The 71,674-nt window shown below is 39.8% G+C and overlaps 4 protein-coding genes and 1 long non-coding RNA gene across 5 annotated transcripts in view; 2 read left to right on the top strand and 3 right to left on the bottom strand.

Annotated features, from left to right (window-relative positions):
* Nucleotides 1-13,131, top strand: part of shmt2 (serine hydroxymethyltransferase 2 (mitochondrial)) — a 21,745-nt gene extending 8,614 nt beyond the window's left edge. Inside the window, exons 3-12 of the mRNA XM_023412862.2 lie at nt 2,345-2,424; nt 3,230-3,430; nt 3,685-3,766; nt 5,809-5,931; nt 7,938-8,077; nt 8,197-8,359; nt 8,891-8,990; nt 10,064-10,219; nt 10,995-11,102; nt 11,351-13,131. Of these exons, the coding sequence (XP_023268630.1) occupies nt 2,345-2,424; nt 3,230-3,430; nt 3,685-3,766; nt 5,809-5,931; nt 7,938-8,077; nt 8,197-8,359; nt 8,891-8,990; nt 10,064-10,219; nt 10,995-11,102; nt 11,351-11,478 (1,281 nt within the window). The 3' untranslated portion in view covers nt 11,479-13,131. The remainder of the gene's footprint in view (nt 1-2,344; nt 2,425-3,229; nt 3,431-3,684; nt 3,767-5,808; nt 5,932-7,937; nt 8,078-8,196; nt 8,360-8,890; nt 8,991-10,063; nt 10,220-10,994; nt 11,103-11,350) is intronic.
* A 10,174-nt stretch (nt 13,132-23,305) lies between these two features.
* Nucleotides 23,306-29,323, bottom strand: LOC111659802 (NDUFA4 mitochondrial complex associated like 2). Its single transcript, XM_023412849.2, has 4 exons — nt 29,109-29,323; nt 25,870-25,955; nt 24,528-24,591; nt 23,306-23,530 (listed from the first exon to the last, which is right to left on the bottom strand). Exons 1-4 carry the CDS (start codon nt 29,148-29,150, stop codon nt 23,474-23,476), a joined length of 249 nt encoding a protein of 82 aa, XP_023268617.1. The 5' UTR covers nt 29,151-29,323; the 3' UTR covers nt 23,306-23,473.
* Nucleotides 29,324-43,680: 14,357 nt separating this feature from the next.
* mims2 (mitochondrial inner membrane scaffold 2) lies at nt 43,681-52,334 on the bottom strand. The gene is made up of 3 exons (XM_023412848.2): nt 51,640-52,334; nt 46,803-47,002; nt 43,681-44,780 (listed from the first exon to the last, which is right to left on the bottom strand). The coding sequence occupies exons 1-3, from the start codon at nt 52,171-52,173 to the stop codon at nt 44,564-44,566; spliced, it is 951 nt and encodes a 316-aa protein (XP_023268616.1). The 5' UTR covers nt 52,174-52,334; the 3' UTR covers nt 43,681-44,563.
* A 6,073-nt stretch (nt 52,335-58,407) lies between these two features.
* On the bottom strand, nt 58,408-64,968 carry LOC111659808 (protein phosphatase 1 regulatory inhibitor subunit 16B-like). The gene is made up of 5 exons (XM_023412865.2): nt 64,811-64,968; nt 64,645-64,720; nt 64,208-64,337; nt 63,805-63,952; nt 58,408-63,323 (listed from the first exon to the last, which is right to left on the bottom strand). Exons 1-5 carry the CDS (start codon nt 64,868-64,870, stop codon nt 62,850-62,852), a joined length of 888 nt encoding a protein of 295 aa, XP_023268633.2. The 5' UTR covers nt 64,871-64,968; the 3' UTR covers nt 58,408-62,849.
* Nucleotides 64,871-70,726, top strand: LOC147818754 (uncharacterized). Its single transcript, XR_015437661.1, has 2 exons — nt 64,871-64,953; nt 66,373-70,726. It is a non-coding gene; the product is annotated as an uncharacterized LOC147818754 (long non-coding RNA).
* The last annotated feature ends 948 nt before the right edge of the window (nt 70,727-71,674 follow it).

Here is a 71,674-nt window from a genome sequence, read left to right as displayed (position 1 = left end):
GTTACATATTTCTGGCAGGTTGTTGTACCCACTTAACCCAAGTTACATAGTGCAAGAACTCATGTTCAGGGGGAGTGTCGATCAAAGGGGTGCAATTTTCCCTATTACCAATCAGTGTACCATCGAAATGATTTTGAAGCTGTTATTTTAAAGTAAAATTGTTGCATAATGTTGCTTTAAAAAAGAACAAGTTCAAATCAACCTCTATTCATTCATTATTCAGCCACTGACCAACTGTGCACAGTGTGCTGTAAGTTATTTTTGGCTTGAATGACTTGCAGCACATTTGTGTAACTCTTTGTTTTCACTCCAAGGCTGGATGGTGTGAAATGCGAAATTTTACTATTCAAAAGAGCAGACAAGGTTTTATCTTGCATTGTTCTTTCTCTCTCCTCCTTTTTCTTCTTTGCCACAGTAGTTGTTCAGTGGAGTATATCAGCCCCCTCTCAGCACAAAGCCTGACCACTCTAGTGTGAGATAAAGCTGATATCTTCATTCTGCCTCCTCCCCACCTCACTCTGCAAGGCACATCACAGTACAGCTCAGGCAGGCAGACATACATTTTCCCACACGTACGCACACACACTCGCGAACATACACACTTCAAGACACTGAGAGGCAAATGCATTTCCTTTTCTAATATATGCACAGTCGTCAGCATGACAGACGGACGCGGCAGAAAGCTGTTACTGGAGCTGTTATCTCCCTTGATCTTCTCTTGGCTCCCAGGTGAAGCATTAGCATAACTACACACACAACACACACACACACACACACACACAAACACCACCACTCCAATGAGGGAGAGAGTGGAGACTATAGGTGTTTGTGTGTGCTATCTGTAAGACCCTATTACTGGCCAGTGTGATAATATACAGTACAGTGTTATGTCAGGAAGTCATACCGAAAGTGGCATCCATCGTCAGCTACGCAGTAGGGGCTGCACTCATTTATATATGTAACAGGTTGTTGTTTCAAGTTACACTAACACTGTATCAGGCTTTACAAACCCGCAGTCCCAAACACATTTCCCCCGATCCCAATCAGAATCTGTGATTATCTAATATGGTAATTTTTTTAATCGTATTTTAATCTTTTTTCCCCGTAGAGTGCATGTGTATCTAAACATTAACACATTGCCAAGAGAAGGCTTACTTTAAAATCTGAATGAAAAACTGCAGTTTTAAGATAGCCTTTCCTTCCATTCTTTATTATGATATTCTGTACAATGTCCTATTATTGTTTGTATAAAATCTATGAAGAGAGGAGTTTCGGTGTGGCTGGAAGGTTTGGACACCAGCTGGACAACCTCTCTTCATCTCCAGGATAAATACCCATAAAAGCCTTTAAAATTTTCAACCAACAGAAACACTTAACTTCCCCAAAAAGAAAAAGATAAAACCTCAGAGGAAATTTAAAGAAAGGTATTGTTTTAATCAGGGGGATACCATCAAAGCTATAGGTGGGAAAATGGCAATTACCAGATGAACAGAAAGTTGTAAGGTATTACTTGAAATAAGAGTTGTCTTCAAATTTCTTGTTTTTTCCAACCACCAGTCTAAAACCCAAAAGTGTTCACATTTACTTTCACATAATGTGGACATAAACTGAAAATCATCACATTTGAAAAACTAGTACAAGAGAATGTTTAGTACTTGTGCTAAAAGGGACTTTGTGACAAAGTGGTTTATCAAAATATAAGTTTCAAATTTTCCTACTTATTGATTGATCAACTAATTGTTGTAGCTCTAGTGGAAATACAGAAATGTGATCAAGATTCAGTGGTCAGATTATAATTGGTCCGTAATTGGTAATATAGCAGAGTAAATCCAGTAAAATAAATCAAAGGAACGAGCCTACTGAAATCAGCATAATAAAATGTGTCGGTGACTAAGTCCTATATCAGTTATTGGTATTGTTAATAAACAGAATTATTTTTTAACATGTCTTTTTCATCTTCCAGCACATGGGCAAGATATAAAACTTTTTGGGGATAATTTTACTCTTTTGCAAGAAAGCATACACACAGAAATTTGTTTTTTCTTCAAAAACACATTACAAAATGATTAAAAAAAAGGCCACACCAATCTATCTCAGCATGTGCAGAAAAGTTTATTACATTATCTTGTATCCTCCAGCAGCAAGGCGATAAGCATTGTGAAGTGCAGACTGTTAGTCTATGGAAGTCCAGAGGTTCAATACTGTAATGATTGCCTTTAGCTGGAGGGGGATTTCTCACTATCACTTAACAGACTTTAATTTGCCGTCCTTGTCCCTTCTGTCCACTCACGCCATTGATCTGAGTGTGTGTTTGCTCGTGTGTGTGTGTGTGTTCCCACCACAGAATTTCTGCAGTCGAGCAGCTCTGGAAGCTCAGGGCTCCTGTCTGAACAACAAATACTCTGAGGGCTACCCAGGGAGAAGGTGAGTGTTTATTCAGCCACACCCCAGCTTATTAATGTGGTTGATATTCTCTGCTTTAGGATATTTGTCACAAATGGGCACAAATGAACACACATAGACACACACTGATATATCCTGTGTTCGCTAGCTTGCCCTATTACTGTAAAGTACATGCCAACCACACAGCTAATAATCCACACGCTTTGCCTTGCCAAAGAAAATTCCTGAGGGGATACATTGGAAGAATTTGGTGCCAGGCTGATAGTTGCACGTTTTATATTTTCAGATTTCCTGTTTTCTATTATTTCCCTCAGATAATTCACATTTATCAGCGGCAAACAGAGAGCTGATATGTTTTTTAATGCCTCTCATTTGATGCATTTGATGCCTGAAATACAAGCCTACTATAAATCTCCCTCCCTGTGAATATACTAATATACTACTCAAGTGCCGTTTTACTCTTTAATGTAATGATCCAAAAAGGATTATCTCACAGAATGAGTGGCTTGCACAGTAGCCATCTGTTGCTCCTTCATCTGTAATTCTTCTGAAAAGCTTTGAAGAGCTTTTCACCTAGATGTCCCAGTTCTGATGTCGGTCTCAACATTTATCTTGACTCTAGATACACTGCCATTTGTCTCAAATGTATGAAAGGTAACAGGCATTGTTGAGATTGACCTAAACTGAAATTCTATGGTTATTCTAGCAGACAAATTGCAGGAGTGATGCATCTGTTAATAATGGCCTTGGGGTGTATTTTCATTCATAGGAGTTTTTGTTTCCATTCTTTCTTTTTCTGAAACCCCCCTGACCCACACATCCACAGATACTATGGTGGAGCAGAAGTGGTTGACCAAATTGAGCTCCTGTGTCAGAAGCGAGCCTTGGAGGCCTTTGACCTTGACCCAGCTCTGTGGGGCGTCAATGTCCAGCCTTACTCTGGCTCACCTGCCAACTTTGCTGTTTACACCGCTGTGCTCAACCCCCACGACCGCATCATGGGCCTGGACCTGCCCGACGGAGGACAGTCAGTAGTCAATGCAGCTTATGTTTTATTCTTAATCATCGCCCTGTCACTTATTTTGTCTCCCCTCCCACTTTTCTGTGCTGCTCCAGTTTCTTTGTTGGTCAACGCAAGTGTATCACTTGGACCTGAAAAATAAATTTTAAAAAACGACATCATTTTTCTTTTCCTGCACATTTCTAAATCAGGTTGTCTGCTAAGTTATTTAACTGACTGTTTGTGCTTGCCTGTTTTTCTGTTCCTTTTTGTCAACGCAGTCTGACCCACGGCTACATGTCTGATGTAAAGAGGATCTCGGCAACCTCAATCTATTTTGAGTCCATGCCCTACAAACTAAATGTAAGTAGAGACCACTACTGCTGATATCTACCACTAACAACTAACAAGATACCAGCAATACACCATCAGGTTTCTTAGAAATGATGAAGAAAATTGACGGGAAAAGGACAACAGCAATAAAAGTATGTCATAGTGTTATGAAAGCTGTGCAGCAGATGCTGGTACCTAATAAATGTTATGTATACTCATACATTTTTGATTTTCCTCTAATGTCAGATGAGAGGTTTTCAGGGTCAGTTGTTCTCTGTGACCAGCAATTGTGTCACATTGTGTGAATGTTTGCACAATAATATATTGTACAGTATGCTGTGTAAGTGGTGTCTGATGCTGCAGGTGGAATTTAAGCCTCTTTACTGTAATAGTGAATGGGAGAAAACTGTTAGATTGGATGAAGAACAGTGTGTAGCCACACCACCACAATATATATGTATGTGTGTGTATGTATATTTACATTATGTTGGTCATACATTACACAACAGTTTCTGCCAGCTTATTCAGTAGATATCAAATGTGAAGACCTTGAGCAAAATTGGTTATTTTTGATCAAGTTTTTGAAACCTACTGTAGCAGGCATTGGGTAAAATAACGAGTAAGAACTCTTCTTCAACAAGCACAATTATCTCAATTTAAAGGACAAATATTTTTGACCTTGTCCTTCATCCGCAATAACAAATTAATAACAGTATATTGATTGAAATGAACATAAAAAAAGATAAAAAGAAACTGTGATCCAATAGTAGGAAATCCTGTTTCCATTCCTGCCCCCAGAGGGAGGACACAAAGTAGTGTGGGTAGGGATTCAGTGTCTAACTCAAGGAAACATCAGCCCATCAGATGCTTGCTTGCAGGTCCTTGACAACAGATGGACTTAAAGTCAGGGGTTTTGGCTGATGTATGGCCTCTCTTCTCACAATGTAATCATACAGTCTCGTTAGTAAACCACGTAAAACAACTGAAGTGTTGCTTTCCACCTGCATGAAGATCTTTGCTTCCAGGGCCACTCAGATGTGACAAGTAATTTTTCAAGTTAACATGTAGATAAGATGGTCATTGTACACGAGTGTGTAGTATTTTATTTCTTGGGTCATAGTTGTGTGGTAGTGTGGGTAGCGGCTGATGAATGGCCATGAGATTCTGCATGTCCAGACCTGCTGATGTATGGGCTGGCAGGACCCCTCTGCGAGAGAGATAATGGGAAATCGACAGGCTGGCCAGCACCACTGGCTCTGTCTTCACAATGAGCAGCTTGATGGAGTGAGGGGCCATCCATAGATGTGCTCTGGAGATGGGAGATTATCAGGTTGTCTAAATAAAGCTTTGCCTCCTCCTTTTCTCTCTTCTTTTTCACGTCGGCGTCTTCCTTATTATCCATCCCTTTTGTCTCTCACTTTGTTTTTCTGCTCCATCGTGCTTTTTCCCTTTCCTGCATTGTTTCTGTTTTCTGATGCTTGGAGGAGGAAGGGTTATACAACTTGAAATTCAGGCACAGGACGGACTGGTCATTTGACTGGTCCAGCTTGACTCCATTTCATGTGACTCTGAAGTGCATTCACTGAACAATGGATTGGCTAACATGTCTCTCAAATTGCTCAGTTCAATGGAAAGAGCAGGAAAAATCTCCAAACCAACCTCTAATCTGTCCGGCCTCATCATACCAGTCAAGTAGATCCCCTGAAAGGTTGAATTAGGATAAGTAGGGGTGCAATTGCAATTACTGCAATTGCTCCATATTCCTCCATGATATGATAGGTTGCAATGTCTCCTTTAGATAAATTCCGTCCCCTTTTAAGGTAGCCAAAGTACTTCAAATGCTGCTACTTCAAATGAGTTTCAAATGGAGAAAATCTCTCTTCCGTACTGATATGTTTTCTCTTGATCCTCAAGATATTACAATTTTTTTTTTCATCCTCTCGTGTTCCTTTTTTTTCCTCCTGACCCTTACTCTCCCTCTAATATTCTCATATTCCTTCTCCATTTCCTCTTTATTCATTCCTCTCGCTCTGCCTCTTTTCTCTCTCCTCAATCTGTCTCCCTCTCTGCAGACTGCAACAGGACTCATAGACTACGACCAGATGGAGATGACGGCCAAGCTGTTCCGGCCCAAGCTCATCATTGCTGGCACCAGCGCCTATGCCCGCCTCATTGACTACGGCCGCGTCAAGAAGGTGCATGGAGAACTCTGTATATTCAATTCTATCTGCAGCCTGTCTTCTCTACTTCTCATCGTACATTAGGAAGGACAGACCAGCTTTGTTCTCTTATTCAAAACTCAGTCAACCTTTTCCATTCAAATGTCACCTGCTTCCCATAGTCAGACCTGGCCAGGATTACTTCCAAACATATCTCTTCTAATTTCTGTCCCTGAGTAGTGATGTCTGTCTAAATACCTAGCATTCAACTTCAACATTTCCAAAAACACGAGCCAATTTTTATAGGGTCTTTCACCCTCACACACGACAACACAGATGCTGTCTTCCTCTCTTGCCTACTCAACCAAACGAAACATGGACACTCGCTCTGACTCACACATACACAGCACCAACTTTTAACCGCACACTTCACTGCTCTCTTTGACAGTGCACAAGAGGCCTCTTTATCTGTTTTGTTATACCCATCCGCTGACTCACTTCATTCACTCCATGACTGCTTCCCTTTGTTGCAGAGCCCCACTTTAGCTAGTACCATCAGATGGAGTGTCCCACCATTACAGAGCTGTGTTTTTATTAAGCACCATAACGACTTTGCCACTAGGCCTGAAGTGGGGCCATATTTTCCCCCTGGCATGTCTCTGTGGAACTGTTCACTGTTTTATGGCAGAATCTGCTGGGCCGGGCTTCACTCCAGATTTTCAATGTTGTGTTACCTAGATTGAAGCAGGCTTCTTTTTCTTCCCCCACGTCGGAAACTTGATTTACTATCGGTATTGATTGGCTACTGCACGTCACCCTCTTGTGTTCTTTACCCCCCTCCAGTAACCCTGCCATCTCCCCTGCGTTTTAATCTAATAAACATGTGCTGATCCAGTTTAGATAGAGGAAGGGAGATTGTCATGATAATGCATATTAATTGGAGCACTAAAAAGATTGTTTACCGCTCTGATCATTCGCCAGCGAGTCATTTGCATGTTAGCAAGCTATTTATTGTTTGCACCTTTTTCAATAGATGCTGGCAAGACGCATCAAGGATTTATTGAATTATGCTGTAATATTTCTGGCCTCTGAAGACTGCAGAGGAATAATTACACAAGCTCACATTTGAAATATCTGCCTTTTGAGAAGATAGGTACTGCTAACAGATGTAGAGTTAGTTATCAACTTAACTGTAGAGGGGTTGTAAATGTATTACTCACATTTGAACATATACTTAGCACAGTCACATGAAAAGCACAGTAGGGTCACTGATGACACAGGTTGAGGCAAGTTGAATCACGTAGTTTAGATTTATTTCTAACTGTAGTAGTTTGTGGTAGAAATCTGTATATATCAAAACACTGCTTATGCAAATACAGTGCAGTTCATAAATATTTGCAGTGACACATTTCCACTCTATTCCAGGACATTATGTTTGAAATTAGATAGTGACAAAGGCTAAAGTGCTGACTTTCTGGTGGGCGGTTCATTGTGTTCATATCTATATTGGATTAACAGTGTAGGACTTGTCTCTTTTTGTACATAGTCTCCCACTTTAAAAATACTGAGTAAACTGAAAAGGTAATTGAAGAGGTTTTCATGGCCAAACAGTGGAATGTTCTTGGCTTGCCAAGTCAGTCACCTGGCTTCAGTCCAACTGAGCTTATGTCTCACTTGCTGAAGATCAAACTTAAGGCAGAAAATCTCCCGAAGCAAGCTGGAAGTGAAGAGGGCTGAAATATTCTGGTAGAGGTTGTAGACTTCAGGCAGGTCATGACTGCAAAGGATTTGTAACCAAATATAAAGAATAACTTCACCGAACTTTTATTGATGCATACATCTTCAAATTAATCTTAGACAGCACTTTAACCTTACAATCATAGAGTCCAGCTTACAAAAAAAATGTCTCACTGCTGCAGTTCACAGATATCGCAGAGTAATGTCATAATTTTTGGGTCTCGTACTGAAAAGTTATTTAAAATTTCCTCCCATAAGGTATAAATTTGAATCCTAATTTTGTGTTTGCTTCCTTTATCTCTCAGCTGTGCACTGACATTAAGGCCTACATGCTCGCTGACATGGCCCATATCAGTGGCCTGGTGGCAGCCCAAGCCATCCCCTCTCCCTTTGAACACGCTGACCTGGTCACCTCTACCACGCACAAATCGCTCCGAGGAGCCAGGTAAGAAGGACAGACCCGGCAGGGACAAATTACATTACCAGGGATGAAACCTTGTTTGGGTTTCAAGAAAAATAAAATGGTAAAAATGCTGTGTCAGTAAATTATTGTATTTTGTCCAGGGCTGGCCTCATCTTCTACCGTAAGGGTGTTCGCTCAGTGGACAAGAATGGGAAGGAGATCATGTACGACCTCGAAGACAAGGTCAACTTCTCTGTCTTCCCCTCTCTGCAGGGTGGACCTCATAACCATGCCATCGCTGGCGTGGCTGTAGCACTCAGACAGGTCAGCACAACACGCTAATACCCAATTTCAATGTAAAAGTAATTCAGTTTATTCATATTGACGTAACACTTATTACCCTGGTTATTTTCTAATAAGAACCTGATAAGTGGTGAATCAAATTTTACAGTGGAACAAAATCTTACCACAGAGATGCTTTGGCACAACTTGACCCAGTGTGAACCGTGTGGATCTTAATGCTGTGTTAGACGGCTACTGAAATGTAATCTGTTCAAGAGGACGGAACTGCGATGCGTTTCCCTTGTACCAATTTACGTAGCTTCTAATCACTATAATGGGGCTGTGCCTACTGTAATTCTAACCAATGGTCAATCATTTTTTCTGGTTATTTGATCAGTTATCAAAGGAAATTATTCAACATTTCTTTCCCAAGATGCAAATGAAATAGACTTTTGAATTTAAAGAAATACCATAATGTTTATATTGTAGTAAATTGTTTTCTTGATATCTCTTGGCTCATTTCTTGACAATGCTTGTATCCAGCTCAGCACTCTATCATTTGTGTGTCACCAGGCACAGTCTCCCATGTTCAAGGAGTATATCGCCCAGGTACTAAAGAATGCCAGGGCTATGGCTGCAGCTCTTCTCAGTAAAGGCTACACCTTGGTATCAGGTATATTAACTTGTATTCAAGCTTTCTTTTTTTTAAGTCACTAGTATAAACAGCGGAGAAACATACGTCAATAAAGAGAAATGTCCTGTCACAAAATGCAAATTACATGGCAGGAAAAAAAAAGAGAAAAAAAAGAGAAATGCATTTAAATTCATGATGTGCAAATTGGGTAATGTCAGTGTAACTGCCTCGTCAGTCAAGAAAATGAAACCAGATGAAAATGGTCACTTTCTGGTTGTGAGTGAATACATGAATCTTGTTCTGCATTTAATACGCTGGCCTAAGCTTTTTTTTTTTTTTTCTTTTTTTTTTTATGTATGTAGTATTCAGTTGATACTCTAAAAAAGATAGACTTGTCCTTTGCTTACATTGCATTGTGTGCATACTCCCTGTTTTTTAATACTTTTGTAGATTTCTCTGAAAAGAAAACAGGAAAAGAGTGTTTTTATAATGTTACAGTCAAATAAAACACTTGTAAAGATATGTGTGCTAAAGGAAGACTTAAGCATTTTCAGCCATCTAAATTTATAGACTAAAATTAATGCAGTCTAATACAACAGTCCTGCAATAATTGCTAACGTCATGAAGGTTGTAATGTTCAGTTTTTATTGAAACTGTTTCAGAGAGGTGTTAATTCAACTGTGTGATAATTTTGGAGTATATAGTTTGTGATATTGTTGAACTGCACTGCATTATGCAGAGATGTGTTTCTGTTATTTAGCCTTCCCTCACTGATGTAAAAAGGCTGGACAAAATGATAGAAACACCTGTATAATGCAATACAGTTCAACAGACCATGAACTGCAGGAAAGTTGCATTTGACTGTGTTAGTTTTAGCTAAAAATGGACAAATGTATGAGAAAAGGTGAAGATGTGAAGCATTTGAGGCCCTGACAATACATATCATATTCATTTCATATCATAAAGTTATCAAATCTAGAAACATTACCTCATCCATGTTGAACTAAAGCTGAGATTGTCTGATCAAAGATTTAAAAGTGAAGTTGGTATCCACGAAGCCTCGGACTTTCCTGCTCTTCAAAAGTTTTTACTAGGAATGCTGAATATTTCAGGTGGAACCGACAACCACCTGGTCCTGGTGGACCTGCGGCCTAAGGGCATTGATGGAGCTCGAGCTGAAAGGGTGCTGGAGCTCGTGTCAATCACTGCCAATAAGAACACCTGCCCTGGGGACAAGAGCGCCCTGACTCCAGGTGGCCTCAGGCTAGGTAAGGACCAGCTTCATATTATACTACATTTTGCTTGACTTCCTGTCATATTTATTAAGGGTATGATCAGAAACCACATAAATAAACTGGAGAATTGTGTGGATTTGTATATTTAACCACTTTTAAATCTAAAAAAACCCCAAAACTAATAGATATTTACACTTTGTTGGGGTAATTAGTCTTAGTATGTTGGTCAGTTGCTCAGCATTTTGTGTTCTAAGTACAAGATGAAGGTTTTTTTTTTTTTTTTTGTTAAATTTACTTTGCAGTGAACATCCTCTTCACTCAGTTTTACTTAGTTTTTCAAAATGTAGTTCTGCATATGGAAATTAGTCAGCCACCAATTAAGCCACAAGCACTGAGCAAATCATGATTAATTAAACATGTTTGGCTTTTTAATCATCTTCCAGGAAGTTCAAGAGCTCCACATCTACACTGCCACGTTTTTAGCTTTATCTTAAGGCGAGATATTTTACTTACAGTACAATGCTCTGTGCTTATTACGTTCTCATTTGGACTGCACCTTTGTGACCCATCGGTTATCAGCATCTGTGTAGGTTTGACACATCTGGAGTCTGTGTAGATTCATTACTTAAATTTCCAGACGCTCTAGGGTTCGGCTTTTTTCCAAAGACCATATGGTTCCTAAGTAGAAAAAAAAAAAGCAAGAAAATGAATAACAATCAGATGAACTGTAAAAGTAAAAGGAAGAAATTGCAGATCTCTACTTTACTTTTATTTCAAGCTGTGGGATTTGTGTTCTTCTGTGTCCCAGGTGCTCCAGCCCTGACCTCCAGACTGTTCAAAGAAGCAGACTTTGTGCAAGTTGTTGAGTTCATGGATGAGGGCTTCAAGATTGCCTTGGATGTCAAGAAAAAGACAGGTAAGCCTTATGTGAGAGGGGATACGGATTAAAATGTAGCCAGGTGGTTGGCAAGAACATGCGTCCCAATTTTTTGGTCTTATTGTTCAGTTTTAAACTATGTATTTATTAGAAAGGTACAATATGTTGTATGCTAAATCGTTGGATATGGAAAAATAAGAAGTGAAAAGGCCCTGTGGTGATAAAACAAACAAAGCTAAAAATGGAGAACTGAGCATTCTTCCTCTCTTTTCCATTGTCTTCTCCAGCAAAGCTCCAGGACTTCAAGAACTTCCTTCTTCAGGACCCAGAGACTGTTGCTCGCATCGCTGAACTTCGGCACAGAGTTGAAGCTTATGCCAGGCCCTTTCCTATGCCAGGCTTCCATGATCATTAAGCCAGTCAGTATGGAGTCAGGGGGCTGAAAGCCAGGTGGTAGAAAGCCGGCTAGCAGAAGTGTGTAAGGAGAGGGGAAAAATCTCATGTGGTTGGTGCCTGTACATTGGGATATATCTTGAGTTCCCTTTTTTCCAATCAGATCTGGGAAACTACATTTTTTATACTTCTTTGCAATCATCAGTCAATATATTCTTGTAAAAACAGGCCTCCATATTGAGGTAAAGAAACAATGAAATATGATACAGTTTTTCTTTAGAGCCGAAGATCTTATTTTCTATCGTATGTGTAAAGATATACCATTTCTTTAATGTGGGTGTGTGGGAGGAAGAAATAACTCATCAAATGTAACACCACCAACTGTCATTGGTGTCACAGACTGTGTGATTTGATTGATGTATAATTAGTTATTATAATAAGTTACGCTGAAGAGTCTTAATGCTGTAAAGAGTCTTAACTAAAGTCACTAATGGAGATTATTATATTCACATGAAGATGTGTGCATGATAGTTTTTCTACTTACATTTTCTGTTTATGAAACCAGGTACACAAGGAAACTTCATGATGTGAAGGGTTGTTCTGACAGTGTTGTGTTGTTGTTCTAACATTTTTGTGGGGGGAATTTTGTTGAACATCAGAAATTTACTCAATATAATTTCTGAACGTTAACCTCTTTAACTTTGTATAGATTTGTGGAGCTTATCTCCAAAGTGTAAGGGTCCAAGTCTGATTATACAAGTAATCTCCACATATTTTGATATACTATAGTCTAATATAGCAACACTATAAACTGTGGTCACATAAATTGTTTAAAAACACATTTCACACTGTGTATAGACAAGAACCAAATATCTTCAACTTCATTCAGTATAATATGCCTAACCCGTGTGAAAATCTAGTTATGTTGTCTTTTGACACTATTGTAATTGCATCATCTTTTTTTCTTCCAGTATATCATAGATGTCTGATTTTAATTGCTCTGTATTTTGTTATGACAGATGAATAACCAACTGGATTAATATCAGAAATATCATCTTGGATGATTTCATACTTCACTTTATGTGTGTTTACAAAGAGTATATACTTTTCTATACATTATTTAAAAATAATTAACTATGTAACTGCCATCATTTTACATGTTAAGGTGTCCAATACTGGTATCAGTATAATATATTGCTCTGGAAGAAAGATGATTTGAATTGCAGTCTGTCTGATTTAAGTGTCATTTATTTCACCTAAGTGTTCAGTGATGGAAACTGTGAAGCAGCTAGATTTGATAAAACATTTTCACTGCATTTTGTTGTGTACCTGGTTCACAAATTGGTACTGTTGTCATTATCACTGCATCAGTGAGGAAGATTTCTGTTTGTGAAATGGTCTTGCAGCACAATGGAGAAAAAGGATGTTAGAAATGGTGTGATACTTTATTACTTTGCACAGGACATTGCTTCTAAAGTAAGTTTTTTGACAGCAAATAAAGTACACTTTGCTAAAATAAACCATTAAGTATTTTACCACAGTGTTCATAAATCCACTGTCTGTCTGTTTTCATCTCTGATATGTTGCCAGCTATTGTACATCAAGTTTGAACTAACTGTCTTTTACATAACATTATTTTACAAGCTGAATCCTAATAATAAAATCCATTAATTTATGTTGTGTAAGTGATATCAATAATACATCACCTCTCACATACTGTCTTAGCCAGCGAACTTAAAAAAAAAAAAGTCAGTCAGAAGATGTGATTCTGTCTGTGATGGGACACGTTTGTTGTTATATTTTTTTGAAATTGTGAGTAGTAACAAATCATTTAACTAGATATCTACAATATTGATAAGGATTACCTTTGCTTTCAATGGATTTAGTAGTGGGGTTCTAGTTCATCTGTCAGGGTTTGGATAACAAAATGTGTCCTACTGGCAAGTGAAGGAACAAGTAGTTAAAATAAAGCCAATAAAGGATTTAGAAATAATTAGCCAAATTAAGTCATATTTGCTTTACAGGGTCCGGTGCTTGCATCAATTGTCCTTGCAGATGAGTATAAAAACACAATGAGCACTGCAAGCTAGTTCAGAGCTAGTTCTTGTTGGCGCTGCCTCATTCACACGTGACTTACTCCTATAGCTGCAACACAAATCCAACGCACCGTTTCTGATCGGGCGGGATATTTAAACCCCCTGCTCACTACTTGCCTCTGTTTGACTGCTGCCTCACAGCAGTCAAACACTACCACCGCCACCACTTGCACATGCAGCATTTCATAAACAGGCTAACCTACCAACAGTCTGATAATACAGTGTAATGTATAATGGTGACGGCTTCGTGAGCGCATACATAGCGTTGCTAGCTGCTGCTGCTAATCAGTGACTCTGCTCAATTACTTTTAGATGGATAACAGGATTCAGCTGCCGCTTAAAAGAGTTGCACTGGACAATTTAAGACGGATGCAACTCTTTATAAAGTAATTACTGTTTGCTAAGATGCCAGAGATCACCGCTTCAACTTGGTAAGCGATTGCTACCTGTGCTAACACACCTATCACGATCATGTCTTGGCTATGTCCATTTAGTTTGGTGTGCTTGGTTTCATCTGCTGTCTACCTTTCTGGCTGCTTTATTCCTGATAGATCTGCTGTCAGTGATGTTTGCTGGTTGTATGTTGCTGCTACCTGCTGCTAGCTACTGCTAACCAGTGGCTCTGTTCAATTACTTTCAGATGGATAATGGGATTCAGCTGCCGCTCAAAAGAGTTGCACTGGACAACTTAAGACGGATGCGACTCCTTCTAACAGATTCACTGTCTGCTAAGATGTCAGAGATCACTGCTTCAACAGGGTAAGTGATTTCTACCTGTGCTTACATACCTGTCATGGTCATGTCTTGGCTCTGTCCATTTTGTCTTTGTATGCATGGTTTCATCTGCCGTCTACCTTTCTGGCTGTTTTATTGCTGATAGTGATCTGCTACTGTCAGTGATGTTTGCTGGTTGTATGTTTGATCTGCAGCTGACAAATGCATGTGCAGTATTTGCCTTTGTGTTCATTTCGACATACTCTCTGGGTGAAGTAGAGGTTGTTTCCTTTGTTGGTTGGTACCTAGTTTAATGTTGCAGTACAGAGTGTTAATAGGTTGAATTGTGGCATAATTCCCCATGGTGCTGCTGCTGTTGCAGTTATTTTGTTGAGTTTCATTGTGTGGGCTTACTGTAAACCATATGTCAAGTAATATAAACCTTAGCCTTTCAAACATGACTTTTTCTTGCAAACAGACCATGCAAGTACTCTGCAATATTGGCTTCATGGGGCATCTCTTGAGAAATATTTCAACTGAAAGCATTGTGTTTATGCGATCGCTTGCTTTGGTGTTGTCTTCTTTATGTCATACTTGAATCTAACGCTTATTTCGCTGTGGTCTATGTTGCTGCTGCAGACACATTCATCCTGAACCTTAACTACTGCTGTTTTTCTGCTGCTCATCAATGCCACATAACATTTCATAAGAGGGTTGCTCCAATTTTTTTTTTTTTTTTTTCAATTTAACATGCATAAATAAATGATTATCTGTTGCAATGTTTTGCCATGCTGCTGAAATATCAGGTGTATTGCTGTGTTTAAATGTATCCAACTCAATTCACTAAATACTAGACAAGTAGTATATAATGATGGTGCTGTATTGGGGAATGACCACATGGCAGTAGTCATAGATTTAAGTTTATTAGTGGCATGCCTGGACATTTACATCTCTGTCAACCCTGCATGCTTGCAGTGAGAGCCTACATGCTAAACATCAAATCTGTACATACCCTTTGTTGGAGCCATTTCAGTTGTATGAATATATTTGTGTGAAATTTGTGTGCATTAACACCTTTGAGCACTAGGTGGAGCATTCATCTATGTATCGCCAGGGCATAGCTAAAGAGACTTATTTTAAGAGACTAATGGTAACTGGGTTTAGATGTTTCCCTCTGTGGAATTATGCAGTCTGTTATATATGCCATATTTTGGTGGTTTTTAAAATGAAAGTGGATCAACGGCCTATGCAGCAATAATGTTTGGTGAGCTGAAAATAAATTGGAGATACTGTTAAGGGCTGCAGCTAATGATTATTTTCATTACTGATTAAGCTGCCAATTATTTTCTTGATTAATTATTTTGTTAATAAAATGTAATCATGAATTTGAGCAGTTGCTTAACTTTCTGTCAGTTCACTAATTGATTAATTGACTAAACGTTGCAGCTCTTATTGTTTACTGGAAAAGCCGGACCTTTTATTGTAAGCTCACATCAGTGCCTATAGTTCAGTAGAAGCCCCTCAGTGGTCATTTTAAGTACAGCAAATTATCCCTATACTCTGTCACTATACTGGGCTTCAGATGATGCATGTAATGGTGTAAAAAAGGAAAGATTAATCTTAAAGTTGCTGTCATGCAGTAAATATAGATCTGACAGGCTCAGGGTGATGAAGTCTGTGTGGATATGCACCCAAAAGCCCCTTCTACCACTGGGTGGTTGTGCAGCATTATTGAATTATTCCCACTGTGAATTTGTTGTCACTGAACACTATGCAAAAGTTTAATTGAATTTCATATCCGGCTGGGCACAACACTCAAGCAGAAGACAATGACGCTTCCTTGAATAACGCTGATAATGGAAACTGCTTTGAGAAGCTACATATGTGAATGAACATGTGAGCAACGTTCATGAGCAGCGCAGTTGGAGATGCATCAGAATGTGGAATTTTAAGGATCCCTTGCTAGTTTTTTTTGCCGGTCATTTATATAATGGAGCTTTCTCTTTACCCTGTGGCGGTGTTAACACAATTTTGTTTCCATTCCTCAGAAGCAACACAGATGAACGATATCTTTTAGTAGCAGAACGGATTGTAAAATCACTCTGTAGAATGAATGGGTCCATAAGCAAGAAAAAGTGCAATGAAAAAGTACTCTTCAGTTATAATTGTCATAATTGTACACAGTATTACCCATCTGGTACATTTCCTCATAATGCTGGTCATATATCAAAGCCTTAAAACTCCCCTCTGATCTGCCCTGTGCTGTAGCAGAAACACACACACACACACACACATATATATATACACACACACACACACGCACTTTTTCAAATGAAAAAGATGATAAAATTCAGTTCCCTTGGTAGCTGATCTGACAATAAATCATGTCTATTTAATGAGGAAAGGGATAAATGACAATGTCAGCAATTAATTAGAAATGTATCTTCAGTCTGTCTTATCTGTGTGTGCGTGTGTATATCAGTGTGTGTGTGCATGCATTCTTGAGTTTGTGTGTGTGTGGATACAGTGTGCATGCATGTACCTCTGTCACTTCAATACCTGACATAATTAAACCTGGCAGAAGTTGATATGATAGTAAAAACATCTAAATATAGACGAGAGGAACTGTCTGTCTGGATGTAATGATGTACCAAGTCATATTGAGACATCCAAGCCACACTAATGCGCTGTAATTACCCCATAATGAAACATGAGTGTTCCTCAGTCTAAGAGACATCACTTGAGTGTGTATGGCTGTTGTCTGTCTGTACAATAATCCTAACCCCACTCCTAATCCTTTCATACTACTGCACCTGCTGCCACTTCTACTGCTAATAACAATAATAAAATGTAACACTATCTACTGTAAGGTTGCCCAAACCTGCACAGTGAGGCATACCAAAAATAAAGCAATGATTCAAATGAAACCCAAATTCTGACTTTAAACTTTAACATTTATTCATTAACGTCCATGCACACCTGCATGTGTGTCACCTTTTCTGGCTGTTTGGTTTTGAGAGTGGTGAAGCTGTGATGCTGTTACTCCATTAGGTAATAAGAAAGATAATGGTGTAATATCTCATGTCCTACCAGGTGCAACAAATCTAACATTATCTAACACAAACAAATTAGCGAGATGTCAATCAAGAACTGTCTGCACACGCCCACACAGTCCAAGAGGTATATTTTGCCCAAATTAAAATCACCTGTGTTGGTTGTGGTTTTGTGTGTGCAGAGGGATTTAAACTGAGCCTTTGTAACTATATCTTCCAGTGGCCACTGTGGCCACAATAGTGGTTTTTGCTTAAATATCGAATTAGCCTCCATAAGCTAGTGGTCATACCAGACCAAGTAAGGCTGTAGCAGCAAAACCTGTGAACGTACTGAAGTGAGAGAGGGTGTTCTTTATTAAATCAACGTTTTATTTATAACGGGAAGAATGTGTTATTTCTTCTTTGAATAGATAGGTAACAAACAAATTTGAGTGTTCCAAGCAAAAATGTAACCTTTATTTATACCGTTGATAAATTACATCCATAAGTGAATCCAAACTTCATCGTAAGAGCAGCTAGATGTCATCAAAAAAAGGAAGTGCATACCTGCTAAACAAACAACTGAAAGCAATACCATCATGTTTTCAACAGGCCTTTCTCACAGAAGACATTTTGACATGTCACAGTATGAAAAGCAAATGAACGATGGCTGCATCCCATTTAGCTGTTTCAGTTTCAGGTCACACTGTTGGGGCTTTGTGCGACACTTGAATAGAACAGGGCCCTTAATGCTATAGACACCTGTGTTGACAAGTAAAATACCTGCTGTGAATAAAGGTCTGTTTTGTTACTTTCTTTAATTTAACATTGTTGCAGCTTTAGCTTTTATTTTGTGTAATGTTGTGGGGTTCGGTCCATTTAATTGACCCAATGTATGTAATATTTGGGTCAGTTTAATATAAGTTTAATTTTCTTTACGTCTGATGTATTACATTTTCATCAAATCAAGTCTATATTAGCATAATTTTAGCTGCCAAAGCAAGACAGTTTTTATTTGACAGAGAGGATGTGTTCCTCTCTTCGTTTCTATTAGCTGGATTAATGACACTCATGATACTCAGGAGGACAACCAAATCTTTTCATCATCAATTAATTGTCCTAAACAGTGTCCCAGATCTGCAATCCAGGAAGGTGTGTGTGTGTGTGTGTGTGTGTGTGTGTGTGTGTGTGTGTGTGTGTGTGTGTGTGAGTGAGAGAGAGAGATGTAGGCAGTGAGGCTGTGCATGTGTGTCTGAAAGAGTCAGTTATACCTATTTTCTACACATATTTTCTTCTTTTAACTGCACCTTGAGTAAACAAACATTTTTTCCACAGCTGCAGTAAACCTGCAGCAGGGAACCAATAACTGAAACCTGTGTTTTTTTTTCACCTGCTCTAACTCAATGGAAACTCTCCTTGCTCCTGAAGCGATGAGGGATTCTAGGAACCAGACTGCCAATGCAGCATAATTCTTTGTCCTGCTTTTCACACAGTGCGAGCTATTCTCATGCTGTATATTATAAACATGCCGCTGGCATATTTAGGAATTCATATAGGCAGGATGTTGCCTTGTACATTGTCATATTTTTAGTGGGATGTGTGCTGTTGTCTGTTTTCTCATTCGCTTGTGGCGTGGTTTAGCAATCTGTATTGGTCACCTCAGCATTCCTTTTTAAATTTTGAATAAAACTACTCAACTAAAACGTGTCAACATTCTTATAACAAAGAAAGACTAGAATACAAAAACATGTAGCCAATGGCTACACCAGCTGTATTTTAACTAATCTTTTAATTAATATGTTCTCATCTATTACTTTCATGTTTAAATTGATTTACAACTACAGAATACTTTGTGGTGTTAAACTATTTTAACACCAAAAGTTTTCTAAATTAGTTGATGTCTCACTTCAAAGATGCAGAATTTTTTGAAATAAACTTCACTATGAAATCTCTCTAGACTAACCCGCAAAATAATATTCAGAACATCTGCAATGGGACAGTGTAAACAGAAATTGCTGCTGGGGTGTCTATCCCTGGCAGGGAAGCATCACAAATCAAGTTATTTCTGTGCCTCGTCAACAGAAAACTTTTGCAAGAACCTGCCTGTGTCATTATTTACAGATTAATTAGAAAGTTGAGAATAGAAGATCTCCTTGTCATTATGTTGTGCAACGTGTATGCCTATACTCTATCATTTTATTTATATTTATATATATATGAGCTGGCCCAACCCCTTCTGGAACAGAAACCCTGAACTCTGCTCTCCGTTTGGCTCTCTTTGGAGGATGTTGCGATTACATCCATTACGCCCATATGTAAATCCCTAGCCACCAGGATGTCCCTTTGATGTTTTAAAAAAAGGAGTTCTCTTACATTGTGAAAACTTAATTCTTCACAATAGAGTGCTGCGTGGATGATGTTAGCATCACCCTGGTTCCCTCGACAAAAAGCCAATTAAAATTTTCCATTGGTCTTTGAATCATTGTAGAAAATAAAATCTGTGACGAACAAAAGTGTATGTTCAGCATGATAATCTTCCCAAATGAACACCACTTTTTTTTGATTTTTGAAGCCTAAATACAATCACCAGAAGTAAAAAGCTGTTAGGCTATAAACTAATTACACCAGGGTCTCATGAATTCAACGTTACCACCTCTAAGCTTCCAACTTGTAGTTTGTTTTAGTGTGATTACTTCTACAAAAAAAAAAGAATTAAAAAACAAAGTTAGTAATGGTTTCCAAAAGCATGTCCCTGACAACCTCTGTAGTCTCAATTAGCCACTTGTTAGCAAATGGCTTTTTTAAAGAGACATTAAAGCTTAAAAAAATCACAACTGGTTACTGATGTATTTAATGTTGTAGAATAAAATGTGAAAACCTCTTGAGCTTGTGTTAACCACAGACCTTATTTCAGGCATCCAACCAAAAAACCCATTGACTTCTGGAACTGAAGTTGCAAACATTTAACTTATTTCTGGGTTTTAGGACTCATTTGTGAACCACTCTACTGTCTGTTGGGAAACATCTGTGATAATGTCGGAAGAATTATGTAGATATCATGCTTATCAAATTAACTCTTGTCGGGAACGGCTAAAACTAGTAAAAGTAGGGGGGTGGAGGGCACCATCTAACCTAACAACCTCACCCTTGTGAAAGGTCACTCCATTTGGAGATGTGGACAAACACTGGTTTGCTCTTCTGGTTTTGACGTTCCAGCTCAGGCAGAAAACATTAAAGGATGAAAGGCCTCACTATCTCCACTGGATCAGTGGATCTGCCCAGGGCCTCGCAACAACAGCCACTCTACCCTCGCGCTGCCACCGTTGCCTCCTGTTTTGCGGCATGTCCTATTTACTTATTTATTCGTCCCTCCTCCACCCACGATTCACTTCTTATCTCACCCATTAAAATTAATCCTCATCTAAAAATATCTACTCTTGCTCATCAGAGAGGATGTAATCGAGGAGGAGATGGTCCCTCTCAATCTCCCTCCCTCCTTCAGCCTCTTAACGACAAGTGCTCAAGTATCTGTTTGTTGAGAAAGTTGTCTCACTTCAACTTCTGAGGTAGCAAAACAACAAACCAGCCTGTGTTTGTGAAAACTCTTAATCACACACTGCCATACTTTGTTGCCTACTGAGGCTTGATTGGGATTGCGTGTCTGCTTTCATGTTTGCCATTTTGGAGGAGACTGTTACACAGTCACTAATTGCTGAAGTAATGAATGTAGTAATTTATAGCTTTATAGGTCTATTTTACTGTTCCTGTACAGTTGGAAAGATTACTAAAATCAGGCAACGACAACATGTTATTGGATAAAGAAATTTTGAGAAGGGACAGCGTGTTCAGGTTTTAGAAAACAGTCATATTTGAAGTGTTGGAAATAAATGGGCAGAATGTGAATGGCATAAAAAAAGAGACAACTTAAGAAACAAAATCTCGCTACATTGTAGAAGCTTTTATCCTAATTGGTAAATTGTTTGACGGTGATCTTCTAGCGTGTGTCACCCTCGGCCTTAAAGTTTTGTACTGATACTAACACACTGAGGCAGTGCAATCACAACGACCTGTGAAGCTGTTCAGGTTCTATAATAACCTCCTCTGTGTGCGTACGTGTGTGTGTGACCTTGTGATTATGCCCCAGTGTGATGCTTTGGCCCGGCTGATTACCTGTCAGCAGGTTTTGCGCATCTGACACACACACACACACACACACACACACACACACACACACACAAATCACCACCCGGCAACAGACAATACCCACTGGGCAGGTCACCACAGTGTTGCAGGAAGCATATTGCTGTTTAAGGGGAGCAAACGCACACACACATAAATGGACCCATGCAGGGTCTGGAACCTAGATTGTCTATTAAGGAGTATATTAGGAGAACTCAGGGGTCCGACATTCAGACAGTTTGTGTGCCATTAGTGTGGGATATTATGTTGTTGTCGGGTGTCTAGTGATACTGAGTGAAAGCAGAGATATATACACACACAGGTGCACACAGACACAAACATTCATCATTCAATGAATGCTCCAACATGGGAAAATTATGCCAGTAGGAGGTATATTTGGAGGAACTACTGCTTCTGAGTCTGTCATTTTCCCGCTCCACACCTAAGTGAAAATAATGTTTTGGTCTTTCCAAACGAGCAGTGATCAAACAGTTGAGTGATATGTCTCCTTGGACCACATCTTTCTGGGCCTGAAAACTGGTTGAAAAGAACTTTATGACCCACACAAATATTCATCTCTTATGATTAATTTCTATTTTGGTCCTCTTCATCTTCATGTCTCAGCATGTGTGCATGTGTGACTTACTTGTCCCAGCAGTGCTGGATTTGTGATGTGATGAGCTCAGTAAATAATGTTTCTCCCTTGGAAATTAAAAGCAAGAGTTTGGTTTTGTCGAGCGTTCATGAGTTCATTAACACAGTCACCCACAAATATTGGCTTTTCATCATATGCATAGTAATGTCACACACTTTTTTTTTTTTTAGTGTAGCAACATGGGTGGCATGATAAGTAGAGAGGTTGTCCTTAACCCGGATGCCTGTGTCCTCTACTGTTTCATCTAATACATGAACTTAACAACCCCTGACCTGACACTTTCTCTAACCACAACCCATAACCTTCATTTTTAAGAACTTGTGAGACTTTGGTGTGAGATTTTCCTTTATGTCTCTCTTGTATTTTTACAAGCCTGGGCAAGTATGTCCTGGATGGTGACCTGGTACACCATGAAGTGTGTTGCATCTTTGTGATGTTTTTGAAGTTTGCTCTGCTGTATGTGTTGAGGTCCTTATTTTATCTTAATCCTTTCCCTGCATTGTTTTACTGTACCATCCCTGTTCTCTCCAAACACTTACATAGTCTTTGCCTGACGTACACATTGACTTCTTTTTTGTTAGGATAGCAGTTGTTGTTGTTGCAGATGTGGTAGTAAATGGTTTTTATTCTACAGTTTTTGTTATAATAGTCCATTCTGATGTGATGACACATCTGCTCAATCAAGTTGAATTATTCACTGTGTTTTACCAGCTCACATTGTCTATCTGCCACTTGTGGCAGGTGGTGTACAATGAGTTTATCAGACTTTTTTTTTTTTTTTTTTTTTTTTTTTTTTTTTTTTTAGTAAAACAATGATCTGAAAGACGCTCAAACAAGTCTGTAGAGTTCAGGGGAATGGCAAAAACAGGTAATAATTCTCTGGGTTCATCACTGTGAGAGACTCCTTTCACATCACTGTAGAAATTTGATCCATTGCCAAAATAAGATATTGATTAGTGCAGATTTTAAGAAAGAAGCCGTGGATCACCATTAGCTTTAAAGTTGATTTTCAATATCACACCCCACCCTTTGACCTTCCAGCTGAGGGCTTCATACAAGAAAGAGCTCTAACAGAAAATATTAACACAGATGATCATCATTATCACTGTATTACTGCAGCCCAAGGGAAAATGTTTTGTGATGACTAGAAAATAAGAAGCATATAAACAACACTCTCTTTTATGATTTTTTAATTGTTTTTATTCATAGTATTAATTCAGAGTTGCTGTAGCGGGGCATGAGGTGAGACTGAAGAAATGTATAGGAAGTCATTTCACATCAGCGAGGCGACAGCAGGAGGTCCTGCCAAACTCGGTGCCCCTGGAGTTACCTGGAGGACCTTTAGAAGTCAGGGCCCTCTTTCTTCAGGTTCTTGTAGTCTGTGTTGATGGCCACAAACTGTAGAAGGCAGGAGGAATACATTTAAATCTGTTTTGCTTAAATTAAATTCATCAGTGCTGTCTTTAGGAGAGAACGCTGAAAAAAAAAAAATAAATAAATAAAAATGGGTGAGGATGTGCAAACACACTCTCACTTGATTCTTTCTAGCTGATTTATTTAGCAGATTTTTGTTTTGTGAGTCTTTTAGGACAACAGTTTGCATATGTCATGGATAATAAATACATTATATGACTGCATGCATGTGTTCTGCATACATCACAGCCCTCCAACCATGAAAAACACACATTTTTTGCACTGGCAGTGATTATTTTCTCCTCGTGTATTCTCCTTGATTGGTCTGCCATTAAAACTCTCGCCTACCCCCTTCTCTCTCTCCTCTCTCTCTCTCTCTCTCCCGCTTCCCCCTCCTCATTATGATCGTTGTTTGGACTTCAGTGGAATTTCGATGTGAGACCTTTGCCTTGCTATCGAGAATTAAACATGCCATGTCCTGACCTTTTGTCTGCAGCGACTTTCATTCCACTGGCAAGCAACACAGCCTTGAAACCCTCAGAAAACGCTCTTTTCTCTGAAAAACACATCATCCAGATCTCCTCTACTGGGGCCTGTCAGTTGGTTGTTTTTCTCCTCTATTTTGGGTCAGGGTTGTTATTAATATTTTCATTAGTTTGTCTGGAGCTCTGGCCTTGTTCAAGAGGTAAGGCAAATTACCACCCACCACTAAAAGCTCCCGGTTCCATCTGCCTTAATTTGTTTTTGAAAGACACTTTGTTTTCCTTTGTTTGAACAGATGTGGAGAAAGCCAGAAAGCTACCATTTTGATCTGACATTAGTTTGCCAGCACTGGTTTGTCTAAATCTTTTATATTTTAAGCTCACGATGAATGTGAGGTTTTCAGTGAAATTATGTCATTCTCATCTAGAGAAGTTTTCTGACAAACTTGATTGATGTGAGCAGGGAGGGCGGCCATACACTGTGTGGCGGGAATAGTCACCTTGTACTGGTAGGTTGGGTCGAGCTTGTTCCAGGGCTCTGGGTTATTCTTCTTGTCCCAGAAGCTGCAAATGTGGAAAGATTCAGGGCATGGAGAATAAAGAGGAGACGAATGAGGGAAGAGAAAAGACAAGGACACATATGAGAGAGGCATACGTGATGACGTCAAAGAGCAGATGCAGAGAAAAAAGAGATATGGAGAAAAACGGGCCAATATGTAAACAAGTAGGAGGCGAAAGGAACAGAAGGACGGAGACAAAAGGAGATAAATACATCAATGCTGGATGGAGACAAAAGATGGGAAAAAGAGAGGTGATTATGAGATGAGGTGAACTCAGCCCAGTGACTTGGCAGTGCTCCTGTGTTCATTAACCAAAGTCTGGATTTCACAGCGCTCCACAGCGACTGTCCTTCCCTCCTCCTCTTCCCCCTGTGGCAGCGCGTCTCGCCGCCAAAGCACAAACAAAGAGACCGAGAGACTGATGGCAGAGCGAGCACGTCCCCCACCTCCCCTCTCTCTCTCTCTCTCTCCATTACCACAAACACTAGACAGTGTCTGAGAGAGAGAGGCAGCCACTGACCACAGCACTCATCACCAGCTGGTGATGAGGTCAGGCTTTATGGCTGACCCTTAGAACAAGTGGTTCTATGTGGCCCAGAATAGGACATGAGCAGTGCACATTTACTGTATGTGAGTTCACTGAGTTCAGTGGTGTTGGTGCAAATTGTCATTCTCAATTATGACATTTACATACAGCCAGCTGTGTTTTGTTGTAAACTTTAATTCAACATGTAGCCGTCAAAACAAAGCTTTATTTTGATGACGGTATCAAATTCAGTGCTCTTGCGTGTATGGGTGATGGACGGCATTTTATCAAATCTGAATCCCGTATCTGTAGGGTTTCACTTTCAACATTTGTAATGGATTGAAGTGGAATGAACTATTAAGTCAGCAGGCTGGAATTATCTGCGCATTTGAACTCATCACAGATATATTTGTTGGCTGTGTCGGGCAATAAATAAGAAATAAATTGCAGTACAGAAATGTTTGTGCACTGTGCATCACAGAACAGTAACATGTTCTGCCTGTGCTTTTCTAATCATTTGCCTCTAAGCTCAGTGAGTCCAGTTTCATCGCCAACATGGACCCAGATCCAAAATGGACCCAGCTATCAGAACCCAACCTTTTTGGCTATATTGAAAGTTTTATTATCAAATGATAAATGGCTTCAATCGTTCAATGTTTGGATTCAGCTACACATTCTGTAAATGCACATATTGTCAAAAGCAAGATGGAAGAATACTACAATGGCTACAAGTGTAGTAACAACAGAGAGACTTACGTGACATGAGGCCCCCTTGCCAGGCGGATCAGGTAGAGGAAGGCCCCTGTGAGGCCCAGAGTTGTGAAGAAAAATTGAGGGATTAACTGAGGAGAGGAGAGGAGAGAGGGAGGAGAGAGGGAGGAATGCATTAATCCCAGACCAGAGAGGCATATGAAGATAAACAACCATATTCTATCAAGTGGTTGGCTCTGATATGTACTACGAAACATACACCTGTGTGAAATGCACACACATATACACACAAACATGGGTAGTTGTTATTCTTGTTTTCCCTCTCACTGCCCTCCTCCATATGCATGAGGCCCAGGCCATGTGTGAGGCAGCTCACTGTCAGCCTGGGTTGAATGGGCAAGGACGCGGTGGAAGAGAGCGCTGCTGCATGTCAGTGTGTGCCAGCCTCTCCTCCTCAACACTACAGTATACCTGTCAGACTGAGCGACAGCATCGCACAAACACACACACACACACACACACACACCATGAGAGCAAGACACTTAAACACATGCATATACTCGCACAAATATGCACAGAAATGAGCTTACGCACACCTGGTCTGCGTACTCAAACACACTGGCATGAATGTGCGCACACATGCAGACACGCTTTTATTTGATGTTCTGAGCTGTGATGATGACAGGAATTAAAATAGAAAAGCACATTAAGGGGGACAGGGGGATAATATGATATGTCATCTTAAACACCCAAAGCTTAGGTGCGACAATCCTCTCACTGCGCTGCACCTATTCATCAGCACTGCACTGCCATATAGTACATTTCCTGTCTACTCTGCTATGTGATACTCTATGTATATGAGAGAGGGAGAGATAGAGTCACACCACTAGTGAACAGATGTTCTCAGCCCACACAGATCTACTCAGGCTGTAGAGAGATGACAGTTTGATCAGGTTGAACTGAAGGATGTCTCTACTCAGCTGTATCTAGACATCTGTCTTCTGTCTGATTACGTTGTCACTTTGCTTGCTGTTGATTAGGAGAATGTCTGGTGATAAAACTTTGATATTCACTACCTTAAAGCTACGGAAGAGAGATGCAGATCCTCTGCTTCACGCTCGGCACACAACTATCTAACAACTCTGACTCGTAGCATGGACTCCCTGCTTCAGACTCAACTGATCAGACGTTCAATTGTCAAAATGCAGTTTGACAGCAAACAGCTGAGTGAATGTACGATCAGTATTGTAAAGACTATGAATAGGCCTGCCACTAACGATTACTATGATAATCTGCAGATTATTTTTCTCAATGAATCAATGAATAATTGCTTTGTTTTTTTTAAAACAGAAAATGTGTATTTAATTACGCAGAGGTGACATCTTCAAATTGCCTTTGTCCAACCAGCAATCCAGACAAAGATCAGCAGAATCATATGAAACCGTGAAAATACAATAGGCATACTGTCACATTTGAGAAGGTGGAATTGGCATTTCTGCAATTTATCGACTATAGAACAATTAATCCAGAATTAAGGTAGTACGATTAATTTTCTGCTGAATGACTAATTGATAAATCGACTAATCATCTCAGCTCTAATTCTTTGGTGTGGTTTTTCTTGCTTTTACTTTTTTGCATAAGCATTTTATCAACTTATTGTCATTAATTATGGAAACATACCTGTCACCGTTTTCTAAGATGTCTTAAATTCTTTTTTATTCCAACAACAGTCCACACAGGAAACATTAAACCAGACCACAATCTTTCTCTAACCATACCCAAGTGCTGTGAGTGCCTAAACATAACCATGACAAAGTTTAATAATGCTGTACAAATGAATATTGTACTGCAAAGATTGGATATTTTTTATATGTATGCATGTATTTAAAAATGTGTTTAATCTGATACATTATCTGTGAATATTTACTTCAGTGAGAAATTACATTTATACGACACGTGTTTGCTGTTGCAGTTTATCTTTGTATAAATGTCCTGTACAGTGTCCTCACCCAGCATGGGTTTTATGTTTGCTGAATTCTCCTCCAAGGAGATTTACTGTGAATTTCATAATATCTTCAAGAAAACCTTGGAAAAAAATTCATATACATAATGTTTACCAAGTTTTCTTTCTTTCACTCTCTCTTTCACACACACATGAACATGCAAAGATACACACACACACACAAGTGCGCACAAAGTGTAGGCTGATCAGCTGATAGCCATGCACACACAAAACAGATGGAAACAGGTCAGGTTTGATCACTCTCTCTCCCTCTCACTCACTCACACACACACACACACACACACACACACACACACACACACACACACACACACACACACACAGCAAATAAGCAAGACAGGCCTGGCCTGTGTGTAGGGAGCTGTCCATTCCCCAGTGCTGATATCTCCATAACGTGCCACACAAGTGAGTGTTTCACCTTTCACTATTCAGTCTGACTGATATAGGTAGTGTTTTATACTCACTAGAGTTCGATACTGTTGCTGCCCTTATTACTTTTCTGGTGCACTGCCAAGCCAACCCCGTCAATCCTTGAATTTGGGTCACCCACAGCAAAGCTCTGAGGCAACAGAAAAAAAACTAGCACAGACAGCCTCTGTGTCTTTCCTCCTTTCTTCTTTTATTATGATAGTAGTAAAGCAAATTAACATGCCAATGATGCAAAAATAATAATCTGCAGTCACAGTATTTGTTTCAAATTTCAACAAGTCAGTGATCAGAATAGGAATTATAATAGTTTTATTGTCAATGTAACAAAAGAATCTAAGCTCAAAGATCCCCTTACTAGTGATTGGAACTGGCACATGCTGTGATATTATATTGGTGTTAATATTTATTTAGTTAAATATTTTACAGTGACTTTCATTGCTGTACATAAGTTTTGTTTGTAAAATTTTATTGAGGAGCTGGATATAAGCCAACTTTTAAGATGTGGTAAACAATAGCACAGTCACATGTTGCTTGCAGCGTATTTTCCACCCTGTGTTTCTCAATGTTTAACTGCAAGTCAGTGAAAAAAGGTTAACTTTTATATTTTTCATAGGTAAGACCATACTCAGTGAATTCAAAACTAATAGCAAATGTCCCAGCAAACCTATTCATAACCAAGGCTGTTATATACCAACATATACATATATGGTAGCATATACCAATCTAACATTACAGTCAGTCTATTAGGTCTTAATGCATAAATCACTATATATTGAATAGTCATAGAACTAATCACAAAACTCAATTGATACATGAATATGATGCAACCTACCCCTGGATGTTTCTTCACATGTTGAAGCGCGGTCTTAATCATCTTTAGTATTCTCCCAAAAACAACAAATAAAACCTAAACCATATAAAAATGAACAAACTGACAGCTATACTCTGACGAATGACTCTGTGTGAATGAACGTCTCTGTGCAGATTAATAGAAAGAGCTGTTTGTTAGCTGTAAGTACAGTGTGTTGGCCAGTGCGGTAAAACCTGTTGCCAATCTCCCCCCCTTCTGCTCTGTCCCGCTCCCTCCCACCCATTGGATAAATGGTCAGGGGGGGGCAGAGAGGGAGAGAGAGTGCTAATCCTTATAATCACATCATTGAGGACACTGTAAGTTTCCACTGAGGTTTCATTGGGTACTCTGTGTGACAAAATGTTTTGTTATACAACAACAAAACTGCAGCTAGTGAAAGTCAGATTTTTACTGGCACAAAAGACACAGATATTTTTCAGACATTTCCTACTGGAGGTGCAGCAACAGTAGAGTAGCCAGCTCCTCCTATAATGGCTTCATATTTAGACCTCACATCCACACCACAGCCATTGTGTTGGATATTTCATGTTATGTTCTTGTTTTTGAAATGACGAGACACTCATTTTGTGCAGAGCCATCACTTTAAAACACCTCCCAGCGGCCATTAAATGTTGCAGAGTGTCTTGTTCAGTGTAAAGAGGAGAGAAGTAATAGCAGCGTCCAACATGTCCCTTGGGTTGAGACCTTTGTCTCAGGCATGATAATGGCAATTGATTAGTCAGTGATGCAGCACCTGCAGACCTTTCAGGTTCCTTAACAACACTTTGTAACCTAATGTAATTAACATCAAAATGCTCTGCTAGGCAAAATGCACAGGCCATCACTATTCCTTACTTAAAGTACCTGTTGTGTTCTCACCATTTATCATGCTTAAGTGGATGAGGCAAAGTGGTTTCATTTTTAGCCATGCTGGTTCCGTGACTCTAGGGACGGTAACGTCCATCTGTCGGGCCTCCACTTTCTGTCCGGTCCATACTGAAATAGCTCAAGAATTTGGAACATTAACATTCAAGCTCCCTAGAGGATGAATACCACTGACTTTGGTGGTCTTCAAAATTGTCCTCTTGCCCTACAATGAGGTTGACATTTTTACCTTTTGTGTGTGTATTGCCATAAAATTTGGTACAGATATCCATGGTGTCCAGATGATGAATCCTGATGACTTTTCATCAACACGTTTAGCATCAAAGTTTTTGCTTATCCAGCAAAATATTTTAACATGTAACTTATGTACTTTGACAGAATGTGTGTACAGACATTCATGGTTCCCAGATGATGTATCCTGATGACTTTGAAATGGTGTTTTCTCACCAGCAGTCAGAAAGATGGGCATGAATTTTGTTACAGACATCCTTGACCCCCTCAGGATGACTAGTAAGAACTTTGGCGATCCCTTTGGCAAGTTAGCATTGTCATTGTGAGCATGTTAGCACGTTAGCGGCAGTACAGCCTCACAGCTGATTTTATTACTGTAGACTATTGGCTTTGTTAAACCACAACTTAAATCTGTTTCTGTTTACATAAACCTGTCATAAGACATGAACTTGAATGATCATGTATGGAATAAAACAAATTTTGCCTACAGTGTAAGGGTTTAGGAGATTAAAGACTACAAGACAGGACCCCGTAGTAACTTTAGGCTAAACCTCATTTAACTGTCCGAAGACTCACTTTCACAGCCTGCATTATTTAGGATGTGCACCAATTTCCCCAACTTGTGTTTACTGTATCAAAGTTGTCCAATATTTGGGAGTGATTTATGCTGTGGTGCCTCCATCCTGCAGTCTTGTGAGTCACCGTAAGTTGTTTTACCTGACATTTGTCAGTGGAAAGAATGCTATTTCTGTGTACCACATGACAAGGGTAATGGGTGCAATTTTTCACCCAGCAAGGATAGAGCGATTGATGAAGGTTGATGGGGAAGGAAAGGTTTTCAACAAAAGAGGATGGGGGGGAAATGAGATGCATTAAGACGACAGAGGAGAGAGAAAAAGTCAATATGTGCTCCCCTTCCTTCATCAGTCTCCTCCATTGTTCCCCCTAACAGATTGTTGGCCGAGTGTTTAAAAGAAAAGACGGGGTAAGGGTGCAATATCCAAATCTGTTTCCCACTGGTGCTGTAGCTAAGAGGAAGAGTGGCTTTAATGAGATTTTCTTTGTAAGAATGGATGCAGTAGGTCGGGCCTGTCTCGAGTCCTGACCCCGCCCCCAAACTAACCACCACTACATTCCTGCACTCTCATATACACTTTTGAATACAATAGGGCTGTCCCCCCTAATAGTCGACCAAATGTTTGTTAATGAGAAAAATATTAGTTGACCAAGTTTTGATTGGTTGGTTAGTCGCAGGAGAAAAAAAAAAAATCAAGTCAGTCACAGACAGACATCGTTTACACTGCTGGTCCCTGCGGTTAATGGATATTAATGTAATCTAGCATCTTGGGTTCACCTAACTGGTCATAAATGGGACATAGAGACGAAGTATGATGAACAGCAACAACAAATTCTTTATTTTTGCCTAACACTCTGCCAACAACTCTTGCCTTATGGCAGCTATACGGCAACTCGTATGGGACACACTACCTCGAATATCAAAACACAGTGAACACTGGACCGTTACAGTTGTTACATATGTCAGACAGGAAATCCAAAGTGTGGAACGACCCCAAGAAGGTGACATGTAAACGCTGCAGGCAAACATTTGCCATCATTCAGTGACCTATGTCAGTGTTGTGTTCACAGCTTGTCTCCCCTGCCCCCAAGTGGCCAAAACGACAGTTATTGCAGGTTTAAAACATTTAAAATTTTTCTTTTTCTCATTTTCTGTCTAACTCTCTCTCTCTCTGTCTCTGTCTCTCTCTCTCTCTCTCTCTCTCTCTCTCTCTCTCTCTCCCTCTCTCCCAAACAGATATTCCCACACATGTAATGCAAATATACACGCTTGGATAAGTACACCCCTCTTCATAGTGAGGTCGTGCAACCTCCTGTGTCCCAGTAATCTACCACATTTTGACACACACACTAAGGACTCCTATAAATTTTAAACAAGTTTTTCTTCCATTCCTTAGAGAGCGGTCAGTAGTTGCGAGTCCCCTCAGTGACACCAGTCTAATACATCCAGGAAATACAGGAGCCTTATCCAACTCAGTCTCCACCCATGTACAAATAAGTGGTGACCCCAGCGTGTGATCCCACCAGGATAGGTTCCGAATAATAGATGGTTGTGTTACTGATTTCTCTCTTTGCAATTGTGGCTCATGATTGTACAGAGATTGACTGTGACAGTGTTTATTTTGAATTTTGACCTCTATTTCCAGATGTTGGACACAGGACCAGGGGTGCCACTATTAAATTCTAGTCTCCATAAGAAGGTGAGACAGGCCCCCCTTACCCCAATGCATGTAATTTATACTGAATATATGAAACTAGGGGTAGCTTTCTGATTTTAAGTTGCATTATTTAAAAATATTTTGTGATACTGGTGCTCAACTAGAGACAACGACTTTTTACTTGATCTAACCTCTTATTATTATATTTTATATTATTATTATTTCTCTTCTTTTCCTCTCACTACAGGAACACAATGTGTCCAGAGAAATGATGCACTATAAGGTGTTTTTTATTTCAGTTATACTATCAGGTGCCTCATGTGCCAAAGCTGCAAATAATTTCAGTATCAACTAACAACATTTAGTTGTGAAGATCTTGCACTTATCAGTCTCCTGTGTGTTTTAGATAAACACATCTACATATAGACTACATGTGTGCATACAGAATAATAGAGGATAAAAATCTGTAGCTGTCAGTCTGGGGCATATACTGCTCTATAAACCGTACATCATATGTATGCATTGTGTATGTCAAAAAAAATTGTAAGTGAACATATTTCCCAAATGCAAAACTTGTTCTTTCTTGTTCTCTCATTGGAATGAACAGTGTTTTATCTTTTCATGTTTTATTCAGGTTTAGAATGAAGTCAATAACCTTCCGTAGACCGTGATAGATACGTACCAATTTGGATATAGAATATACATGTGGCAATGGATGTAGAGATGGATGGGGAGCTGTACAACGCCTTATGGCAGTTTCTTTAAATTACCGTATGGAACGACAACGTGATAAATAACATGCAGGGAGCATTGTGCAATCCTCCAGTGGATTTACCTTGAAAACAAAGAGTGTAGGGTTTATATAAACAGTTGGAGAACCTTGTGGCTTTGTCAGAAACTGCAACAGTTAGAGCAGACAGTGAACAGAGTGAATGTGAGAACGAGGAGCTTTTAATAGACCGCCACACGAGTGAAGTGTGATGTGTTGTGATGGATTTCAGGCCAGAACCTAGTTCATTATAATTACAGCCTGCCTAATAAATCAGCATGTTTGATTTTATCAGCTGATTTTATCACTTATATATCGGTATTGGCCTACAGATCAGCTGGTATGTAATAAGAAATTACAGTGCAGAAATCCCAAAAATATGTTTAAGTTTCATTTTCAAGCAAAAATGCCACACTTTTTTTTTCTTTTTAACTTATGGGAGCAAAAATCAAAAACGCAGTATCAGTCAAGCTTTAATTATAATCACCAGAAAACATCACACGTGTACTGTAGGAACAGAATAGAAGTAATAATAGGAGCTGTTGCTGTAACGACGTGAGCTTTGCTTCTTTACCCACACAGAGAGATGAACTTCTTTTTTCTTTTTTAGAGAAGTCTTGGCCAAGATTCACAAAGCAGAAGATGTGTGGAGAGTACGACATCTGTGGGGAATTATCCATCTGCGAGTGATCTCATTTCAATTCCTAACAGTTAGCGCACATGTAAGAAAGTCATAGTTAGACCGTGGCCATCGTTATTTGCGATTTCTCTGAGCAGAAGGTGGAAGAGAAAGTTGTTCTTAAAGCAGAAGGCTTTTCAGCTAATAGCCATGTGTGAATGTAAGCATGAAAAACAACACAATCTGTTTCCAAGTTTTTCGAGAGGCATGAAAAATACCAGTCACCGCCGCTGACAAATTATTTCTGTATACTGTAGTACACACACACACACACACACAGACACACAGACACACACACACACACACACACAGACACAGACACTTTACATCTAAACAGGCACATCCACAGAAATTACAGGAATCAGTGTTACCACGGTCTGGCAGGGCACTTGTTTTTATTATGAAGTGGCACAGTAGTGTATTTCAAACCCTCCACTATGAGCAGTAGCTCCCTTCCATCCTCACCAGTGAGGTTTGGATGATGGTCACGACTTTGTGTGCCCAAACTCAGTCCCACGAGTTCTGCAATTGCTTTGATGCATTTTTCAAAAGGGCTGTGACATGAATGCCAAAAACACATAGCTTCCAATTCCTCCAGACAGCACACAGTATCCTCACCATTTCTCCTTTGTCACATTTTCTTTGCCGTGCAGGAATTTTTGTAACAATAATATAAGTTTTGTAGAGACCCCTATACTGTACCTCCACACTGCCATCTGACAGAATTGTGGCAGAGCTGAAGTTCTGTTTGGGTACACTTTGTAATAAAACTCTCTTTCTCTCCCCTCTCCTCCTTTGCTCTTTTTCTATTTGTCTCTTTCTCTGTTATGTTTTGTAGGTTAGACCTGCAGGTTTGTGTTCATCCAAACCTATTTGCAAAAATAAACCTGGAATACCTGGATATTGTCTCATCACAATGACCAGCTTTAGATTCTATTAACATTATATTAACATCATTTTGTGCCCATTTCCCATCGCTGCCTTGGAGCTGGATAGATTTATTTAAAGCTGCACAAATCAATGATAATAATCTCAATATTGACAGACACAATAATGACCATATAATGTGAAAGGTGTTGCTTGTAGTGGCAAACCCACAGAGAATTATTACATGACTATGGTGCTTTTTTTTTTTTTAAGCATTTTTTAACTCATTATTTTACCTGCACAAAACTGGCCTGGTTGTAGACCGACAAGAGCTCACTGACGCCTGTTTTCTTGGTTGAAAAACAACAAATTTCGCACAACACTTCGCACAAATCTTCTCCAGCACATCTTGTTTTATTCACCAACGTTTTTGCCAATCCAGCCATGATGGAGGCCAAATGTTTGCTGCGTTATACTGGAGAAGGAGGCGTGTGATGTGTTTTGATTTGGATGGAAAAATAATCAAGGCAAACAAAGCTTTGTATAAGGCATGATTTAGAAATGGGGGGACATCACCGTCCTGGTCCCACAAAAAATTACCACAAAAGTGAGGGCTGGGTGCAAACATGGGTGGATTCAATTAATGCCACTGAACAGGTTGTAAGTCAACATAGAGAAATAACAACTCTTAAATCAGTGAATGAATATTAACTTGTTAATTAACTTATATTTCTCAGGAGGCCAGAAATATGATTTCAAATGAATGCTAATGCTGCTCTGTGCCTGCTGGATGTGTAGATAACAACTTTTTTGTTTTTCAGCTTTTTCCGCAACAAGTTAATGCAGCTTTAATTTTAAACACGTCATCCGTCCTTTTACTATAAATGGGAGTGTGAAGAAAGGTGAATTCACACTTTTTAAAAGGAGAGTTTGACACTTAGTTGTACAGCTGCTTTATTTGTTTGCAAATTCAGCACCAGCATTTGTTTAACACCTGCTTTAGCTTGTATTAAGACAAGGGGGAACAAACACACGTGGAAGGTGAAGAAGGTGAAGAAGAAGAAATGAACTTTGTTCTGATTTTTTTTTTTTTTTTTTTTTTTAAAAAGCAGTGTTTGTTGCTACAAATACTGTCTAAGCTGCCAACTAATACTGCAGCTTCTGTATTCCTGTGTGATTTCTAACGCCACAAATTATTATCCCTCTGCGGGTTCAGCACGAAGCACGTTAAAACTGTCTGGTTTTGTCAGTGGGGAAACTCTCTACCCGCATTATGGATTGACTCGAGTGTCATAAATTCTGCCAAATGGCCTAATATCATAATACTAGACGCAACGTCATATCTGAATATGAGAGGAATAATAGCTTTTCCTCCTTCTGTCTGCGGGTCTTGATGAAAACCTCGTTTTATTGCCACAATCATAATGGAATTATCTCCAGGTGTGATGAGGGCATTTAATGAAATCAAAGGATTACTTGCTCTTTTTCATGGGCTTATTAAAAGGGCCTTTGTGATAGAAGGCTGAGCGAGAGAGGCTGCCCCCCCCCCCCCCCCTCCACTCTGAGTGATTGTGTGTTTGTCAGTCTGGCAGTTGCACCATTTGTGGCTGGCATAAAAGCCTGCAGGGAGCCACAAGATCTGATTGGGAATCTTGGGGAAAAGAAGAAGGAGGAAAAAAAAATACATTGGTTGCTGCAGTCTTGTATTGATGTGTTTGAACACAGGGCTCTCATTTTCATGCCCTCAAAGCACACATAAAAATGTTTTTTCAATAAATGCTACACTTTGATGCATAGTTTATCTGTTCAGGCTATAATAATAGACTTTCTCTCTTTCTCTCTCTCTCTCTCTCTCTCTCTCTCTCTCTCTCTCTCTCTCTCTCTCTCTCTCTCTCTCCCACTCTATTTGTGTGCACCCTTCCTTTCGTTTTTCCTTCTCCTCCCTTTTTGATTCACTTCCTCTTCCTCTCAGTTCCTCTCTCCTCCCTCTTCCTTCCCTGTCCCGCGATGTATCCGACTTCCTCCTCCTTTATCAACCGTCATGTGACTTCACCTCTCTGTGGTATTGAACTGTATTTAACCTACCGCTGTAAATCTTATTCCTACATTGCCAGGGGGGGACACGCACTAAGTTTAACGAGTAGCACAGGCAAATCACAGTAGTATTGCCATCCATAATTCTCTTTGATTGAGTCCTGAATTGTAAAATCAATGTCTCCTTGCCCCCTTTTCACATGTAGTTAATATATCTCCATATGACAAAGCAACTTTGTTTCTTCCCTCATCAACCAGAGGTGGCCCGAGGATCTCCAATACATCAGCATTTGATGGCAAATATAACTCAAATAATTCACTTTTATTGTTGTCATCGGCATTGCTGTTATGTCCATTTTTTTCGAAAGGAAAAGTGGCGTCCACTAGTATTTTTATGTTTATCTCGTATAGCTTCAACTGAAACTGCCCAGTAAAGTCCATAGTTGGAAAGGAACAAAATAAATGTACTCAATCCTTTGTACTTTTAATTTTACTATCAATAGGAATATTGTAGTTTTATCTCTATGTACAGAACATTTGATCCTCTGAAAAATATTTGTTTTAAACTGTATAATAGGAGTTAAAATTAACATCACCTACAACAACAGTAAAATGCTACAAGCACGTGAAAGAATCAAAAGTGACAATATAACGAATAATAATACAGCACTTGTAGGCCATTTTCTGCATAAAGAGCATTGTTACTTTTAATATTAAGTCCTGTAAGTCGCCTTATTTAACATTTATTTTATTTATATAAACATTTACTAAATTGTTTATAACGCTCAATAATGTGGTTGTAAGCAGCTTTGTGTGGGCAGCTATAACAGGAAGCTGGTATATAAAAAGATTATGAATGACTATATAGTAAAATAAAGCTGTAATAGCATAGTGTTTTAATTGCTGACAAATAATGTACATTAATATAGTCTTGAAATGTCTTCATATCTGTGAGAATGATAAATAGGAAGACTCAAAGTAAAATGGTTGTATTTTCTCCTTGTACTTTTACTCAAGTAAAACTTTGAATGCAGGACTTGCGCTCTTACAGTGTGCTATTGCTACTTTTACTTAAGTAGAGAATCTAATTGCCTCTTCCACCACTGGTAAAGTCAACAGCCCGTTGGCAGTGACACAGAGGAATAGGAGTCTTAAAAATATTTAACTTCTCACCGGCGCATTTTGAACAGCCACAACAAAATTAAAGCTCTGAAATCATCATAAAACATGCTGTATGTTAATAATAAAAAACTTGAGGTATTTCAGTAGTGGCTGCGTCTGACTCTGCAGGCCATCACTTCAGCTGACACCAAGGGTGAACGATGGTTACACTCATGGCTGCTGTCAAGCTGTGATGAATAGCTCCGCCTAACTACTCAGGAATAATGCTTAAAACAGAAAATGAATCCAAGTAGTGAATAAATGTATTAAACATTTGTGTTGTGCCTGGTCAGCACTGATTCCAGTTAGCTCAAGGAAGGAGGGAAAGGCGAGGAATGGGTGGGGTGGAGACGGGGGGAGTAAAAGAAGAGCGGGCGAGTGGCAGTGGCACGAAATCAAGCACTCAGCAGCTCCACAATACCCCATTAGTCTTCATTTTCAGCAGGACATGCAACAGGGACCTTACGTCTTGAGGAACAAACTAAAATTTATTGGGCCGGCCAGTTCGGGCTAATTGAAAGAAATTGTCTGTCTGTTGGCTTTCTATTAGGTTTGTAAAGGGTGGTGGTTTGGGGCGGGGTGATGATCTGGGGCCTGAGCTTGTTGCCCTCCACTCGTCACCTCGGCCTGGTTTCCTGTTAATGGTTTGATCCATGAGCGCCCTCCACTGAGCAGACAGTCTGCGCTGTGGGAATCATTTAAGGAGGAATCGTTTAGGGAGGATTTATGAGATGCATTCATTATGAAGTGTGTGGAGGCAAACAGACTTCGATCGGTAATGGCAGCTCAGTAATGGCTTACAACGCTGTGTCTGCACTTGCTGTTGTTTTTGGTTCACTCCTCTCCCGGAGTGCAACATACTGATTATGACTGATCATCTGGGCCCTTTGATTTTGAAATATTGTTTTAGATGCCATACCGGGATCTACCATCAATGCCCATTTGGGATTGTAGCTGCTTTTACGGCAAGTCATTGTATTTATTGGTACATTGCTTACCATCATTATAGTGTCTAAGTAGTTGGAGGCAATTATAAACTTTTTTTGTGTTGTAATCTGAAGTTCACAGATTGTTTCCACTGCGAGACATTATAAACCAACCTGATGTGGATAATCTAAAGAAGAAGAAAATATGATCATAAAGAAAGAAGAAAGAAACTATATAAAAGATCATTTAATTGGGACTTAATATTAATATTTTTGGCCATTTGCTTCTCTCCATTATTTTAATGTTTTATTCACCAATGTAATTTCTGAGATGTACAGAGGTGGTGACCCTGTACTGCAGTTGGTTGCACTTCCATTCGATCGTGCAGAGCTACTTTCTAATTCAAATTTGACCTAACATACTTGCCATATTTGTGCGCACACAAAGTACAACTATATAAAAAAAAAAAAAATTATTGTTGTTTTGTTTTGACATCCAAAAAAGTGGCTCAGGTAATGAAGTGAATCTCAAAATTTGTTTGTTTGTCTACTCAGCTGCGACAGAGCACCAGGTTGTAAAATTACACTTAAACATCCCAAAAACAACGCAATGTAAACTAATGCCATTTCCTGACAAAGAGACATCTGAGTTCTCCTCAATAAGAATCACTGTTTTTAGTGTGTTTCGCTTTTGTACTCTAGTGATGAGTGGAGCGGAAACGAGGGGAATAGTACAGGATGGTGCTTTCCACCAACAATACAACATACTTCATCCTTATTAAGCGCATCCTCGTTGTTATCAAGAGAGTCTAGTGGCGGAACGAGTTGGAAACACTATTGCCTGGCTTGGCATCCCTTTTGCGAAATCTCAGTGTCGTGTGTGTGTGTGTGTGTGTGTGTGTGTGTGTGTGTGTGTGTGTGTGTGTGTGTGTGTGTGCGTGCGTGCATGTGTGCGTGCGTGCGTGTGTGTGTATACAGTATGTAAGAAGACAGAGGGAGATAAAGGAGAAGGCACAGCGTTGCAAAACAAGGCTGTATTTGGATGATGATCATTTATAATGCAAGTAAACAAATGAGATATATGATAACTAGCACCTTTTTATATGTTATGCTACTGCAGGACATTAGGAATGTACACTACCAGGTCTGGATGGAAACATAATCATGAAATCACCGGATGTAAGAGATCTGGTTGTATTTCATTTTGCATTCAGGCTGGCATCTAATACTGGATGTGTTTTCTGTTTAGTGTGAGTAAATCTTCACTAGAAAATCTTTTGTGGAAATAAATCGCATTAGCCCTTCAGCCAAATCAATATTTCATGCCCAGTATGTCTCTACTTTTTAAAAACATTATTGCAAATCCACTGAAGACAGCTTGTTTGAAGAGGGAAGCTGCGGCATCAGTGGGGCCTGAGAAAAGATGAAGAATCATCAGTCTCATCATATGTTGGGATAAACTGCATTAAGTATTTTGAAGTGTTGCATTAATATGAAAGCGCAAACCGAATAACCCAGCTGCCCTTTTAGACAAGTGACAGACATTCAGCTAAGTTACGGTAAGGGAGAGTCAAAAACATTCCACAACTGCCAAAAACACTTTGACAACTTATATCTGCTGCTGCCTCCTCCTCTTCCTCCTCTTCTCTGTTACAGGCTAGGTAAACTCTCTGTCTCTCCGTCTCCCTCTCTGCTCAGTTATAATTGCTCACATTTAACAGCTGAGCGTCTGAATCCTGAGGAGCAATGAGAAGGAGGAGGCGGCAGCGTGTGCACACACACACACAGACACACACACACACACACACACACATACACACACATACACACACAAAAAATAAAATAAATAAATGCACGCATCTCTGGTGGAAATTGACTGGCACCGGTGTTTAAAATAATAAGATGCAGCTGTTGATAGTAGCGACTGTCTCCAGGTTTACTTCCCCGTGGCCCCCGTGGCAGGAGAGGAGCCGTGATGAAGGCAGACAGCTGACAGGTGCTCCAGGATGATGCTGCCATCAGGTGCATCTGCTAAACTTAACTCAGAGACAGGGAGACGAGAGAAGGGGGGAGGAAAAGAGAGCTAAAGAAAAAGATGCTCCAGCGAAGAGTGAGTGGAGGGGGAGAAAAAGAGCAGAGTGGCCAAAAAATATGAAGAAAAGGGGGTTATAGCAAAAAAAAGAGAAAAAATGAAGAAGATGATGGGTAGAAAGCAGGTGATAGAGGGAGAAAGAGGGAGAGAGAGAATAAGTGTGTTTGTGTATGCTTGCGTATACCTTCAAACTTCATGCCAGCCGTTTGTGTAAAGAAATTCACAGGGTGCCTTTGAAGCTGCGAGGTTGACGGCAGAGGTGCCTCTCCGTCTAGTCACTGACACTCCGGTGGGTTAACAAGTTTACTGAGCAGGTCAGGAGATGGGGAGACAGTTGGAGAAAGGTAATAAGGCGAGATAATGAGCAGGCGTGGAAAAGAATGGAGAGGAAATGGTAAGAAATAATAAGAATGAAGAAATTAAATAAGAGAAGGTGGGGTGAGTGTGAGAGAGAGAGAGAGAGGTTATGTGGTGTTGCCATATGTTTATATATATATATATATATATATATATATATATATATCCCTGCTTGCATCAGCACTTTGCAGCTACTATACACACATGCCTTCCAAGTCTTGTGTCAGAAATGCAGCCCGTGTCTGTATATACACTCATAATGGATTCACTCTGTGTGCCGTTCCGACAGTGGTGACGCCGACTGTGTATCTGACTTTAATAAAAGGTGAAGCGGGCACAAGTCAGGAGCTGAGGCAGGGATTTGAACCCCCTTGAACCCACCATGGGGTGGGGAGGGAGGGGGGGTCATCAAACTCCAAGGCCAAGCAGATTAAGTGTTCACACGCATCGCGGCTCAGTTCTGGGCCGAGCAAAAGGTGACGGAGAACGTAACCAAGGAGCTGCTCTGCCCTCTCTCTTCTTTGTCTCATGTGTGTCTACCTTTCTCCCCACACGCACACACACACACACACACACACACTTTAATACGCATATGCACAGCAGTGTGGAAGGAGGGGAGCCTGACAGAGCCCAGTGCATCGCAGGTAGCCCGACAGAGCGGCTAGGAGCGCTGTCACCAATTTGTTCCTAGCCATGGGGGACATGCAGGGGATGGAGAGGCGATGGCAGCTCCCTGTCCTCATCATTGCTAATGAGGCCCAGGCTTCTCCTCCTTCCTCTGTGTATATGTGGATCTGTGTGTGTTTTGTGTGTGTGTGTGTGTGTGTGTGTGTGTGTGTGTGAGTGAGAGGGAGAGGGGGATCTGTTTGTATCACAGTGCTGCCAAAGCTCCTATTCCTGAAAAACCGGGGTTGATATCTGGCACAGACCACCATGCACTCCTAGTTTTCTCTTAGTTCACACCTCTCCTGGTTGAATTATTTACCAGGCCAAGAAACACACACACACAGACACACACAGAGAGAGAGAAGAGATCAGGTCTTGTTCAAGGCAGCTACCATTCAATACACTGCAGATTTTCAGGGACACAGCAGCAGCTGAGGCTTGCTCGCTGTGCTGGCTGACCCATCAAACAGATGGCACCAGACATGCTGTGATAAAACAGAGCTTGGAATAATGAATTCTGGTCAGCGTGTGATGACCCAACCGCTTATGAAACATATAATACACCATCACGACAGCTCTGTATTGAAGGCCTTAATCAAATAAGTTTTTTTTCTGTTTAAGTATTATCCAGAGTCTGTACAATTTTCTGATTTCACAAAATATGCACAGTGATTTTTATCATTGCTTTGTAGACACGGATCTGTCAAGCATTTTATTGTATCATATCTGTGTGACGCATGAGGAGTGAAGCTCCTTCTTGTGATATAAAGCTGGAATCTATCTTCAAGACATTAAGGGCACCAAAATGTTCAATCTTATGAGAGATGAGAAGTGTGGGATGTACTTGTATCGGAGGGTAGGAGGAGAAACGGCACTGAATATGTAGTTCAGGAGCTCCTCAGTGTGGTAGGAAAGAGGAAGTGCAACCAAACATGTGGCCTGTATCCTCTCTTCACACATTCCTCTCCATGTATTTGGTTAAAAATTATCACAATAATATAATAATTGCAATTAAAAACCACCAAAAAATATTCTACATGTGTTTCCTTGCAGATAATCTACAATATCCAAATAAAATGAAACCGGTTCCTCTGCATTAGAAACAAACAATTATACATATCAAAAATGAATTTCAAAACTTATAGCAGACCAGTTTGCTTCTTTTTAAAACTACACAAAAAAATAATATCAGTTATTGCAGGTATGGATGGTATCGGATGGTTTTAACATAACCATTCCCTTATAGACAGAGCCATCAGTATTTAATTAGTCGTGTTTCTGGCCAATATTGACTCTGCTAGCTGTTTTTCTCTCCTTGAAGCTCCTGAGCAGTTGAATACTCCAGTGTTCATCATCATCATCATCACTTTGCGTATCTGAAGTTTGGTGCTAGCCATGTAGTGAACAGAGGGATTTTTAAAGCTAATCATTGAAAACAACTGTGTGTCGAGTGTGCAAATCAAAACAGTAAAACCAAAACACTGAACTGAAAGTGTGGATCTGAGGCGAACCGCAATCAGGTGTTAATTCTCTGTGGGTTCAGCACTGCGAGCGACCACTTTCACATTACAGTTATCTGATCCATCTAGAGCAGCTTTACCTATATGACTTATTGTGTGACGGTGGCATTTCATGACAAAAACACACCAAATATAAAATAGAACTTCCCTTTTAATAATTAAATAAAATCCAATCAGGAAAGAACCCTCGAAAACCCAACATTCTTCATCCAAAGCTTGCAATTAACTACAATCAGTTTCACTCTGAGATTAATGTGCTTGCAATTAATGCTTGGGCAGTGGCATTTGCTAAATTAGACAACAAGAGGGAGAGAAGGAAGAGAAAATGGGAGGAGAGGAACAACAGCAAAGAGACAGAAGGAGAAGAAAAATAGCAGAGAAGCAAAACAACAGCAGAAAATAAAAGTATACGGGAGAGGAGAGGGAGGGTCTGAGCTAAGTAAGGAGAGAGAAAGGGATAGAGAGAGGTAGGAGACAGAGAGAACCTGAATTATTCTGCTGATTCACATTAACACCAGAACATGGCCTAGTCAGCTATCAGGGAACAGTGGAGGAGAGATCAGCTTTTTCCACTTGTCCCTGTGGGGAACCTTCACAGCACCGAGAGAAAAACCTGCCTACTGAAAGAGCTTAGGACTGAAACTTAAAATCCCTGACCATACTTCTGATTGTTTATAAATATATGAGCTTTTCTGCTATTTTTGTTTCTGCTTTTTTGAAATGCACATTAAGACCCAACTCCAAATACACTGGTGTTTGGTGGGCCGTTACTTATTCCTTTTTTTAATCATACAGAAACACTATTTAACACTTCTGATTCTGTCACAACAGGAACTAATGTAGGAAACATTTAACCTGCATTCACAAATGCAAATGTGAAAAGATGAGGCGTTTGTAGCTGAAGGCAAATTATATATACAGAAGGCATAATAATATATACAGGCATTTTAATTATGACCATTAACAGTCTGGATGTTTGTTGCTTAACGAGGCAGCAGAGGAGCAAAGGAGGGTCATCAGGGTGCAGGTGTGGGTGGTTTAAAGAGACCAGTCTTTCTGAAGTAGCGCACGATGAGAGGCACGGACACCAGAGTGATGCTGATGCGTAGCGGAGCGAAGAGCTTGTGGATGGCGTAGGCCAGGACGAACGTGCTGGTCCCTGCTGCCATTTTAGAGCGAACAACTGCCTCGCTGAAGCCCACTTTGCACAGCACGGCCGCCATATCAATCCCACTGGGGAGACAAATGACACAGAAAACTGGTTAGAAGTGTGTAAAATTCATATATTAGGCATTCACTCGCATTTTCTTCTTCCGCTTTAATAAAAGAGTGGCAGCAGCCCACTATAGAGAGTGTGTTAACTATATGTCTGGTATCAGTGACTATATTCAACTCAACTCCACCCGTCAGTTATCAGTCAGAAATAATCCTGACTTCCTGCATTGATAGATAAATAGATAGCGGGCAGCTGTGGCTCAGGAGGTAGAGTGGGTCGTCCATTCATCGGGAGGTCAGTGGATACCTGGCTCCTCCTGCCGAAGTGTCCTTGGGCCAAATACTCCCCGACATATTATCGGTGTGTGAATGTGTTTGTATAGTAGAAAAGTGTTAGGAAAATATTTTATGAATGTGTGTGTGAATGTGGCTTCCATTGTAAAGCCTTTTCATTGGTTCATAAGACTAGAAAAATGCTATATAAGTGCAGTCCATTTACCATATATCACACCAGAATCAATGATAGTGTCACTTTCTATATTCTATTGTCTGAATTACAACACACCACAAACTCAAAACCAAAACAAGTATTAAAAATAGTAGTAGTAGTAAAAATATTGACATTTAAACTTGCAGATTCTTCAATGCTCAAAATGCATCCTCAAGGATTTTAAATTATTAAATAGTGAGTTCCTCTCTTTGGTAGTTAAAAGTGCCATTCACCTGTATCTCCACCAGAGGGAGCTGTGTACAAAAATAATGTTTCATAATAGTTTATTTTACAGCCTTTTGACCCACTTAAACTGATGACATTAGCATAAGAACCCACTGCATGTTGAAGGGCATGAAATTCAACAAATCAAAGAGGGTTTAACAAGCCACACGTAACGCAGCCTTTGTGAGACAGCTTTCTACAGTTGTGGCATTTTCATCTGAACTATTCAGGGAAATATATATGGAAAGAATGTGAAAACATGACGCTTCAGTCAATACAGCCTCTCTCTCTCTCACACATTAACAGCTCTGTTGCACCCAACAGACTTTAGTCAGCTAAATATAAGGATCCATCTGCACCCTGAAAACTGTTTACCCAGCGCACAGCACTGTATTAGCAGGCCACATGCCTGGGCTCTGTGGCCTCACAGTGATAATACTCAATGGCTGCTGGCTACAGAGTCACTTTTCAGATCATGGGTCATTATCAGCTATAGGAGGAAATCTCCAAGCTGTCAGATAATCTCTGCCAAGTCTCTTTGGTATTTAAGGCCCTGGCATGGACAAGGCCCTGAAATTTGTCTAGTCTGATTATTTTGCCTAAACTATGGGTAAATACAGAGTCAAAGATTTTCAATTCTGCACATCTAGATGTAAAGTTACAAAACTAAAACACGGCTGCAAGAAGAGAAAATGACCTCATGTTTTATTCAAGCCCACCACATGATTTTAGTGTCCCGGTCTAATGCAGCCTAGCAGTGCTATATCAACAACAGCAGGGTGGGTACAATATGGCTGACTGAGTGGAAAGTTTCAAGAGCATATAACAGGTCCCATTTGCTGCCAGTTTACAGCACACATTTAGCATTCCTCAGTGTAAAAGCTGCCAATGGGTCAGTAATTTCCTGTGCACATCTTCAGGTTTAAAGGAACTCCGATGCTCTCACACTGCTGGATAATATCAGTAAGTGATGTTTGATGGATTCCAGTTATTTTTTTTAATGTTGTGGCCTTTCCTTCAACAAACCACGTTGACTTTTATTTTAGTTAGTGATTTCCTACATTTCCCAAAATACATTTCTACATTTTTAACAGAGTTAAACACAATTTAAGGATGTGAAAGATATTAGGATATAAATGCCTTAAGTACTATAAAAGTAAGTATTAATCTAAGATTGAAAGACTTCCCTAATTTCAATTTTGAATAAGGAAATAGAAACAGAATAAAAATGGGATCAATCCAGCTGTGTTACCCAACTGAACCTAATGCATACAGCCTCCTAATCCCCCACCAGTAGAACAAGCGATAATCGTCTGTATTGTTACCTGGATATAAGGAGGTAGAACATTCCAAGAGACATGAGGGAGATGCAGATGTGAAAGGAAACTCCCACTGCTCCATACTCCTTGAAGACTTTCTTTAGCTGCTGGGTCTTGCTGGGTTTCCCTCCCTCTGGCTCGGCCTCCCCTGGGGCCTTTTCAGTAGATGAGGAGGTAGTAGAAGCGTCCTTTAAATTCAGCTCATCCTGGACAAAGAGATAAAAAAAAAAAAAAGGGAGCGAGTGAGCAGAGCAAAATTATAAAGGGAGGAAGAATCAATCTCTGCTGCTACAGAAGCAAAGGAAGAGAGCTTGATGGTAAGAAAGACAGACTGTACATTCAGAAAAAAACTACAGAGGATATAAATGGCAGAAAAGAACTGAATTCAAATTGTGAGGGTAGTTTCCACTCAACAGTCCAAAACCTAAAGATAGCCGGAACCAGAGAGCAATTAAAGTGCTCGCTTGATAAATCAGTTTTTTTTTTTTTTTTTTTTTTTTTTTTTTTTTTTTTTTTTTAAGAAACAAGGCCAGACTTTCCTTTATCTGATGCTCTGATGTACGAAGGATTGTATTTGAGAACCTAAAAAATGAGCTACAACAAACTTCCTTTTCAGAAAAACTGTCGTGATTGTGTGTCATCTGTTTCAGAGTTGAGGTCACTCCTGTAGGTCAAGCAACACCTGAACATTTATGGGCTTCCCTTATTCATTGTGCCGTGGAGTCAGCTGATTAAACACAGGGTGCTGCTGCTGCGTGATTTATGAGATTCACATTATCACTCACCCTTTCACAACCATACACTCACGCACGTGCCCACACTCATGCACAAAGTCAGTCACTCTCTCTTAAACGCACAAAGCGCCTCTCATAAGTGCACCAGCACACATTGCTCTGTGTTTGCGACCTCCGAACAGCCCACTCTCCAAGATGAACAAGCACCAAACACAATCCAGCCGTCCGACATGTAGCAGGGAGCTCACTCCAGCATGTGCTGCTAGTAAATCTGATTAGTGAACTACAACACGGCAAAACAACATGACCACCGCTGCAGACAACCGAGCTACTGATGGCGCAGACACGACTCACAGCAGCAAAGACGGCAGGAAATGAAAAGAGAAAAGCTACAGTATGTTTACAGAATGTAAACAAACTTAATTCTCCATTTGGCTACAACCTTAAGGCCATAGTCATGCTTAATGCAATAGGACCTGTGCAAGTTCAAAATCCCAAATCACTTTGAGGTAGCAGGGTGGACTAACACTGACCATTTCATACTTTCTGAAATGCAGAAGTATACAGTTTCATATTAGGGCACATTAAAATGAATTGACTCAACAAAGCTTGTTGGTGTTGTCATTTACATCTCACAGTCGTTTGGCTTCAAATCATTGTCACATGAGGAAATTCTGTGAAACTTATCTTGCTGTGTTACAACATTGACTTCTCTCATTTAGTCACTCTCATGAGACTTTGTGCAACAATTACTCAGTGAAACTGTAGGTTTACACACAACTACATATTCCCAGGTTATTAGCGTGTGATGTTAGTGTAAATAGGGTCCTCATGAAGATAATTATTACAGATAAAAAAAAAACGAATTCAATACTGATACTCGCAGAGATACAGCATTTTTTTGGACATTTCAACCGACAGAGAGCAGTCCGGCAGTAACTCTATGGGATTCACTGTGGAATTAAAGTTGTTACTAGGATCAGGAAATATCTGAATGACTGACGTGTGTGTGTGTGTGTGTGTGTGTGTGTGTGTGTGTGTGTGTGTGTGTGTCTACATATATATATATAAAATCTTTGTAGATAAGACCAAGAATCTGACCAAGCATTCAGAGCCATACTTTCAATATTTCACACTTTATGATTCCTGTTGCTGTGGACACAAATCTGTTGATGCTCAGGACAAAATTCTGGTTTCAATCACAGAGCCTGAAGCAAATGGGTTCAACATTTTAGAAACTGTTGCCATGTGCACATGTGGCAGGTCTGCCACTGATCATCCTGCTGTGGTAATGCAATTACAACAGAATATTTTTTATGGATCACCTTCAGGTTAAGTCAGGGTTTCAAATGTGATTAAGCATACGGAGTGAAAAATAATTCCAGTTTCAGTTTTATTGCCAATGTTCAACTTTTTCTCTTTGATTAGGGGCTGAGTATCAACTGGCAGGAGGGCATCATGTCCAGTGGTCTCATTTTTAGCCATGTTATTCCAATATCTCCTCTGCCAAGAGGAAACGCAATCCTTCTCTGAGAAAACAGGAAATAGCTCAGGCCTGTATGGAATTAACCTATTTTTAGACAAACTATATTGACATTGTGCTGCCAAAGCTGAGACAACTTATTAAGTAACAAGAATACTGTCTACAGTGACCTCTTTAACGGGCAATTTCTTATTATAATAGACTTTATATAGACTACATTATGAGCATGCCACTTATCTATAAAACATAGGAGTTTTGTATGAACAACAAAGATTTGGGATTTATTGAAAAATATATAGCAAATGTGTATAATTGCATATTTGTTGGACAGTTATTCTTAATTCTTTTTTGTATCTAGTTTAAATCAAATGCATCACATGGTGTAATAGTGTTTGAGATGTTTACAAATGTGATATAGTCAGTTGAAAAGAGGTTGTTTCTGAAAACTGGGATTCTGAAAAGCAGATGTGGCCCACTGTCTATTCACTAACTTGAGCGATATTTGGCCCGGGATACAGTAACTTTCACTCATGTCCTTCTCTGCCTTTTTCGCTGTAGTGACTTTCTGCTTGCTTCAGACTGTCTGCCCTTGTGGGCCTGAGCCAGACAATGAATCAAGAGAGCAGAGACAATGGAGAAGAAGAAGACGGGAACAGGAGGAAAACAAGATGATCTTTTCTCTTCGTTGCAGTTTGTCTTGCTAAAATTTGGTCCGAGCCGCCTGGATGAAGCCATAGTCTTCGTGACGTATTAACAGGCCTGCCAACAATGGACAATAGAAAGGCCAGAGTGGGCGAGTGAGCAGGCCTTTGCCTTTCAGAGGCGAGTCAGGCCGAGCTAAAAGTAAAGGCAGGCAGCAGCATGGGAGGGTCATGTGAGCGAGCGGCCAAAGGGAGTTGTGCCAGGGAGGGTGTATAGGAGGGGAACAGTGGTACTGCTGTGCCTGATAACAGCTTTTCAGAGGCATGGAAAACACATGCAGACATGCGGAGTCACAGTGGCACACAAACACTGACAAAGACACACTCACGTGCACTCAGACTGAACAGAAAGGAAACTGTAAAGTGTCAAATCTCCCCTGTCAGAGCCTCAAGCAGAAGCTTTACAGAAGAGAAAGTCAATCTTGCACCAGAGTTGTCTGATTAATTGTCTAATTAAGGGACGATCAACCTGAATCGAGCTTATCCGCTCATATTGCTTTAGCTCCATGTTTGCAGTGAGGATTTAAATTGATATTTACATGAGAAGTGAGTATCGACCAGACGCATGACCGACTCCTCTTTGTGCTTATTCTTTTCATATCTGCGGCATCAACAGAATTAGAGCCACAGACTTCTTGCAAGCTGCAGGTGCTCTTTTCTGCCTTCTCCATATCAGGTTCTCCGGTCGATTCATAATAGCCCTAAATAAACTGCATTACCCAGGGGCCACTACATGATGCTCACCTGTTCCCATTCTTGCGTGCCTGCTTTTCTCTGTTGGCAGCTAGGCTAAGTAACGTTACAGCTGGACAACACTGGACATAGAGCATGGTGATGCATAGGTGCTTCTACTTATATTAAGCATTTGTGTGCTGCAATTTTTTTACTATTTGCATTAGGCAACATATACATCAATACCAATAAACCCATAATAAGCTAATATCGGTCAAGACATCTGTCTAGGCTTAAAAAAGAGGTTCTTTTGCTTGCAATGTTGGTGATGAGTCAGTCAAACACCTTGGTGGAGGGTGAAATATCCCGACAGCTATTGGCTGACCATAAAATTTGGTACAGGTATGTATGGGGGCCAGATGATAACTTTGGTCACTGTCTGACCTTAAACACTACTGGGTCAGTAAGTTTTAATTTTGAGATGGTGAGCATGAACATTATACCTGCTAAACATCAGTAGACTATGTTAGCATTATCGCTGTGAGCATGCTAGCATGCTAATTTTAGCATTTAGCTCAAAGCCTAATTACGGCCTCACCAAGCTGCTAGCATGGCTGTAGACTCTTAGTACTGTGTAATTATCTAAGATGATAATTATGTAATTCAGAGTAAGCCTCACACATTGGAGGCGAATACAGAAGAATGTTTGGGGGTTGTTGTGCCTTCTGAGAAATGCTCCCTGCAGGTCAAGTTCATCTGTATCTGCTGCTGACTCACCCCCACAGAAGCACATACTAAAGTCCAGGTGTGTGTGTGTGTGTGTGTGTGTGTGTGTGTGTGTGTGTGTGTGTGTGTGTGTGTGTGAGAGAGTGAGTGAGCAAGTGCTGTATGAGCTCTGTAAAGGGCACCTCTCCTGCTAGTTCAGAAGTTGTGAGTGCAGTTCAATAATGCATAGGCTGCTGTGAATTCCTGCAACAGACAGCCCACATAACTGAGCGAGTCATGCGCTGTTGTATAACAAGCCTGGCTGCTCGTATGATGGCTGTTACTAAAGAGAGCCGGCCAGGCAGGCAGCTTTTTGCATATTTCATGGTTTTGTTTTCAACCCTGGAGCCACATGAAACAAGACGGCGTGTTCACCACCAGTTGAACCCTGCTGCTGTGTGGACACACACACACACACGGACTTGTGTGCTCTTATTAACTGGCCATTGAAGGTTAGACAAACACTTGAGCTGAACAGTTTAATTTACCCCTTTGTTGCTGCCAGTGGTCTGCTCCTCGCCGGCGTCGCTCTTCTTCGCGGCTGCAGCTGTGGATGAAGCTCTGGTGTGCATGGTCCTGGTTGAGCAGCGTCGACTGGAAACCCCCCAGTTACCTGTAAACAAAACATTACCCCCCGCCTCCCCCCTACTGCTGTAGCGCCTTTTTTCATGCACGAACGGCGTCTTGATGATATCTAAATTACTGCTCTCACTCGGCACGCTTTTGGAGAGATTCGTCGCTATTGTAGCCACCCGGTCCCAGTGTCCCCAGTCCGTGAATACAAAACCAGACGACGACTCCCAGTTCTGGACAGGATGAGGGTCCGCTTGTTGTTTCCCCAGGTGTGCAAGTGTTGAATCGACACAGAGAGACCGGCACCACAGAGACTTGTGGCCTTTGCGTAATGTCAGAGTGACGTGCCTCAGTCTGTTTGCTTTGACTTGCACTAGAAACGAGCCCGGCGACTTGAAAGCGTGATCCAGAGCCGCTGCAGACAGCCTCCCTGTGCGGCACAGAAACATTCTCGTCGACGTCCTTCAGACGAGTTACGTGTGTCCGATTAAATCAAATACAGCGTGAGGCTCGTTCGCAACAGCTAATAAGACAGTAAGTAGCTGTAAACATGCTGTCCTGTGCCCTCCTGTCTCCCTCCGGTCCGCTGTTGACCGATTATCACCAGCAGCCAATGAGCGCTGAGAGTGAAGCCTGAAGTGAAGGGAGGGGGTATTTAAAGGTGTAACCGTGTTGTGGGTAATGCCATGAAATGTCTCGGGGGCAGTGTACGTAATCGGCCCAGTGCACGTGCTTTAAAAGCTAGGCAGCAAACATTCGTACTATTTTGTTAAATACAGTTATTCTGTTAAAATGTGTAAAATGATATGTTGTTTTTTTTTCCTGCATGGCTTCTCAAGCAACACAGGTGGTAGAGAGGGAGCAGGCTGAGTCTTGACTATTACTCCAGGTGTAGAAACAGATGATCTTACCAGTGTATGAACTCTTTGTGGACTTTACCGACTTTATCGTTTCGATGAGTGGAAAGATAAAGTATTTCACTCATTAACTCTATTCAACCGGGGAGGGTCATGTTACAAACTTTTTTTTTGGTCACAAAGCAACAAATACTTCAACAAAATGATTACAAGGCAAATTCAAGAAACAGTCCATAAAAAATATACACAACATAATACACTCAGTTGAGGGCACAGCTTGAGGTAAAGCAAAAGACAGTACATAATAGGGGTAAGTGCTATTGATAAACTACCATGTCATATATCATTTTTATCACAATATCAATATATACATTGTAACATGATTTCTTTGGAAGTCAATTGAGAACTACTTATATAAAGTAATATCACATGGATGGTGTATGTTTTTGGCTAAATACCTGAAAATTAAAATTATTTTTTTTATTTAAAATATTTATGTGCCTACAGTATTTACTAGATTTTTTATTGCTTTGTCTTTTACTATTGATTGTTTCTGTTCACTGTCAGCAGTGTATGTCTATGCCCTGTGTGTTAATGCCTGTCTTAACACATTGTTGGTGGCTATCTGTGTACTGTGTATGTTATGTACTGTGGAGATAAAGCTGCTCAACCATAAGTAACAGTAACTGTTAACATGCTGGATTGTAGCAGACCACACCTCAAATGAAAGTGTAAGCTACACGCAGTGCATCAAGCTTTAGAGAAACCTTCTATTCTGTTTTCTCCTTCTCTTGTCTACCTTTATGTCTCTCATGTAAATTTGCATGTCTGCCCAAAAACAAGATGGACATATCCAGCCTAAGAAGGAAGTGGTGAGAAAGCACAACATACGAGATCTAATTCTACATGTGCTTTGATATGAAAACTGTAGTATAGTTCCTTAAATATTTCATTGTTATATGTCACAGTATGCTGAATCAAGTCTGCGGTTATGCGGTTCATCATGTGATGAATGTGATCTGCTTTCGGAGTGTAAGAGTGTCATTCTTTCCAGTGACAGTTTCACCTCTTTTTGAAAAGGACAAAAATACATATATGCACACTCAACAAAGTGACAAGCAGAGAGAGGAGTGAGTAGGAGGTGAGATAAAGAAAGAGGGAGGGATGTTTTTGGCAGGAAGCCATGAAAAAAAAAAAAACTGTCGACTGTCAGCGCAGCAACAGAGCCTCTGACCTTTTCTCAGCTTCACCACAACATTTAGGTTGCTTTAAAATGTCTATAAATTTTAAACCTCCTTTTCACGTTTATAGTTTGGTGACATATTATTTTATTAGTTGAGAGTGAAACATTAATTTGCCTGTTGGGGGAGGGGAGGGGAGTATGGGCCACACAGCACAGCACTGAATGTAAAAGTTGAAAGGTGACATTTCAATATCTGATCACATGTAAATGTGCACCTCCTCTGCCTCCCACAGAGAGCAACAAGGGAAAAAGTTCACCTGAGTTCCTTCGCAGCTGAAGACGGTACAGTCCCACATAGAGAGTGAAATGGAAAAGGTAAAATTCCCCAGAGGTATTTTACAGTTTAGGTCAGAATTCATAACTTTATACAATAATGAAAGTCATGTGGATATAAATATCCAGACACAGCTTACAGAAAGTTAAAGTCCCATATTTTATAGGAGTGGACCACAATTCAGCCACTCGTCAAGTCAGAGGACATTTCCACATCAAGTTAAAACTGGGCTAAAAGTAAAGGAGTTAAAAGTAAATTATAAAAGAAGTTTTGTTTTCCTTATGAAATCAAAAATACATTTACCTCTTCGACATTAAAAAAATCCTTCAAATCAAACAAGCTAAGAAGAAAGAACTACTCTTTTGAACTGCTCATAACTCAAGTCTGTATTTAGGTTATATAGCTGATGGTGTGCGGTCACAAATAGACATCTGTTTATGGGGTCACATACCAAGAAGTGCAGGAACCACCGTGCTACTGTGTGTCACCTAGACTCTCACTTTTCACTGAATTTAGCTGCATGATAATGTGGTGGTTTCTTGCTCGGAGACTGAGCAGTTCATTCAGCTTTCAGGATGACTCTCAGTAACACCTGTGACTTCTGTGGCGTTTCAAATACAAAATGTACTCACTCATAAACAACAGTTAGTGGATAAAAAGTGGATAGAATAGTCTTTAAGAAGCATATGTTTAGTTGTTGTGTCAGTGAGGCATCACTTAATCTCCATGGTAATTATCTGAGGCTGTAGTTTGTAATGCTGAATTGGACTGCATTGTATTGTACAATTATTTTGTCCACCCTCTGGCAGACTGTCAGTTTCTCCAGAAAGTGACATCATCTTTTTCCACTTATAACTTCTACGTCGATGCAACTTCCACATTAATGCTCTATGAATAATGTGACTTGGTCATTGTGTTGTCAGTGTGGAGATTTCATAATCACTTAGTCACAGATGCATCAGAATCCTTTTGACAATACTGCCAAGTGCAGCTACGGCAAACACGCAGTGTTACTACTCATGGCTCACCCTCCCTTCCTCTCATTGAAAATGATTTAGACTCTGAAGGAAAATTAGTCATTGGAAAGATGATAAAACCCTAGTGTTTGAACTGCGGGTGATTGTGTATTACATCATGTAGCTAAGGAACTTAGGCAGAGGGAAGAGGACATGTTTTACTGAGAACCCCGCACACTGACAGCTGGTTGTCTATGCAGGACACTGTACAGGTGGGACATTCATTTTCATTTGAAGGCAGGAAGTGTTGCAGCTCTGTTGATGCACTGTGGAAACCAGTCAGTCAGGTTTACCAAAACAATCCTATCAGTTTGTGTGTTTCCTCAAGTCAACACACTCAGGTGTATGATCAGTAGCTTTATGGCGGCTAATGTTAGCAGTACGTTCTTTGACTTTAAAACTCTTCTTTCCTTGTGCTACCATTATGCTACATTTCAGTACAGTACAGTTTATCATGAATCTGTAATGGCCACTTGTGTTTTAACTGTTAAGGAAACGTAACAGTGTCACTTTTAAGGTTAGGTTGTTTAGACACTTGTGGCGACTTTGCTACCAACCACTGTTTGTGTTATCTGTGCGGCAGGTGATGGGAATGCCATTAGTTTAGCAGGTATTTCATCATATGCCAAAGTATTGGATAAATTAAAATTTTTACCTGATGGTGGCGCTATATGAAAAGTTAGGGTTTCATAATAATCCATTATCCTAGGGACATGAATATCCATACAAAATTTCATGGCAATCTGTCCAATAGAGACACGCCTCTAGTGTTGCTAAAAATAATTCTCATTGAGACAATGATTGCAACCACATCACACAGCCTTATATCAAAGTGTCAGTAGTTGTTGGCCTGAAATGCGGCCTCATGTCTGAGTGTGAGTAAGTGACTTCGATCTCTGATCGAAATCCCTCGTTCAATACACTTTTATCTGCAGTCGGCCAGTCAGACATCACTCATCCTACTTAGACCTCTTAAATTCAGGTCAAATAGGACAATGAAGCCCTGTTAAGTCCAGCGGATCCTGGGAACCGGGCAGAAGTCCTGACCCATTCCTGAGCCATTCCTCCATCCATTTGTTCTTTTTGTGTGTCTCTTCTATCCGTCTTCTGACAAACTGGCAGGATGGTCAATAGCTGTGGCCTCCTCCCAGCGCAGGCCCGTTTTGAGGCCTAACATCCACCCTTCATTTGCATGCCTTCTTTCTTTCATCGCTGCAAATGCGCCCCTTTTCCATCGAGTGGTCAGTGTCTAAGCAACGCCTGGCATCGATTCATTTTCCTGCTTTATCATCTGCGCTCCCGACTGTTCCTCAGTGCCTTCCTTCAGCATCCCTCCATTTATGTATTGAGCAGAATGGTCAGTATGTGTCTGCATGCTTTTTTTCTGGCACTGATCCACTTCGCTCTTCAGTGAAGAGGACTGAAGGACTGGGACTAGAGCCAGCTGGCCTGTACTCAGTATTGCTCAGGCACAATAGCAAAGCCAGGCCACGAAGATGAGGTTAATGCATTCTGGATCATGTGTTTTCAGCACCATTGTCCTCTTCTCTGTCTGTATGCCTTAGACATACTGACACTGCCCAGGGAGCTACAGCTGAAAGGATGATTTCTCCTAACATTTGCTCAAGACACATCAAGGACTGGAACCTGACGTAAATGTTTTACAAATTAGTTCATGTTTGTTCTGCTGGTTTGTTTTTCAAATCCCTGAACACACATATTAGCCACTAGGTGCTGTTTTATGAGAGCTTAATGTACTGTAAATAAGTTTCTCCATAAAAGACGGATAACTGTATCCATACCAATAGGTCACTCCCCTAAAACCAACAGTAATGAAACACAGATAGGGATGAAAAAGTAACCATGCCAGCCGATGGCTGCCGTTTTCCATATAAACAGTCACTCAGCAGAATCTGAAAAAGAGAAAGTACAGTATAAATTGCAGAATAAAAAGGCCCGGCAAGAGCTCAAAATAAACTTTGAGAAACATGAAATACACTCATATAACTTTTTTTAAACTGTCTTGTACTTGTCTCTCTAACCCAACTGCTGTGGGTCTGAGCAACAACTGCTGTGCAGCCTGGAGAAATATTGACCCGTGCTGACCCCAGAACCAGTGAATGAGAGGAAGTTCAGAAAAAAGAGAGAGGAAAAAAAAGGAAGGAAGGAAACAGTTGAAGCTTGGTCAAGACCCTGACAGCTGTGTGGTGAAGGATTGTCCAGGCTCTGCCTGTCTCAGAACAGATAGGAGATGTAGATGGAGAGCAGAGAAAGCAGACATCTGAGCGTTAAAGAAATTGTTAGTAACCTTCATTCGGAATCATGAAGACATGAGCTGCATTCAGTACATTCACCTGACTACAGCAATGAAGTGTCTGAAAACAGCCTGAAGTTGTGCTTTTAAAAGACACCAGCAAAAAAAAAAGAAAAAAAGCTAAAAAATAAATATATGATTTATTATGCTAAATATGTACAGACAAGAAGATAAGCTGACTAGGTCTAAAACAAGTGTATGGCTGGACCACGTATGGTCAATGTGTGAAATTGAGAACGTAGATGTTGTAGACGCAGAGAGAGATGTGCCTCTTGCTCGTGGGGCAGTGGTGGTGTCTCTTTTCTTTGTAAGTAGGGTTTGTCCAAAAAGTTGCTCGATTTGTCACGGGGTGCTTTTTTGAGTCTATGAAGTCTATGAATCTAGCATTAATTTGGCAACACTGTAAAAAGAAACTGTTTGTGCCAATTTATTTTTGAAAAAGCAAGGGCTAGTGGGGAAACTCAACACTCGGCTCTCCGACCAATGGTGTAACTTCATGACTCAGTGACCTTCAGTTAACCAATGGTGTAACTTGATCACTCAACTCTATCACTCACTGAGTCAGTCAGTCATGGACATTCGCATTTATAGGGCTGTTGCCTCTGTTGTCAAAAGGCGTGGATCTGCAGCTTCCCTAGATTGCATGGCTTGGCCACTCAGAGCCTGTGTTTGTGCAAATGCTTTTTAGCATAAGGTTTCTCACTTTTCTGTATTTGATGGCTTCCCTTCTTCTTTGCTTTTAAAAGTCAAGCAACATTAGGAATGCTCAGTTTCTCTCAACATGGTGGTGATGCATCCACATTTGAGGGTGTTATTTATGTGTCTGGCCAAGATAAACTAAGCATGGTTCAAATAATTAAAATTCATGACATTTCTTCCTCAGGCCTTCAGGATACATTCTAATCAAAAATACAAGAAATACATTCTACCATTTCATAATAAAACACAAAGATGCTTTACTAATTCAGAAGAGACTGTATAAAATTCTCAAAATATACAATTTATTCAAAATATGTTAATGCAACCATCAATATATTCCAGTAATTACAAAATCAGTAGTTTTTCTTCTTTTATAATCTTATCCTTATAGACAGTGAGGCTTGCAGTCAAAGACAAGCCTTGATTTATATACCATGAGAACACAGGTTACTTTTAACAGGTGACTGTCCCTTTCTGGCTAGTACTGACCAGGTCGTAGCTCAAAATTACAATTCAGTCTGATTGAATTTTACTACTAAGGAAGCAGATATGAAATTTAAACTCAGTCTATTGCAGCAGCCGGAACAGACGTGAGCTGGAGTGAGTTTAGTGAATTTCAGCTGACTCACAACAAGATTATGTCACTGCCTTGGACACAAAAGAAGGAACCAAAACCAGGGGAAATCGCAATCCACTTGACTTAATTTGTACTTCCTCAAATTGAGTTGAAAAACTAAACTGCTTCCTACGAGAGTGCAACGTTAAAAACTGACCTCTGCACAAAAACTCCACCATTCAGACATTGGTGACTGAACAGCAGAAAGGAAACACCAAGTATTATGATGAAACCAGACAGATTTAGACTGCTGGATACTATAGGAAGTGGAAGGGGGTTCTGCATAGTCTCACAGTTTTCCCCCTTAACAACCAAATGTCTGCTAACACTGTTCATTAACGTGGGTAATTGTATTTTCCTATATGTTCCTCAACAGTAACAACACGGACATGAGAATGCAGTTCATGGGAACAGATAAGGGGATACTAATACAAACATATTTACAAACGAATCTGTACAAATATTTGACACTGTACAGTTGATGTTATGGGGATAACAGTGGTAGTGGCATTCTGGGTAATCACATGTTTGAAGGGGTTGGTGGTCATTAACAAACAATGACGGCCTTTACGCAAAGTTTTCAAATGTCTTTTTAAGTTGTTTTTGAAATCACGGAAGACTCTTTGGCACTCACAAGGAGGATCTGTTACTACATTAAAGGAATAGTTCATCATTTTGGAGAAGTGCTTATTCGCTTTCTTTTTCCGAGGGTTCAATGAGGAGATTGATACCATTTGTCATATGTCTCTGTTTTAATACAGTATTGAAGCCAGCAGTCTGTTAACTTAGCATTTAGACTGGAAATAGGTAGCCTGGCTCTGTAAAAAGGTTTTTTTTTTTTTCCTGCATGCCAGCACCTCAAACGCCTCCTAATTAACATGTTGTATTTTGTTTGTTTAATCTGTGCAAGAAAACAAAGTGTAGTGCTGGACTGCTTCTTGGCCTGTCTGCCTGGAGTCACGGCTGGTTTCCAAGAAACAGTCTGGCACATAAACCAACACTGCGGTTTTCGGTACAGATTAAGCAAACAAGATATAACATGTTGATTAGTAGGTAGTGGTAGGAGGATCTTGTTATGTTTGGACAGAGCTAGGCTAACTGTTTCCTGCTGATTCCAGTCTTAATGCTAAGCTAAGCCAATGAGCTGCTTGCTCCAGCTACATATTTATTGTACAGACATGGGAGCGGCATCAGTCTTCTTATCTAAGTCTTGGGGGGAAAAAAGCAAATAAGCTGATTTCCTGAAAGCTCGAACTGTTCTAGTACTTCTAGTACTTCTTTTCAAAATATTGTCCCTGTACACCACGACATGTGACTGAAGTGTAGACTCTCAGCTTTAATTCAAGGAATTTAACAAAAATATTTAATTAACGTTTCGGAATTACATAAATTTTTATGCATAGTCCCTCAATTTTCACAGGCCCTTTACTGCAGCCACCTTCAGTTGCTTTTTGTTTGTGGGTCACTGTCTGTGAAAAGACCCTGGCGTTTGAAGAATATTCAGGTTCTTTGCCTTGACAAGCTCTTGGATTGTGTTTTGGGTCATTACCCATCTGCACTGTGAATCACCGTCCTATCAGTTTTGTAGCATTTGACTCAGTCTGAGCTGATATTTTAGCCTTATACATCCCAGAATTCATCCTGCTACTTCTCTCAGCAATCACCACTGACTCAGTTCTGTTTGCAGCCATACATGCCCATGCCATTATACTGTCTCCTTCATGTTTGACAGATGATGTGGTGTGCTTTGGATCATTGGCTGTTCCTTTTCTTCTCCATACTCTCCACTTCCCATCATTCTGGTTTCATCTTGTTACAGAACTGGGCAGGCCTTTTTACATGTTTTCTGACACAGTCTAATATGGCCTTTCAGTTCTTGTTACCAGTGGTTTGGCACCTTGTGGTAAACCCTCTGTATTTACATTTATGATGGCATCTCTTGATGTCAGACATTGACAATTATACAGCTACTTCCTCCTCGACTATTTTGGACCTGGCCAGATGGTGTTTAGGGTTTTTTCTTCACTTAGGAAATAATTCTACAATCATCCACTTTATTTGTCTTCCAGCCTGTTGCTGAGCTCCTTCCTTTACAGAATGTACCAAATGATTTGGCCTCTCTTTGTTTTGATTTCTCAGCCTAATGATGGCCTCCTCCACTTGAATCGACAGCTCTTTGTACCACATACTGAGAGTTCCCATGAACAGCTACCAAATGCAAATTCAATGCTTGGAATCAACTCCAGACCTTTTATCTGCTTATTTGTCATGAAATAATGAGGGAACAGGCTGTGAAACTGACTACCAGTCAATTGTCAAATTAGAGCCTCCGAGAATGTAGGGACTGTGTATAACAATGGCCGGAGTTCCTGAACGGTTAATGCGATGTTTTTGTTAAAACCCTTGAATTAAAGCTAAAAGTCTACACTTCAGTTACATCTTGACGGCTTCGTTTCAAATCTGTATGGTGGCGTACAGAGGCAAATTTATGGAAATTCTGCCAAACATTTATGTGCCCAAATGTATATTTTTTGTTTGTGAAAACATGGTACTTTAAAGGTCACCTGACATGATACTGTGGGCTTGCTACATACCAAATCCAAGTCTGGATTAATGTTAAAAAAAACAAAAACAAACAGAGGCAAGCATTGAGTCCATGTATAACCTCAGAAAACTCATACTATACAGTAATTCATTACATAACATTTAAAGTTTCTGTTAATAAGACAAATACAGTGACTGGGAGAAGATAAAGCCACACAATGGCCACCAGGAAAAAAACAAAAAATAAAACAGAAAACAAAACATACACAAATAACACTGTTATTTGTAGTGACACAAATATGAGTCCATCCCAGTGGGACGGCCTGTTTGTGTTTTTAATACCATGTACATATAGCAGACATTAACCCTTATTTCACTGTATCTGTTTGATTTTCCATGTCAGAAGGTGCTTTGCTGGAAGATTCTCCAACTCATCTTATATTGCATTCACACTCTCCACACACCATCCAAATAATAAATACACTCAACTTTAGGAACCATAATGGTTTTTTTTGTTTGTTTGTTTTTTTTTTTGTTTTTTTACACATTACATTAATTTCATAAATAAAGAAAACGTACAGGAATTTTCAACCATGTCTGTACGAGTGAGCACAAAGTGGATTATGCATAAAACAGCATGACCTGTCAGTTTAGGTTTGATATGGGAGGACGGTGAGGTGAAGCACAGTTGACAGAATATAGTGACAGTTTCAAACACAAGTGCAGAACTATACTCTTTTCTGTTACCTCTTGTGGTAAGAAGTACACTTCCTGAAGTACACTTCCTGAATATTTTAACACTGTTTTATGGCATTCCTTCCCTTTACTTGAGCAGGCAACATTTCAATATGAAGGAGACTTCAGAAGAGATGTCTCGGATCTCTTTTTGCTACGTTTAGCTCTCTCTGATATGTTGGTAATACAACACGATGTAGCACAATACATCTGGATTGCTGTAGGATGGCCTTTGAAAATCATACGAATATGGCGTAAAAGCATAACATTGTGGTTTTGACGAAGGAAATGTTTAATTACAAGACAACCATCCATTTCTCTTCCATCTTCATCTCTGAGGGCAGAACATGCAGTACCTTGATATCCTCGCCACTCTCCTGATTCAACATTTTTTTTTTACCATTTCCAGATGAAAAGCTTTAAAAAAAGAAAAGAAAAAAAAATTGATTTCTTAACAGCGAATCTCACACTCTATCTGTTTGGCATGTCCTGAAAAGAGACTCCATGTATGAAAAGGAATTACAATCCAAGTAACATCTGGAGGAAAACAGTGGCGGTGCTCAGTTCCTTTCCTCTTCTCTTCTAGACTTGAAACACGCCTCCATTTGGGGGGAAGGTTTCTTCAATTGTAACAGGAGTCACGTGACAGGGAGGTATGAAGAAAAGTTTCTAGACCTTCTTCAGGCCACTCGTCTTCTCTGGAAGAAGTTTCAAAGAAGTGGAGGAACAGGACGTTAAAAGACAGGAACATGCCTTTCTTTCCTCCCTCCTACGGCACATTCATTTCTTCCTTCCTCTTTGTGCAAACACTCATCTTGACTGCGGCGCTACGACACACAGCAGCAGGTCCGTGCCTTCGGCTGCTCTTCTTCTATTGGCTGTTTCAGTTTCAGGAGGGGCGGGTCACCGCTGGCTGGTGTGTAGTAAACTGCACTGCCATTGGAGGAGACCAGCGGCATGCGGGGGTCCTCGGAGTTGGTTTTGGCATCAGTGAAGGAGTCTGTGGAGCCGTTACCTAGGTGACCGTTAAACAAGGGGTGATTCAACAATTTGGCGGCAGCCCTCTGTTTCTTCAGCTCCGACAGAGTCTGAGCGCGCTCTCTCGGCCAGGCTTCCTCCTGGGCGGGCTGGGTGGTGACGACCCCGCCGTTATCCGATGGTAGCGTGCTGCCATTGGAGGGTGGCTGTGGTGGCACAGACGTCGTTGTGGAGATGAGGCCATTCTGTTTGCTGCTGCCATCTTTGAGGATGGTGGGCAGCTTGGGCTTGTCTGGCAGCTCCACAGCTACGGCTGGTTTGACCTGCAGGGCATCGATAAGGATTATTTTAATCCCGGTATAAGGCTTTTCTATTAAATACATGAAGGCGTGAATGAGATAACTTTGCTCTGGTGCCCAAGCTAAAAAAACAAACAAATGTAGAGCTAATTTATTTGCTAAATTGCTAAAAGTCTCCCCTTATAAACTGTTGTTCAGTGAATCCCAGGAGTCATTTGTGACAAAAAGCAGAAATGTCTCTAATCCCTGGGAAATCCAAATAGTGGTCCTAAACCTGCTGTATTCAGTGTATTGAAGCTACATAGTGCTAACAGTGGTGACTGCATAGAGAAAAAGCAACTGTAGCACTCTTCACTTCAAATACTACGTTACAATGTTGTGTTGGTGTTGCAGCTTCTTTCCAAAGACAGAAACCTTATAACTGTAATTGTAATGTTTAACTACAGGTTTACCTAATTCCAAAGAAGTGGCGACAAGAATAAAACATAATAACCAGAAGACTTACATTAACTACTTGATTATTCTCCTGATCAGACTCCTTCTCTTTGTCGTCCTCCTCCTCCCTCCCTCCCCTCCACACGATGGCCTCTGTCTCGTACTCTTTGCGGCACAGGTTGTGTCTGTCTGACAGGCTGGCTCGCCGCACCACTTTTCTGTGGATACAGGTGGAGATCAAAGTGAGATAAAGCAACTAGGGAAGCAAATATGAAAGCCTTCTCTAAACTTCATTAAATGTAGTAATATTCCATTCTAGATTATTGTTTAACTTTTAAAGTCTCTAGTGTCACTATTTAATTGCAAGGATCAAGCGAAGCTCATCTGTGTGTCCCATGTCTCTTTCAAAATAGAAACAATAAAATAAACACAATTTGTAAGTGCTTACAACACCAGCAGATGTCAGTACTTACCCACGACTGCCTGCACTGGATGTTCGCCTACACAGTGAGGTCTTGTGTTTGAGCTGTGACTTCATGATAATGTCGTGTTTGTGTTTCAGATCCAGCAGGATGGCCCTGAACTCCTCGTCCTCACACAGATCTTTAAGTGACAAGGATGAAGAACAGGGTATGTCAGATCCTTTATGTTTGTTTGTCTAGATAAATGTAGATCTTAGCAACGCCATTAGTCTCCAATATTGTTTTTTTACGAACTTATAATTTTCCACTTATCAATACTGACAAAAATGCATTGCATGACATTGATAATGATACAAACTTGTTTAAAGATTTAAATCAGAATTAAGTGGGAAATAATGCTTGATGTAAAACTTGATTTAACAAGTTGGAAGTGAGACCCCCCATCACCAGGTGGTTTGATAAGAGAGATTGTTGAGGTGCAAATATACCGATGGGTGTCTCGTCTAGGAAGGTCTTGGCATTGAGACTGGCTCCGTGAGACACCAACAGCTCAGCCACATGCATCTGAAAGCACAACAACAGTAGCAAATTACATTAATGGAAAGAAACCTTTGTGCGTGTTCTGTTTCCTGTTTCCTGTTGTGTTTACCTTACCTGACCCCAGCACGCTGCAGCATGAAGAGGCTGCCATCCATCTGAATCTCTCAGGTCCATGCGAGCTCCCCCCTCCAGAAGCAGCTCTGCAGCCTGCACGTAGCCGTTTGCTGCTGCGATGTGGAGCTACAAGGGCAGAGGAGGTACAAAGATCAGATTTATGCTCTGTGCATAAAAAATACAGCATGGGGTTTCACATTAAAGCCACAATTTAGAAGACAGAATGATGTGCTGCTGAGATTGCTGCTGATATCACATTACACCTGCAAAAGTCTACATCAGATATACGCACTTGCATCCAGGTTTGATGGTCTTGCTGGAACTAAACTGCACAAATAGTTAAAGCTAAAAACTGACCCTTGACAGAGTCCTCTGTGCAGGTCAGAAACCCACTTGTATCAGAACAAATTACACCAGGAGCTGAGAAGCGTTTTTTTTTTTTTAAATCCTATCTATACTATCAGTATGTTGACCTGGTATTAACCTCTTAAAACAGCCACACACAGATCAAAACCCAGTTCTTTATTTTAAATTCTAGGAGATACCAGGAGTTAACTAAGATGCCAATGGTGTCTATCTGATTTCTGGGAGGCTGTCTTGTGCATCATTTTATATACACATCTAGAATATTTTAATTTGATGGACGGTGCTGAGTGTAAACATGTTAGGTTTAACGAAGAGCTGCACAAGCTGATACAAAATGCATGTATATTTTATCAGCCTTGAAAGATTCTTCTTTCTCCCAACTTTAATGATGCAATACAATAAACACAATTAAAATAGAAGATATTTTAACATATTAGTACATACTTTTATAGTTTTTTTTGTTCATGTTTGTTATAAATTTGGGTCTAGGCTCAGCTGAAAACATTAAAATTCTTTGGACTTGTTCAGTCAGTCTATCTGGGAAACCTACACACACATAATACAGAGCTGGTCATCATTTCATCCGAGTCAGTGATGAAGTCTGATGATTTCTCATGCAGGGTTACTTGCTATGTCAGTACCCTTAGACCCCACTCAGACTCTGGCTAGCGAGCAAGAATAACATCTTGGTCTGAACATAACTAAAATAACAAGCAGGTCAGAAAGATTTTCTATCCCTGGAGAAGACCCAGTTTGAGCAACTGGTGATGTTAATCTCTGCATGTGAAGATGATGCATTCTGTGTTATTATCAGCTAATGTTACACATGGGAGTGTTACTGAGGAGAGGGAGAAACGCACACAATGAGATCCAACATTATTGATCCTCATGCGGAAATTAGGATGTAGTTGGACCGAGGAGGAAAATCACAGCCTTGTGCACTGCAGGGGTTCAGACACATTCACTTGATATGCTAATGCTTTTTTATAAAACATATCATTTTGTAATTACGCCCTGAAATAAATACTATAGAGGAAAGTAATGGGAATGCAAGGGGAGAAGAGAAACAAAGACCAAGGGAAAACAAATGAATGCATGGCAGTAAAACTGGCATAAAAAAAAAAATTACTGCCATAATTTTTTTTTCACCAACTACAGTATTTTTAGTTCAAAGGTGTTCTGTATCTGTCTCCTAGAAAGCAGGAAGTGGAGCACACTGCTACATGTGAAGGGTGAACTCAGGCTTCACAGCACGTTGAAGGATGTTAAGGTTCATCAGCTCCTGCAGGGCTCAGATGTGTCAGGTAGGTTTTATGCCTTTTGCTTGGTGCTGAGGATGACTGAGAGCAACTGCTGCAGGGCAATTACTCCAGGAATATTATTTATCTAATAGGATTTGTTGTTTTTGTTTTCAAAAGTAAACACCTCAACAATTTGAGGGTTCTGTAATATTTGACTAAACGTGACCTCTTAACAAAATAAAATCTTCACTGACTTACTTTTAAAGGGGAACCTATTTCACACATCAAAGTCTGTTCACAGGTCTTGGTGAATACTACAATTGCGTAAGTAAAAAGAGTTGTATAAAGCCTTTTGTGGCCTTTACTATTATAATATATTTGAATCTCTGACCAAACTATCAGTGTTCGAGTTGCATCAAGGGAAATGTAAGTGCAATAGTTCCCAGCCACAGTAGTGTGTCTGTGAGATAGAAGTCTTCATGGCCTCACTCACAGAATTGAGCCAGGACCCAAGTCAGAGCAGTTCTTAAGACATCATTATTGTCATTGTTATTATTAGATTGTTGTTTGTATTAACCAATATCGAATCATGCTGCTGCCAGTGTTCTCTTCTCTCTCTGTTCAGGTCTAATCATCCTTCTGTCTATTTGTGTTGAGACTAGCTGCGCTGGAGTCCTCCTTGGATTGGGTCTCTCTAAAAATGTATTTATGCATGTTGGGTTGGTTTTCCATGCACCTGTTTCAGAAGAATCTAAACATCAGCATGCTAATGTGCCACTTTGGAAAAGAGCAGCAATATTTGCTAATTAGCACTAAACAGTAAGGTATTGGTAAAAAGGTATTGGACAAATAAAAATTTTGCATGGACAATGCTGCACCATAAAATGTTAGAAGAGGAAAAGAAAGCTGTTGAGATATTTCCTTGAAACCAAAAATTTGAACCTCACAGTGACACTAGAGGAAAAATCAGAGATCACCAAAGTCATTGTTGCAATATTTCAGTCTGGAGCCACACCGCTAGAATCACAAATACCAAAAATCACAATTTTCATTATCTCTGCATGTTGCCCCTGTGTTTGCATTGGTTTTCTCAGAGCATTTCAGTTTCCTCACACAATATAACTGGCAACCTCTCCAGCATGTACCCTGCCTCTTGCCCAAAGCATGCTGGGATACACTCTCTATTTCTTCTCCAGTTTTTTGCCCACAGTGTGACGATATGCAGGTGGACTGAAAACCTGTTCAGGATTTATATTTCATCTCATCAAATACACATGCATGCTGGGCAGAGCCGGCCCAAACCTTCATGGGGCCCTTAGCAGAATTTGAATTTGGCCAAGGGCGTAGGTTGGTAGGGACATTGGTAGGGACAACAACCCCTGCCACACTTCCAAAAAAAAAGACATTGACTTTTTAAGGCCGTCAACCAATAGGTTTGTTAACATATAAGATGTGAATTTACATTCAGATATGCACATACGGAAATGTAATATATGTACATATGTTCCATAAATGTAGATATGAATATATATTCTATGTATATACAGTATAGCCTATATGTGTAAAAATGACGTGAAACCTATTAGAAAGCAAATAGAAACATGTAAAATCACTCTTGATATAGTGACAAATGTCATATATCATAAGTCATAGTATAATGAGGCATAAAATAGTCTTAGGAGAGGAAGTCATAGTACATTAAGTCAAAAAAAGTCATAGTATAGTAAGGCATGAAAAGTTCAACATGTAGCAAGTCATAATATAGCAAATCATAAAAAGTCTCAGAATAGTAAGTCATGAAATATAGTATATTAAGGCATAAAAAAAGTCATAGTATAGTAAAGTTTAAGATGTATAGATGATGTATAGTACAGTAAGGCATAAAAAAATCTAAGTAGAGTAAGGCAAGAAAGTCATAGTATAGTAAGTCATGAAGTCATAGTATACTAAGGCAAAAAAAATTATAATATAGTAAGTAAAAAAATTCATAGTGTAGTAAGGCATAAAGTCATAGTAAGACATAAAGAGTCATAGTATAGTAAGGCAAAAAAAATCATAGTATAGTAAGGCAAAAAAAATCATAGTATAGTAAGTAAAAAATTTCATAGTGTAGTAAGGCATAAAGTTATAGTAAGGCATAAAAGAGTCATAGGATAGTAAGGCATAAAAGAGTCATGGTATAGTAAGGCATAAAAAGTCATAAAAACATCATCGTAAAGTAAGGCATGAAAAGTCGTAGTATAGTAAGGCATGAAAAGTCATAGTATAGTAAGGCATAAAAAGTCATAAAAACGTCATAGTATAGTAAGGCATAAAAAGCCATAATATAGTAGGGCATGAAAAGTCATAAAAAGTCATACTATAGTAAGGCATAAAAAGTCATAAAAACGACATTGTATAGTAAGGCATAAAAAGTCGTTAAAACGTCATAGTGTAGTAAGGCTTAAAAAGTCGTAAAAACGAAATAGTATAGTGAGGCATAAAAAGTCATGGTATAGTAAGGCATAAAAAGTCATAAAAACAACATAGTATAGTAAGGCATAAAAAGTCATAAAAACGACATAGTAAAGTAAGGCATAAAAAGTCATAATATAGTAGGGCATGAAAAGTCATAAAAACGTCATAGTATAGTAAGGCATAAAAAGTTGTTAAAAAGTCATAGTGTAGTAAGGCTTAAAGTGGTAAAAACGAATTAGTATAGTGAGGCATAAAAAGTCATAGTATAGTAAGGCATAAAAAGTCATAATATAGTAGGGCATGAAAAGTCATAAAAACGTCATAGTATAGTAAGGCATAAAAAGTTGTTAAAAAGTCATAGTGTAGTAAGGCTTAAAGTGGTAAAAACGAATTAGTATAGTGAGGCATAAAAAGTCATAGTATAGTAAGGCATGAAAAGTCATAGTATAGTAAGGCATAAAAAGTCATAAAAACGACATAGTATAGCAAGGCATGAAAAGTCATAGTAAAGTAAGGCATAAAAAGTCATAATATGGTAGGGCATGAAAAGTCATAAAAACGTCATAGTATAGTAAGGCATAAAAAGTCATAAAAACGACATTGTATAGTAAGGCATAAAAAGTTGTTAAAAAGTCATAGTGTAGTAAGGCTTAAAAAGTCGTAAAAACGAATTAGTATAGTGAGGCATGAAAAGTCATAGTATAGTAGGGCATGAAAAGTCATAAAAACGACATAGTATAGTAAGGCATAAAAAAGTCATACTAAGGCATAAAAAGTCATAAAAACGACATAGTATAGTAAGGCATGAAAAGTCATAGTAGAGTAAGGCATAAAAAGTCATAGTATAGTAAGGCATAAAAAGTCATGAAAACGACATAGTATAGTAAGGCAGAAAAAGTCATAAAAACGTCATAGGATAGTAAGGCATAAAAAGTCATAGTATAGTAAGGCAGAAAAAGTCATAAAAACGTCATAGTAAAGTAAGGCATAAAAAGTCATAATATAGTAAGGCATAAAAAGCCATAATATAGTAGGGCATGAAAAGTCATAAAAAGTCATAGTATAGTAAGGCATAAAAAGTCATAAAAACGACATTGTATAGTAAGGCATAAAAAGTCGTTAAAAAGTCATAGTGTAGTAAGGCAGAAAAAGTCGTAAAAACGAAATAGTATAGTGAGGCATAAAAAGTCATAGTATAGATTTGTTCTCTCTTCTCTCTTTGGGCTTGCTCAGGAGCAGCAGATCCTCTTACCAACGCAAAGACGCAGAGACCACACAGTCAGACAGGGCTTCACCCCACCAGGAAGCCACCGAACTCACTGGACTCTTCAACAACACTGGAAAGGACCTCTTATTCATGGTTTTGACTGTGTAACATTAACTCACTGTGCATAACCTCACCTAGCACAGTAAAGCAGCAGAACTCTTAAGCTCTGTTAATGTACATTTTCCTTAATGTCTTGTTGTTGTAATATTCGGTTAGGTTGTGGTTAGTCACACAGTTAATTGGGTACTGGTATGTTCACACACATACGTGTAGCACATCTCAGTTGTAGAACTTGCATGCAGCTAACTTCCTCCCTCTAAGCTGGTACCTTCAGATTACATGAGCTAGGCTAACATAGAAACTCACACCTTCCTCCCCCACACACCAGGTGGTCTCAGCGGCCATTTTGAGTAATTTCTTCGTTTACCACCATCCTGTGTAGTCTTCTTTGCTCAGCCATGTGGTCGCGGCGACCATTTTGAATCTGCCAACTTGCCTTTGTCTGTGTCCCCACAATTGTATATGCTTTAGATTAGACATTGTGTTTTTACTCTGTTCCATGTAAATAAATGTCTTTAAGTATAACTACTGGTGTGTTTAATATTGCCAACCACTACTCAGTAGACCTCCAATTCTTCAAATTTAACTTACTTTTGATATGGTGATTTGGTTATAGTTATTAAGTCAATTCTTTAGCCAATAAACTGATAAACAACCAAAGGTCCAACATATGGTGTCAATCTTGACATAAAAAGTTATAGTATGGTAAGTCATGAAAAAAATCATGGTATAGTAAGGCATAAAAAGTCAGGCTATAGTAAGTAATAAAAGATCATAATATAGTGGTTCATAAAGTCATAGTATAGTAAGGCATAAAATGTCATAGTATAGCAAGGGAAAAAAGTCATAGTATAGTAAGACATGAAAAGTTCATAATATAGTGAGTCATAAAGTCGTAGTATAGTGAGTCATAAAGTCGTAGTATAGTAAGGCTTAAAATGTCATAGTATAGTAAGGCATTAAGTCATAATAGGGCATAAAAATTCATAGTACAGTAAGGCATAAAATGTCATATTATAGTATTTGTTCTCTCTTCTCTCCTTGGGCTTGCTCAGGAGCAGCAGCTCCTCTTCCCTATCGGTTCTTCGAGGAGCAACCAGGCTCCCAGCACCAGGTCAGCACAAGGCTACCAGGAAAACACAGCTTTCTTGCAACACTCCCTTACTCTACTTTTCACAACAGAGTGAACAAGTTAACTTCAGCGCCAGCGGCAACGACATAAAGTCTAGAGTTAACATGAAATCCACGTCCTCCTTGACAACGCAGAGACCACACAGCCAGACAGGACTTCACTCCACCAGGAAGCCACCAAACTCACTGGACTCTTCAACAACACTGGAAAGGACCTCTTTGTCTTGGTTTTGACTGTGTAACATGAACTTACTGGGTATAACCTCACCTAGCACAGTTAAGCAGCACAACCCTTAACCTCTGTTAATGTACATGTTTCTTAATGTCTTGTTGTTGTAATAT

Source organism: Seriola lalandi, unplaced genomic scaffold (assembly GCF_002814215.2).
Source record: "Seriola lalandi dorsalis isolate HSWRI2012SDOR001 ecotype SW California unplaced genomic scaffold, Sedor1 jcf7180002054488, whole genome shotgun sequence".
NCBI classification, from domain to species: domain Eukaryota; kingdom Metazoa; phylum Chordata; class Actinopteri; order Carangiformes; family Carangidae; genus Seriola; species Seriola lalandi.
Note: the sequence above shows the minus strand (reverse complement) of the source record. Positions and strands in the feature narration are given on the sequence as shown.

Excerpts from the sequence above, each read along its gene's own strand:
- mims2 (XM_023412848.2), bottom strand. The coding sequence starts at position 52,173 with ATGTTTCTGTGCCGCACAGGGAGGCTGTCTGCAGCGGCTCTGGATCAC. Across the intron at positions 47,003-51,639 it reads CCACTGGCAGCAACAAAGGG|GATGAGCTGAATTTAAAGGA; the intron begins GTAAATTAAACT and ends CTCTTTGTCCAG. Across the intron at positions 44,781-46,802 it reads TTCTACCTCCTTATATCCAG|TGGGATTGATATGGCGGCCG; the intron begins GTAACAATACAG and ends TTGTCTCCCCAG.
- LOC111659808 (XM_023412865.2), bottom strand. The coding sequence starts at position 64,870 with ATGGACCTGAGAGATTCAGATGGATGGCAGCCTCTTCATGCTGCAGCG. Across the intron at positions 64,338-64,644 it reads CCTAGACGAGACACCCATCG|ATCTGTGTGAGGACGAGGAG; the intron begins GTATATTTGCAC and ends TGTCACTTAAAG. Across the intron at positions 63,953-64,207 it reads TCCAGTGCAGGCAGTCGTGG|AAAAGTGGTGCGGCGAGCCA; the intron begins GTAAGTACTGAC and ends CTGTATCCACAG.
- LOC111659802 (XM_023412849.2), bottom strand. The coding sequence starts at position 29,150 with ATGATTAAGACCGCGCTTCAACATGTGAAGAAACATCCAGGG. Across the intron at positions 24,592-25,869 it reads GCAAGGGGGCCTCATGTCAC|CTTCTGGGACAAGAAGAATA; the intron begins GTAAGTCTCTCT and ends CCACATTTGCAG. Across the intron at positions 23,531-24,527 it reads ACCCAACCTACCAGTACAAG|TTTGTGGCCATCAACACAGA; the intron begins GTGACTATTCCC and ends TGCCTTCTACAG.